Genomic DNA, 66,388 nt, shown 5'->3' on the forward strand with positions numbered 1-66,388 from the left:
GAATCGGAGTATTAATATATGTTGGTTTGTTAATTAATTGTTCTTTTTGTCAAAAAAAAAAAAAAAAAAAAAATTTAATTGTTCTTTTATCATATGCTTCAAAGGACATATAATGTTGCTAATCATTGCATTAGAGTTTGATTAATCAAACTTTCATACGGTTATCCCACCATTATTTACACTTGAACATGTCTTGTTTGAATCTCTTTCCTAAATGAATTAAGAATTTCTTCTTCTTTTTTAATCACCCACTTCATCCCTATAAAAATTTAAAAAATAAAAAATATTATAGTGAATAATTTCTCTTGGAAGAGTGATTAGAACATTCATTTCACCAAAAGAAGATTAATTAATTACGCCTAAGCAACCAATTTATGTACACAAAGAAAAGTAAACTCACACAAATATTTATTATTCACATATTTTTAGAGGGACTCTTCATTTTTAACATTTCTATTTGGGAAGCAGAGATTAGACTTATACAGGGATGATACTTTATCTTGTGCGGTTAAGGCCCATCCCATTCCGTTCCCTAATGGCATGAGTATAGAAAGAAAATGAAAACTCATTGCGGGTTACGAGACGAGTATGAAATTTGAATCCCACCCCGACAAAATTATGATCTCTCTAAGAATCAAACATTCATATTCATTATCAATGGTAACTTAGTGATACTTTATGGTCTCTCAAAATAAAAGATCAAATATTCAAGATTCTAAAATGTATTTCTAAAAGATAAAAAATTTAAAAAAAACAATAATAATAAAAAACATTTGTATCTATTAAAACTTTATAAACAAAAAGATAATGATAAATCTGTACTCATGCAATTGAAAAATCCCTGCACCTTCCACTTCCAGCATGATAGACATTTTGAAACAAGTGACTCCATCTCTACACCTCACATAAATAAATTAATAAAATAAGTAGCTCCGAATCTGAACTTTTTACCAGGAATATTAGGCCACTACGAAGAACAAACGTACCGTCAAGAAATGATGAAAATTGACGGATGACCGATTGTGGGACACCTGTACAATATGCGTATCACTTTTTTCAGATTAAATAATCATGAGCGAGGGAAAGAAAAGAATATATATATATATATATCAGAGACCGAATCAGTAGTATAAATAATTATAAGAAATTTATGTGATGATTTTTCCTTTACAAAATTACTACTTGTATAACATTTTGGAAGTAGATCTAAATCAGAAAATTATTTTATAAGAGTATTTTATAAATTATATCAAGTATATAAAGCAAAAAAATAAATATAGAGGAATCTATATTTGTATAAATTATAGTATCAAATAATGTTTATATAAGTTGAAAAGCTGGTATCTGATTCGGAATTTTCAATTTTATAACCTATGAGATAGATAAAAAAAAAAATTAAAAATTAAATAACCTATCAAAAATATAGAACCTGATAATGAATTTACTTTTCTTTTCCCTCAGAATAAAGATCAGTAGATCACTATCTTCAATTAAAGAATTTGATAGAGCTGATCATTGAATTGTTTACTCTTTTGTTGGAGTACTTTCTGGATTCCTCCTATTATTCTATAATTGAGAATTTAAAAAGAAATCAACTGTGATTGGGTTTATCAATCATGCAAAGTCGTATAGTATACATGTGTACAAAAAAGTAATATTGAGTGTGAAAAGTCAATAATATCTTGATTTCTATACGAGAGAAAAAGCAAAATTTTTATACAAAGAAAGGGCAAGATTGTTATTTTATAAAATTTGGTCAACATGTCTACCAAAAAACAATAAAACTAGGATTATCGTTGAGCACACGCGCCAAATTTTATGAAAAGTCAAAATAATAAACATTAAACGATTTATCGGTGTGAAATTTGCCCAAACTTCAAAAGAGGTCAATGTAATTACTCAAGACAACTCCACAAATAACTCGAATCTGCCAACATGTGAAGACCCCGCATAAGACTGCCGAGTGATGTCACAGGCCCATAAAAACTCCGGCTAGCATTTTGATATAACTCTTTATAGGCATGTTTAAATGCGCATTACGCATTTGTACAACACTCGCCCAGGGCGAAGCTACATACAAGCCAGAGGTTTTTTAATAATATACTCTTATAATTTGTTTATTTTCAATAATATATTCATAAAATATTACTGCCCTCTTGAAATTTTTTTAAAAATATACTATTGTCTCCCAAAATTCATTTTTGCCCCCCTTATCTTACCAACCGCCGTCCCTGCACTCGCCCCAACTAAATATGAAGTGCTGCAATAGATCCAACACCACTACGTACCTTGAAAAAAAAAAAAAAAAAAAAAAAACAACTTTTATAATTAGCATGTCAATATAAGGGACTTTAAGGAAGTTAAAAGAACAAAAAGGTGCAACATTTAAAAGAAATGTTGGTAACATGCATTATGATTTGAGTATTTAAATGTATTTTTGGTCTCAATTAATGTCGTAGCACTTTTCCACTACCTCCTTTGATAACTCATAGGTTAACCTTTCTTATTTATTACTCAGACAAGCTGCATAACAAAAATCACTTAAAATTGTTAAAAATTTAAGTTTATAAACCCTGGCAACTCAAAATATACTAACAACAAAAATATGCTCCCCAACTCCAATAATATTAATAATAATAATAATAATAATAAAACATAGGATATTCAATTATTAGATTACAGAATGGTATAATAATTGAAGGTTGAGTTTTAATTTGTTGAATATCAGCATTTTAATTTTGTTGAAAATAAAGAAATGCAATTGAAGATTCTGTTTTACTTTTGTTGGTTTATTAAGTCAAAACAACAGATCATAAATCAACGATATATACAAGAAACTGATATTATATATGGTTGTTATTGGTATTGGCAGGCACAGTGTATGGCCGTATGGGCAAGAGAAGGGGGGAGAGAGCGAGAGAGAGAGAGGCGCATCAGTGAGGAACATTGTGGGGTTTGCTTAAGACTGAAAATGTTTGAACGAATCAAGATAGTTGACTTTTCCACACAGCTAGTGTGTGAGAGAGAGAGCCTACAGGTCTCGCACTACGAAATATGATACAACTTGTTTTAGGGGTGATGTTACAACGGTTCATTGTCTTGATCGTTTTGGAATGAAAAAATAATTAGTTATAAATAAATGAATATATAATACTATTTAATAATTTAAATTTTTAAACAAATTGGTTAGTGCTCATCCATTTTAGTTAGTATCAGAATTAAACTCAATCATTGATCGTGTGTTACGCCAAACGTTCGGCCCAAAAAACATCCGAGTGAGTTATTCCTGATAGGTAGGGTGGCCCGACTGCAACGAGGGCGCTGCTAGTTCGGGTGGGTGAGAAGATCCGGATGAGAAAGTGATTGGGTATAAATAAGTAAATATGCAGCACTATCTAATAACTTAAACTTTTGAATAAATGAACAAACACTTAAAATTTATATTATTTTTTTTTTTTGCTTGGGACATAACAATGATACATATTGTTTTGGACACTTCCAAAACTGGGAGAGTGATTTTATAATTATCATTATTTTTTTAAAAAAAAGAATAAAATTAAGTACAATTTGAAACATATAATAGGTTAACAGAAAAATAATATAAAATTTAAAATAAAAAACAAAAATAACAAACATTTAAATCTAAGTTCTAAATTAGTACTTTTATTCATGATTATATGAATAAAATGACCCAAAAAAAAATATTTTATGTATATATTATTATTTTTTATTGTATCCACGCTATACTCCTATCTTATTTTTCTTAGATTTACAATTCATTTATTTTACGGAAAATATTTATATTATAATGTAATTTTTGAAATTAATAAAGAGTGACACACTTATCTAAATAAAAATAAGAAAAAGAGCATGGCCCGCATGATAGTTCTGTTTGTTGCACGTCATTTGAAACTAGGCACATTTTACCTACCTACAATCGCCGTGGCTTTGACCAACAGCTGTTAGTAAAACCCAATCAAGTAATAGCTTGTTAATAAAAGTGTTATACTACGTAGTACATGTTTTTAAATTATATTCTTTTCAAGAAAAAAAAATGATAAATGCAGTTCACCTTTTATAAATAATTTTTAAAAACTAAATAATGTAAATATCCCTTATACCTAGTTCTTACTAACCAAATTAATAATAATAATTTTGTTTTATATTAGATTCTTTTTGTTTCACACTAAAATTGTTTTTTATTATAAAATATTTTTTTTTATGTAAAAGGTTTTACATGTAAAATATTTGGATAAACTACAATAACCTCTCTTTAAGTTTGGCCTAATTACAAGTAAATGAAACATTTTTTCATGTAAAATATTTTTTTAGGGGAGGTCATTGTAAAAGATTTTACATAAAAGATTTTTAAAAAATTATTTTTTAGTGTTTGGCTAAATTCTGAAAAATATTAAATATTATTCTTTTTTCTTTTTCTTTTAGAAAATGAAATTTTAAATTAGATTAATTTAAGATACAGGGAAAAAAAATATTAGATGATGTCGACGATGGTGCTTGAATTAATCTTGAAAAAATGACTTATGCACTTTAAACAAAAGTAAAGACTAAGAAAATAAAAAGTTTTTGCAAAAAAAAAAAAAAAAATGTATTTTACTCAATTTTTATGCTGCCAAACACCAAAAATACAATATATATATATATATATATATATATATATATATATATATATATTGAAAAAATATTTAATGTTGAAACAAAGTGACACTAAAAACATAAACTTTTTAAAACTGTAAGTATCTTCTGAGTTCTGATCTTACCATCCACACTAAACCAATGCCTGTATCTGTTAAAGCAAAGGTGTCAACATGTATAGCCTCTAGTTTTTGACTCTGGTCTACACGTACCACTGTCTATAGACCCTAGTTGGCATACTTCTTGTTCCTATCTACTCCTAATACTGACATTTAAGTTAGATCGATCCAATTGAGATAATATCTCACTCACACGTACTAAATCATGCCTAACAATCCATTTTTATTTGTTAAAAAAAAAAAAAAAAAAAATACACACACACACAGACACGCACTGCTCTTTGAACAGAGATGATAGGGCAAACTTTAACCCGGCCCAGTACCGACCCAAGCAAGAAATTTCAGTATAAAAGCACTAGGAGTGGAGCACACATCTCTCACCCACAAAACTCTAGCTCCATCTTCTCTTCACCCTTTTGTACTTGTTTAGTTCACATTGATTAGTACTATATATCTATCTTGAATATCCATTTTTGCCGAATATGGAGCGAGAAATGGTGAATAGAAAGAAATTAGGGAGTGAAACAATGGAATTAGGTGATCAAGAGAAATGGGTGCATGATTCCTCTGTGGATCATAGAGGAAGGCTACCTCTCCGAGCTTCAACTGGCGTTTGGAAAGCAGCCCTCTTTATCATTAGTGAGTGTATATATATATATATGTGTGTGTGTGTGCGTGTGTGTGTGTGTATATACATATATAGTAGCTCATACTACCCAATGTTATTCACTGAAGTTGCTATGATTGAGTGTGTGTGATTTCATATTCAGCTGCATGGAGGACTTGTTTCATACACATCACATGACTGCATGATATCATTAATTAGAACCATACCGAGAAAATGGCCTTTTAGCATTAAAAAAATTAAAACCACTTTTTATTTATTTATTACCTTCTTTAATTTTAAGTTGTTTCTTTTCATATTTCTTTTCTTTTTGCTTACCATAATCTGGCCGGCTAAGGCACAAAACACGTTTCTTTATAGAATCAAGTATAATAATTAGCTGGAAGGAGGTTAATTAATTTGTAACCATAATCACCTGTTATAGAATCTGAATAAAGGCAAAGGATCACAATAGGCACACTTTTCGGACCTTTATTCACATCCATAATATAAAAAGTAAATAAAAGTAAATATTGGTTGTGTATCAGTGGGTGTAGGGCGTGCATGACTTGTTGCTCTCATTTTCCCCCAACTTTATGCAATGAGCCCGAATCCTCTTTAGTACAGAATGGTTGCACGTGAATGTAGTGACCCGTCTGTTCCAATACTGATGCGAGTGGGAGGCCATGGATTTTACTTAATTGTTCATCTAATGCTTCCATTGCTATCTAGTAATTCATCTAATGGTTCTATTGTGATATAACTTTATGTAACATTTTTTTTTTTTTTTCTTTTTTGATATAGCTATTGAGTTTAGTGAGAGGATGAGTTTCTTTGGACTTTCAACAAATCTCATCACATACCTCACCAAAGTCATTCATCAGGACCTCAAAACAGCAGCAAAGAATGTAAATTACTGGTCAGGAGTGACCACAATGATGCCTCTAATCGGAGGGTTCCTAGCCGATTCATACACCGGGCGGTTTCCTATGATCCTGATTTCATCAGCCATCTACCTCATGGTATATATATATATGTGTGTGCATATATTTTATGTTCTAGCTAGAATATATCACATAGTTATATTTATTGTAACAAGGACACTGAGACTTGTGTACATTTTGTTGGGTGAAATTGATCAGGGTTTAGGCCTCCTAGTAATGTCCCGGTTCATCCCAAGCCTAAAGCCATGTGACAGCGACACGTGCCAAAATCCGAGCAAGGTTCATGAAGTGATCTTCTTCCTCGCAATGTACCTTATCTCAACGGCAACTGGAGGCTACAAGCCTTGCTTGGAGAGCTTTGGGGCTGACCAGTTCGACGAAGATCACCCGGAGGAAAGGAAAAAGAAGATGTCTTTTTTTAACTGGTGGAACTTTTCTCTTTGCTGTGGACTGCTGCTAGGTGTGACACTGGTTGTTTATGTGCAAGACTATGTCAGCTGGGGCGTTGCAGATCTCATTCTGGCAATATTTATGACCGTTACAATTATAATCTTCTATTTCGGAAGGCCCTTTTTCCGATACAGGATGTCCCAAGGCAGCCCCTTGACACCCGTGTTGCAGGTTTTGGTTGCAGCCATAAAAAAGAGAAAGCTGCCTTACCCTTCCAGCCCTTCTTTGTTATATGAAGTTCCCGCCAAATCAAAGAGTTCTCAAGGAAGGCTCCTATGTCACACAAATAACCTCAGGTGAGAAATTATTAATATATAGTTAAATGTTTACATATATATATATATATAGGCATAACAAAAACATTTATTTATTGATCAGACCATTATTGTGAACGACTAGGACCATGTTGTTCCGGACCTTGTAATAATTTCTCCTCATTTGGTCACCAAATAGAGAGATCATGCAACCTTACCATTTCCTATGGCCTTTCTTGATTTCTGGAAACATTGGAAAATTAATCATCTTTTGGATAACGAACCCATGACATTGCATTTTAATTTGTGCAGGTTTCTTGACAAAGCTGCAATAATTGAAGGGAATGAGCTTCTATCAGCAGAGAAGACATCAGATCCATGGAGACTAACAACGGTGACAAGAGTGGAGGAATTAAAACTCCTCCTGAACATGGTCCCAATATGGTTAAGTTCCTTAGCCTTCGGGACCTGCGTGGCACAAACCCCGACATTCTTCATAAAACAGAGCAGTACAATGGATCGAAAGATTGGCGACCATTTCGAGATCCCACCAGCTACCATCTACACTCTCACAGCCGTTGGACTGATCGTCGCGGTCACTATCTATGACCGGGTCCTAGTTCCAGCGCTTAGGAGAGCCACAGGCAACGAAAGAGGCATTACCATACTGCAGAGGATTGGTTTTGGCATGATATTTTCAATCCTGGCCATGACTGTCGCGGCATTGGTAGAGAGAAAGAGGCTAAGCGTTGCAGAAAAAGAGGTCATACAAGGAGGGGAAACAGGTTCTGTGTCCATGAGTGTGTTTTGGCTAGCGCCCCAATTCATGCTTCTTGGTGTTGGGGATGCATTCACTCTCGTTGGCTTGCAAGAGTACTTCTATGACCAAGTTCCCGACGCAATGAGGAGCTTGGGCATAGCTTTCTATCTGAGTGTGATGGGTGTTGGGAATTTCTTGAGCAGTTTTCTGATAACTTTGGTGAATCATATCACTGAGAAGGCCAATGGGAGTAGTTGGTTTGGGAAGGACTTGAACACAAGCCGTATCGATAATTTCTACTGGTTGTTGGCAGCCATGAATGGGTTGAACATCTGTGTTTTCGTGTTCTTGGCAAGAAGGTATTCTTACAAGAATGTCCAGGGAAGTGCTGCCAATGCCGATTCCCGGGTAGGTGATGGGACGGAATCCATGGCTTGATGAAATTCAGTAACTTCATTGCAGGGTTGCAAAATCAATGGAAGAGAGGTTTGTAGGAGATGCAAATGAGAGTAGTTAAATCTGATCTGGATTAAGACGTTCACACACGTAATGGGAACTACTATATTCAGTTTCCGTCTTTCTTGCTCTCGTCTTTCTTTTGTGACACTCCGGATGCTCTTTTTTAATCATCCAAGAATTTCAATAAAATTGATTTTAGGGAAATTATATTTTAGTTCTAAATTTAGTGTTTAAGTATTTGATTGGTTGTTTGGATAACTCTAAAAGTATAATATGATATTCATGTTTGTGAGGATTGGAAAATTGTTTATACTGTTGAGTGTCTAGATGATTTGATATCACATATGTAGTACTACTTGTTAATATCATTTTTAGGGAATAGAAATTTTTAAGGGATGTGAGCGTTCATTAAAAAGTTACAAACTTGTCATTTTAAGTGAACTTAGAACAATTCAAAAAAAAAAAAACGGACATTCTTTTTGGGACAGAAGAATTATCGAAAGAAGATGAACGGATTTTTTGTAATCCGTTATGTGCATTGAAATAGTGTCGTTTTGGCACATCACAACCATTTATGCCTGTGCGTGTGCTTAGTGTACCAAGCAGACTGAATACCTACTCGTTGCTTGTGCGTGTGCTTAGTGTACCAAACAGACTGAATACCTGCTTGTTATTTTGGTGCATAGATACGAAACTCAATACAAACCCATATTAAAACTCGGCATAACCCGTAATGAACTTTTATGCACCATTCAAAGGTGTACCATTTTGGTGCAGCACGTTGACAAGATCACTTGGCCCAAGGAAAGGGAGACCTTCGATCTTCCTCGAAGACCTAGACAGGATTGAAATTTTGGACAGGCAACCTTAGAAGTTGAAAAACTGGCTACAGCCCATGGATCTGGGCTTCTGGCCTAACTAGACAAAGCCCGTAACTATTACCTTCGGGTTTTTATTATTATTATTATTATTATTTCTCTCTCTCCTAAAAATTGAATGTCTTCTTATCATATTTTTAACAACTAAATGCTATTTACAAAATAAGGCAATTTATTATTATTTTTTTTTAAAGTTAGTTCTCACAAAATAATTCTTAAAAACTGTTAAAGAATCAGATTTTTATATAATTTTATTATTTTTAATTCTCAAGAAATAGAAAACTATTATATATATATATTTAAAAAAAAGGAATATTGTGCTGTTTTGAGGAGGAAAAAAAAAAACATGCATATAAATTTCAATCTTTTCATTTTTTTATTTTTTTATTTTGTATGCCATTTGGCACTCTTTGATTGGAGAAAGCAGCAACCGACCTTCCACAGCAAAGTCTCCCACTGAGACTTCACGTGCAATTGGACAAAGAACTTGAAGAATATCCAAGCACCACAATCACATATTCGGCGAAGGGGATATGATTCAATGCTCGTGGCGTCATAGTCAACATACACATCACATGCGTTCATTTCATCAATTACAAATAATCTGCCAGCTCATCTCCAAATCAACGGTTCTGATCTCACGTAAATCTAAAGAAACTTACTGATGACGCAAACCCTAATAACAAGTTAACAACACGCGTCTACTTGAAGTAATTCTTCTTCACAAAGCAATTTGAAGTCTGAAACTGCGTGCCGGTCCCACTACGACGTCGTTTGCTCTTGGTTATCCTCGTCTTCAAGTTGTTTAAAGACGTAGACTCTTCGAATTCGATCTGAGCTCTCGCAAAAAGTGAGCTTTTTAGGTCATTAGATTTTCACAGTGTATGTATACATAAATATATATAGAGAGAGAGGATATGCAAACAGAAGCTAGAGTGGGAATGGTGGTGGAAGCGAGGGGGCAGGTGGCGATAAATTCGGGCCACGGCGGCGTTGTCGGCGAAGGCGGTGCTGCGCATAAGTTGGCGCAATCGCAGATTGGAACGATTTCGCAGCTTCTCGCCGGCGGTGTCGCCGGCGCAGTGAGCAAGACCTGTACGGCACCGCTCGGTCGCCTTACTATACTCTTTCAGGTTCGTTCCGCTGATTCTGTTTCTGAATTATTTTTAATTATTTTTTTTTAAATGGATATTGAAATATTATATTGAAATTGTTGAGTTGGGCTTTTTTCTAGGGTTATTGGAAGTGAGATTAATTACTGATATGGGTTAGATTTAGATGCGATGACATTGTTTACATATGGATTAATGAGTATAATATATAGCTTTGGGGAAATAAAAATTGTGTTTTGGAGGATATTGACTTCAATGCCCAGGATGATTGTATATAGAGAACAAATTGTTGTATATAGTTTAGCAGCTTTTCTGAAGTGGAACCAATCATGCTGGATTCTCAAAGGGTGTTGTTAATGAGGTGATAATGCCACATGGGTTGGTGAATAAGGACATCGGGGACTTGCAAGGGTCACTCCACCTAGAGTTTGGGGTGGTTGTTGAAAAATAAAAATAAAAAAGCTTTTATTGTGGTCAGTAGAAAGCATATTAGGTGTTTGGTGACCCATTATAATAAGTTTTTTTCACAATTAAATTATTTTTAAATTTTTTGGGTAACAATTTTTTTTAACACTTTTATTGCTAATTTTACAATGATATCCTTTAATATGAATCTATGATATTACCATATGCGATAATAGCAAATTTATTAAGGAAGGGGTGTAATTGTCTTTATAAAAAATAAAAGGGGTGCAGTTATCTTTATAAAAAATAAAAATGACAAAATTGTCTTATGAAAAAGAGTTATCTAAAATGTTCAATCTCTACTCAGAATTAGGGATGGCAACGAGGCGGGTTTGAAGCGGGTTTCCCTAAATCCCGTCCCGCCCCTTTTAATTTTTGTCAAGTCCATGCCCGCCCCGAGACCCTCGACGGGTTGGATTTTCATGTTCAGCCCCGCCCCGTTGGGAAATACTGTGCCTCCGTGCCCACCCCGCTAACAAATTTTTTTCTCCCACTTTTTGGAACTTAAGCTCCTGCTATTTGAATGTGGAAAGCCTGGGAATGGCACAACATAAATGAAATTATGTAACATAATTCGGATAACATAATAAACAAAAATAAAAGTTTAATACAACCAAATCACAAGAAGTTCTAAGCTCCAACTTCCACCATAACCAAAACAAAAGTAAATTTAATACCAAGTTTACATATATATATATAAAATATAATTATATGCTTAACGGGGCGGGACCCCTAGGATATGTATACTGAACCCTTACCCGCCCCATGACCCGCGATAGGTACAAAATTTGTATCAATGCCCGCTCCAACAATATAAAAAGTGTTCCTATATCCGTTATTAATGGGGCGGGATGGGGCGGGGCCCCGGCGGGGCGGTAAAAATTGACATCCCTACTCAGAATGCAGTTTTGAAAGTTACAAATTCTAGCAACACTCTACTGAACTAAATCTGGCAAGCATTAAAAGCAATTCTAATGGTCACCAAACATATCTAAACGCAATTTTTCAAAATAAAAGCGTTTTTTAAAGAGTAAAGAAGTAATCCCAAATGGGGCTCCTAATAGGTTAACCTTTTGAGTTGGATACTCCTAACTCCAACAACTGGTATCAGAGCCAAAGAACCGCATGTGGACTCAAGATCTCCTAGCTGGCAGATTGCAGGAAGACAGTAAGACCGGTGACTTTCTAACCACCGGGGTGAGCCTCGTTTAAAGGGGGGATTGTTGGGTAGTTGAACGAGTCCCTCATTGGTTAGTGAACAAGGAAATCTTGGACTTATATAGGGAAAGAATCACTCCACCTAACAGGTTAACCTTTTGGGTCGGATACCCCCAACCCCAACAATTTTAAGGGTACCTGGTAATGGAAACAACTCAAAGAGGCTAAGAGCTAGTATTCCCATTCACCTATTTTTGGTTCAAATTTTCAAAATAATTTTGTTCGAATTTGGATATCTTTTTCAGTCTGGTTTCTTTAGAGATTGTGTAAGATTGCAGTTTTGATATACAACAATTACAAAAGTTGATGTCTTTTTTTATTTCCATTTATTTATTATTTTTTTTTTTCAAGCATGCCTACAAAAGCCCTTGTCCCTGCTGGCATTATATGATCATATACAGAAATGTATTTATTTATCGTTCGTTGTGTACATGTCCTACTTTATTGGGATGTGCTGTCTAGATATGTCCATGTCTTCTTGTGTCCTTACACAAATCATGTGTCTGTATCCATTCCTCTGAGCCCTAGAATGCCTCCCTTAGAAGGGTAGCTTGGAGGGATGGTGTTGATTAGTATGTTGTAGGAATTACATTTGGAGTCCCTATACCTCTTCAGTGTGCCATGCACCACTTCCGATGTCGTGACTCGATGATGAGATCACGAGAGAAAGGGCCAAGCGGGAGCATTGCAGAAGGAGAATTTCAGATGTCAATGCCTTGAATAATATTTCTTTCTTGTTTCTTAGCCAACTCTAATGATGCGTTTGGTGTGCAGGAATGGAATTCCCATTCCAACTATTCTTTTGTTTGGTATGCAATTTAAAGTGGAAATGGTCATTCCATTAGAATGAAAATCCATTCCTGGGAATAAAAATCCATTCCACAACAAAACCTATGGAATTGCCATTCCATTACCAAGTAAATTTTTTTAATAAATCAACTTCCCAAAAAACCTGCACCAAGTCCAAAAATCACCACTACCTTCCGCCTTTCACCACCACCACTCCTGACTTCCACCACTACCACCGCCTTCCACAACCACCACCGTCATCGACTTTCACCACCGTCCACCGCTTTTCACCACCATCGCCGCCACCACCATCGCCTTTTACTATCGCTTTCCACCACCATCGCCGCCGCCACCACCACCATCGCCTTTTACCACCGTTACCACCTTCCGCCACCACCATCGCCTTTCACCACAGTCACCGCCGCCGCCACCTTCATCACCACCGCCACCGCCGCATTTCACCACTGCCACCGCCTTCCACCACCACCACCGTCGCTGCCTTCCACCACCACCGCCACTCCTTCCACCACCACCACCTCCACTGCCTTCCACCGTCACCGCGTTCCACCACCACCGCCTTCCAATACCACCACCTACACCACTACCACTTTCCACCTCCACCACCATCTACCACCGCCACTGCAACCATTTATTTTTAAAAAAATTATAGAAAAATGTCATTTTGTTAATTTAATTTATTTGTTATAAGAGGGATACATATTTGCAACCAAACAATAAAATGAGAATGGCCATTCCCATTCCCATTCCCATTCCATTCCCACTTGCATTCCATTTCATTCCTGCACACCAAACGCAACATAAAAGTTGTGATAGGCTTTGTTCAGTGGAGTTAATTTCTTTGTTTCATTCATATTATAAATACAACTCCTGTCTAAGTTCTAATCTTCACCTGTGTGTTGTATGATATCATCTCTCTAGGTGCAAGGCATGCACTCTGATGTAGCTGCATTGAGAAAGGCCAGCATATGGCATGAGGCTTCGCGTATTGTTGGTGAGGAAGGATTTCGGGCTTTCTGGAAAGGGAATCTGGTCACCATTGCCCATCGTCTTCCTTATTCTTCCATCAGCTTTTATGCATTTGAACAGTACAAGAATGTTGGTACAAACATTCTATGAAAAGTTTCCATTTTACATATAAAATTGTTTTGATAGATCATCCTTGTAGTTGGATTACATCTGATTGAATTGACTTTTGCATGTTGCAGTTACTACAGTTGATTCCGGGACTGGAAAGTCACGGGGAAAATCCAAGTGCAGACCTTTGTGTGCGACTTGTAGGTGGTGGTTTGGCTGGAATTACTGCTGCATCCATCACATATCCTTTGGATCTTGTGAGGACACGTCTTGCAGCTCAGGTAATAATAAGAGGAGCATACCCTTTGTGTGTTATGATTTATGGGCATATTTGTCTCGTTGATTTGATTTCAGTTCCTTATATTTTCATTGGTTGTGTTGTCAAAGTATTAATTGGCATGGGATTCACACTTCTTTGCTCTGCAGTATTATAATTGTTTCGGATGATTTTCCAAATTAAAATCATTGATAAGATTTACTTTTTGCTTTACTTGTTCATTGTTAAGGGGGGTTTGTGCAATTTACTGGGCATGCATCAATGCCTGATGTATTTTTTATCTATATTTTTCTTTTCTTATTTGGGTCTTGCCCCATTTGCCTTTTTAAGAAAAACAGTAGTCGTCTTAACACCAACTCTAATCCTTGTCCAAATGTTGCCAATATTTAAAAAATGAGTAGTACTGGCAATTTATACAAAATTTTCTTTCCTGCTCTCTTTTACAAAAATTTATGTTTCTTTGATAGGTTAATGACCTGTCAATTTATACAAAAAAATTCCTCAAAGACGAGGAGTAATTGAACCTTTACTTTTAAGCAGAAAAGAGTTTGTGTAATTCTTTTTGTATTTAAGTGATGATACAGTCCTATATTAATTATTAATAACAGAAGCAAGAGAGCATTCATCAGGAGGCCTGAGAGAGATAAGAAGAACACATACTGAAGACGTTTAGGACTGTCTTGGGAAATAGTCATGTTTATTTTGTTATTTGTTTTGTATGAATTCCAGTTTATTTACAATTCAAAACAGGCCTATTGTCATATTGAGCTTATCTTTGCCTAATATCTACTTTAGAAGTTGCAAGTTTTGCTGGAATATTTCATTTAACAAGTGTGCATTTGCTTGCACTTATTTTTCTCTTTTAATTAGTCTTAAACTTTGCAGACAAATGTAATCTACTACAGAGGTATAGGGCATACTCTACGTACCATTACCAGGGAAGAGGGCGCCTTTGGCCTCTATAAAGGACTCGGGGCAACGTTGCTGGTATTGTTCTATTTATATTGTTATCCAGTGTATGCTTGATAATATCTTTTATGCTTAGCTGACAGAAACTTTGACACTAATGTAGGGTGTTGGGCCTAATTTAGCAATCAGCTTTTCAGTTTATGACACCTTAAAATCTTATTGGCACTCACACAGGTACTGCCTCGTGAAATAGATTCATTTGTTAATGTCTCAAAATGGCTTCTTGTGTATACTACATCATTCATCCATCTTCTTTCCATTTTCTTTTTCTTTTATTTTTTCCTCCTTTTTTGCTACCTAAACTCGTGCATATATTTCTATATCCAATCACTAAAATATTTATCTTGGTGGCATCAGATCCAATTACTCTAATGCCCTGGTCAGCCTTGCTTGTGGTAGTCTTTCAGGCATTGCATCATCAACAGGTGAGTGATTTAAAGAAACCTTGTGCGGAGGAAGCCCCTCAGAATTTTCAAGGCTGTGCCATTTTCTGCTTTTAAATGATTTCCATTTCTTGACTAGTGAAAACAGAAATTGATTGACTTTTCATCTTTAGTAGTTTTTCTTCTTAATGACATATTTGGTGATGTCATAATGCTGTTTCCTACATTTTCATTCTTAAATTTCGTTCGAGAAGAAATGGGACTGCAAGAACTAACATGTTCTCTTTATATGTAAAGTGAATGGTGTCTCTTTATATATATAGTGAAAGCTGCCATAATGTTGTCTCTTTGCCCAAGCGATAACATCTTGATTAACCATCCTCAACTTGGACTTGTATAGTGAACGCTAATTAAGTATAGTTATTGAGTGGTTTTATTTGAATTATGTTATCAGATATTGCTAAGAAGAAGTTACTGCCTGTAGCTGTCTTCAGTGCTTTAGGTGCAGAGAAGCAGGTTGAGGTGTAGGCTCTGCACCAAGTATTTAACCAGACCCTAGAGCCTGAGACCCAGACAAGAAGTTGGTTTATATGTGGCTTTTGAGAATATTAGTAAGGAAGTCAACAAAATAATGCATTTTTTTTTTTCCTTTTCAAACTATATTTATTTATTTAAGAATTTTGCTTGGGGTTAACTCCAACTCCTACTTTTTATTTTTGGATAACTTGGCTCTACATACATTGCAGTTGGTTCTGTTATTCTCAGGTGAACCAATTCCATTCTCCCAGTAAACAAAATGTGAGAGGTGTCCTCTTTGAGGTATGCTTCTCACCTAGGCTTCCTTTACCAGTTGCTCACTAGTTATGCTGGGATCCTACAAGTTTTACATTCATTTGTTGAAAGCTCCTTTAATTAATATCAGATGTGGTTAGTCATTCCAACTCCCCAACCAAAAATAATAATAAATAATTTATTATTATTATTATTATTATTATGATTATTATTATTATTATTATTATTATTATAAGGAAAATAAGAAATGTGTAGTCTCCGTTTTGGCAGAAAATAAGAAAAAAAAATTCCCTAAGAAAAATAAAAGAAAAGTTTTATGGAAATGTTTTCTGAAGTGAGCTGGAGAGGCATAAAATATTTTCCTAGCATCTGTAGAAATTGATTGGATAAATTGAACTAATATTAAAATATCTATGGGTTTTAGGGTATATTTTATCTTAAGTGGCAATGCTTTATTTCAAACTAATAATTTACCAGAAATTGTGGGGAAAACTTCTCTCTTTGCTACAGAATTTTTTTTCATTTGCAACACATATTTCCGGAGGAAAATTTTGTTGGAAGTATTTTTCGTAGAAACAAACTGAGAGCCTTTAAGGCCTCAAGTTTCTCAATGGGGCTATATAATCATGAGATATATTATCAATTCTCCAACTTGTCTTGGACTTCTGGGAAATTTTTAATAGATTTATTCCTGTTACATATTTTCTTTGTTGGGAAAAACATTCCCAGAAACATTGTTTTATCAAAAGTACCGGAGCTTTAGTGACTACATATAAAAAACTAATGGATGCTTTCTAAGCAAACGAGATGTGATCATGGTCAAGCACATGTTGTGGGTGGCAGAAACCACTCAGCAAGAAACATGGGCCGCAAAATCTGTAAACCTTGAATTGCTTTGAGCTGTGTAAACCTTGCTTTGGGTAAATGTGATTTCAATAACTTGTATCAGAAGGAACCCACTGCTGCATTCATTTTTTTCATTTAACCATTGATTCATGATAGCTAGGTTTGCTTCATTCAAGGTCTAAAGCATGATAAAACTCATATTATTGTTGCAAGTGAGTTATACATCATTTTGACCTATTGACCATCATTGACTGCTAATTACTACATGTTCACTGTAATTATCAAAAGCAATTTCATAAGAACTGTTAGTTTGTTCAAATCGGCATAAAGAAAATTTCACCTCTAGGTTGATTTTCAACCATCAGCTAAGCAATCAAAACTCCTGCCGTTTGTCCAATTCTAATAATAAGACAATTGAGAATTCTCTCTTAGGTTCTTAACATCAGTTATCAATTATACTAATGGGATCATGAATAAGTCAACACATGACAAATCTGGTAGAATATGATATTTTTAATATTCCCTTTTGTAATGCGTCTTGTTAATGCTTTCAGTTACTCGTTCTGCATTGTGTTTATATTCGGGTTAACAATGCATCCACTCTGAAGTTTGACAGCCTTGATGAAATTCACTTTAGAAATATCGTTGGTTAGATAATGATTGTGTACAGTTCTTATTTTGTTCTCTTATATACTTTCCAGTAACATTCCCTCTGGACCTTGTGAGGCGACGGATGCAGTTGGAAGGAGCAGGTGGCCGAGCCCGTGTTTACAAGACAGGCCTTTTTGGTGCATTTAGACACATAATCCGAACTGAAGGTCTGCGTGGTTTGTACAGAGGGATTCTGCCCGAGTACTACAAGGTAGTGCCAAGTGTTGGTATCGTTTTTATGACTTACGAGAAACTGAAGCAGCTTTTATCAGATATACCTGCCAGTTGATCGGTTGCTGCTCATATCTAAAGATGAGGATGTTGATGAAAAAGGATGGGATTGTTGGTTGTAGTAGTTAGAGTTGAAAGAAGGATTATTATGTGATATTTCCCCTGGTTAATCTCATGGTAGTAAATTGTGTATGCTGCTATGAAGAACCATATTTTTCCATGTACAGATTGGGAGAGATTTGCCCAGATAGTCACATGATGTACTATTTACTGTTGTTCTTCAAACATCTCTCAGTAACGTGAATAGCATTGAACATTATTTATGGCTCCTTTCTTTGATTCTCACAATCTGTAATTGAAGCAGTAGCTTTAGGGTAGAAATGTCATAATTAGTTGGTTCGGATCTTAATCTCTATTTTTTCTTTCTAAATTAGTATGTTGTCGGTACTTTTTCAAGTTAAGGAATAATGGAAGTAGAAAAAAAAAAAGTACACTCTAAAATTAGTACCAAGTTGTTATGTACTCCTCCGGTGTTTTGGTCCTTTTGGAAACTGTGCTTTACAATTTTGATCTCATAATAGTTAGGTGTAATTGGGATGGAAGGAGTACACTTTATCTGAGTGTGGGGTCCATGCTCAATCTTTTTTTAACAAAATACTTGGACATAAGATGGCCCAGCTTTTTGTATACAAGTGAGACATTGTTTGGAAAGCTACTATTCTTTGACCAAATATAATAGAAAGCAAACTCACACTCCCTCTATCTGCTCTCTCTCTCTATCTTAGTTTCCTAAAAGGGTGTCCACCACACACACACACACATATATATATATACACACAAAATATATTAGTAAAACAAGTGGGTTTATTATATTATTTCAGGCTCTTACTCCTCTTTCTATCTCACTATGTATAGAATGTAGATATAATTCAGGTGGAAGCGCCCCCAATCGCAAGGTTTACAGAACTAACATGTCATACATGTCGAGTGCCAAGAGCAATCACATTTAAATTGTGCGGTAAATTTTTTTATTGGAGTATTAGTTTGTATGACAAATGTAAATTGCCACCCAAAGTAATACAAAATACAAAGAATTTATCCTTTACATTTACATAGAAGACATGCTTATTTTCTTCCTAGTTGAGAAGACATGCTTATTAGCTTTTCAACTTAATTTCCCATGGAAACTAGGGAGAAAAATCGAAGCTTCCATGATCAACTCAAACTTTCTGAGGGGCGATTCTACGATCTCCAACAGATAAAATAAACCTAAGGAATCTCCAACAGAGATGATCCGTACACGTTATAATAAAAATTACAGAGGAAAACTTCCAGTTAGGCCTATGTGGTCCAGAGTACGACGTAAACCATATTTATTGACAGCAGTATTAGCAGCCCTAAATCCTTCCCCATAAGCCGGGGAAGCATCATGAGCAATCTGATGCATGAAATACTCCCCCAGCTTATTCTCAACATCAGACTTTCCGCCTTTCTTAGATGACGAATACGATGAAGATGATGATGTAGATGGCATATTTCTGGATCCAGGCATTACCTCTGCTTCAAGCCACATGTATGAAAGTACTTGACAGATACCTTCCTCTACCTCAGGATTCAGGTTTCGGTAACCTGCATAATATATTGAGGAATTTATAAGGGGAGGAAAAAGTGTTCCTAAAATATATATATATTTAAAGCGTGCATCCACAAATAGATTTGAATAGTTTGGATGAGACTTGCCACCAGCTATTGTTCCTCCTGTCCATCATGATTTCGTTATTTATCAATATGTTTCTCTATCACTACTTCATTCTAACAAAAAGCAATCCATATCGTACCTTTAAGACGTAACCAGCCATGCATCAACTCATGAGCAAGAATTGCACCTGTTAGTAATCTGTATCAAGCAATGATGTCCAACTCTGTAAGAATTCAGAACCTTTTGCATAGGCTTGGCACTTTTCAAATGGAACTGACATATAATTTTGAAACAAAGGTATACAATTTCCAATGTACGCATAAAAATATTGGTTGATTTTCTAGAAAGGAAGAATTTGACAAGATTTATTCTCAACATAATCCCATTCCTATAAAAAGTGAAAATAAGAAGTGTATAAAAATTTTGTTTAAATAAACCTCAAATGGTTTGATACTACAGCCTGATAATGTTAAGGCCCAGGAACTGTGGATCTGATATTTGTATTCTTCCAGAAACTAAAAATTATAACTAGAGGAAGCCATCGCAAGTATTTAGGCATTTGTGATCCTAAGCTAAATCTACTGTAATTGCCACTAACATCCGTAATTTAATATAAGCTCCACATCTCCTCAAATACTACTTTTGAGTTTTGGCAATAGCATTTTTTTTTTTTTTTTTACCTTAATGTTCTTTTTGTACAAAATATAGAGAAATTGAATGAAAATGGGGTAGGAGGGATGGAAGAGATATGTGTAGAAAGAGGAAGGAGCCTTTCCTAGTGCCGTTTGAGTGAAAAGAAAGAAATTAAAGAAGGAAAGACATATTGCATGATTCGACCATTGTTATGTTATACCCTTCAAGAATTAAAGTGAAAAGCTTTTACCACATTAAAGCTTTTACCGGATGATTCGACTATTATTTTTCTTAGAAGAAAGGGGATTCAATGCAATTTAAAATATATTATGGTTAGTAATAAAAATAATATAAAATTTTAGCAAACAAAAACAACAAACATCTAACTCTAAGCTCCAAATTAGTGATATCATTCATAATTATATTAAAATGAGCAAAAATTATCTTTTTATATTGCTGTTGTTATTATTATTATTATTATTGTTATTCTCTCTATATATATATAAAATATATGATGCCGTATCTGTGTCCTATTTTTTTGAGATTTGCCGTATGGCCATGTCCATATCGTGTCGTATCCATGTCCGTACCCGTGCTTCCTAGGTTCCTGGTGGCTTCTTTAGAATTTTTATAAGTTGCTTGTTTATATAATAAAATGATAATGTCATGGGTCTATTTAATAAAGTTTTTGAAACTTGATGACTGCAAATCTGAACTCTGCAAAAAGCATGGGGGATATGCAAATAATACAAAAGGTTTTAAAAAAAAAAAAAGAATGGTATGTAAACTCCAAATTGACATTACCTTGGGAGGCCATACAGAACGAGAATGGCTGTAACTTCACATTTTCTAGTCAGCTTCTGATGTTGTGTTCTCATTCCTACTAGTCGGTGGCCCCCAATTCTTGGCCTTTTATGTATCTGGATATTTATATTTATTTTAAAAAATAAATAAATAAACTAATGAGGAATCTAATAAATTGGGTACATTAGCAAGATTATTACAAATGTAGTAAAAAGAGCAAAAGCAAAGTGGGGCCAATGTCATACACTGGTTACAGTTTGCTCCTCAGATAGGCATAAACCCCTCGTCTCAGGCATGTGATGGTAACCCTGGAAAGAACTAATCCTGAATCAGAGAATTTTCAGAAATCAGGAACAAAGGAAATGGAGGAAGAAAGCATTTAATACATTTTTCTCCCCCACAATAGCTTCATTTAAGGCTTGTCTTTCAACCAGAAGCATGGGAATTTGCTGATCAAGTTTCATGTTCATTCCTTCATAGTAGTCTCTAATGGCATGATAAAGGGGTTGACAGTCACCAGTATCCATGATAGCGGATTCCATGCACTCTAAACATAAACTCCGTCCATCTCCTAAAGATATGTATCTCATATTCCAAGACTGCAAGAATGGGGAGGGGAAACAAACGATGACATATCAAATACTGTAAGTGTGATGATCGTTTGACATCAGAGGCAGATTCTCATTAAAAATATAATAATAAAAATTAAAATGAAACGTTTTGGAGGTAAAGTTGTTTTAAATTTAATATAAAAATTAAATTTCAGTAGCTCAGATCAATACCTCCAAGCGCTCACAACTACAGCAACGGGCAGTATCATGCTCATGTGAAGGACAATATTTCTGGGTCCAAAATGGATGGCACCTATACTCAATCAAACCAGCTCCGTTTGTTGGAATCTGAAAATATGTCAAAGTAAAATTATAAACATAAATACGAGATCTCTAATAAATTCATATTGACTGCAATACAAGGCTCCAAAGTACATGGTCTCAGCTAGGCTACATATGATGATTCTTTCTCGACCTTATTTACTATCACAATTCCTGTTAAGGAAATAAAAGCATATATTCTTTTTTTTATAATTAATATTGATATAATTAGAGAAAATAAGCAGCTGCCATTTTATTCCTAAACACAAAACAGAATTTTATAATTTGAAATGTGCATAATATATATGGTGAATATAATATTTCTAGATGGTTTTCCATTTGTAAGTGTGCAGTAGTATTTTCAAGGGGAAGGTATTACACATAGGAATATAGGATAGTGGAAGTCCAGGAGATTGGGCATGAATGAAAGCTGAGACAGCCTTGGCAGGATGGGGATAGAGAGAGAGAGATGGCAATACAAGGCCCAAGCAGTGTGAGTTCCAAGCCAAAGGACACCAGGTGAAGAATCCCAATAATGCTGCCTTTCCTTCTTGAGAAATGAGGCAGGGGTCATCCCTTTTTATAGGTGCCCATATATATAGAGGAAAACATTGAAAACGAGCATAAATGCCAAGTTGGAGGATAAATAGCTAGGTGGAGTCTGGAGATTGTAATGGAAAAGCCACAATGTACCAATTTGGCAAAGGAGAATATGTAGGCACAATGGAGAATGCACTGAACACAATATGTGGTGAATTTGAGGTCATGCCATGACCATGCATTTAGCTCAAGGAACTCCTTCAGGCCTCAGCCCCACTCCCAGCACAGGTAGAAATCAATGAACTGGATTCCATCAATTGAGGCAGCTTTAATTCAGTTTTAATGATGCTGAGGTAATGAAGATGCAGTGATGGAGACTGCCTCATTCATAGAGGCCAAAGTGCAAATATAGCAAGAATAGTAATACCCCAGTACTGCCCCTAGTGTTGAGGTTAGGACCAAAGCACCGTGTGTAATGACCATTTCAAGGGCCGAACATGGCATTGCACCAGGGGGCTGGCTAGATAGGAGGAGGATAACTGACCAAACTTCAGGCACCATCTAGCAAAGGGTGTTTGGGGTGGTCAGGAGTGTGCTGTGTATTTGTGCAATAGTGACATGTGGATGAGGTATAGTAGGCTCAAGAATATACACCTCTTATATAACAGTCATTTTTAAGGTATCACATGGAAGATATAACTATTCGTTCATTTCAAAATCAAGATACTTCACAATCAACTTTAGCAGATACAACACAAAAGCTATAACAATAATATATAGTTATATTGTTAAAGAGATCTTGAAATATAAAAAAAATTATCAGAGTCTAAAGCATAACCAAAATGTCAAACAATTTGGTCATTCTTATGGGTATGCTGGTATCCAGAGCTCGAGTGGGCAAACCAAGTTAAAAGGAAAGACATCAGTGAGATACTTCACTAACTAAACCAATTACTGAAGCATAAGATAATAAAGAGTGCACAAAATATTGAAAAAACAATCCTAATGTGCCTAATTACTGCTTCCTTACAAATTGGTGGCAAACTTCACATTTGGGATGGTTCAACTCTTTGAAGCAGGACTTGTGGTATGCATCCCTCCCTGACAAAGAAAACTTGAATCAACAGAAAAAAACCAATAAGAGGTATATACAAGAAAAATTCAACAGCATCTAGTCCAAAATAATATTTGCAGTAAACAACACAAGAACAGTCTCTTTTGTTTGGGGGTTTCTGTGTTCATTTCTTTTTGCCCTCTTGTTTTCCTTTTTGTGTGGTTGGGTGTGAGGATTATTTAAACACGGGGACATATTACCTCATGCTCGGTGATTGGGAGACCACAAGAACGACAACAAAAGCACTCCGGATGAAAAAAAGTTCCCATGCATCCCAGATAATTTCCATAGCCAATGTCACGGTTGCAGCCACCACATACCCTGCAAATTATAGGCATACACATACACGATTGATTAAATTCCAGGCTAAGAAACTCATGACTTTCCTGATAGAGCATGATCTTACTAATGCTCTGATAAGAAAAATTGAATCACGAATGGCCTGAAGCTATTGTATTGATATAATCATCCAAAGAGGCTTGCAGGCATAACTTACAGCCTAGATCATCTTCATTGGATATTAGTGATAAAAGCTAAAAATTGAGTACACAGAGGAGGAAAAAAAATTAAAAAATTGCATTACCAGAAGCTAAGGATATCAGCTTCTTCATTTTGCCAACTAAGGAAGTCAAATGAACCATTCAATTAAGTAGAAATCTTACTGAGCATGAACAATTTAATAAGCATTCTGGAAATTCTGCATGCACATAGGAACACACTTATGCTTCATACTCAACTAAATTCAACAAAATCTTTCCCCAACCATTTAAGGTAAACTATGTGAGTGTTGTTTCACCATTTTACTCTTTTCAAGGTCATAACATCAATCGAATAATGTGTTATCATATCTTTCCTCACTATATCAACCTTTACTAATTTGGTCTTTTTCACCCCCAAGCAATCGTATTGCCCTCAATGTGAACCACGTCACTTCATCCTTGGTGCAATTATTGATTGTAAAAATAAATATGCTTCATAATCAGGAGAAAAATCTAGGAAACACTAAACTAAACCATAATTTGAAATCAAAATATAAAACCATTAGTGCTTGCGTTAGTCAACCAGTTACACTACATTATTAAAAGACATTAAAATGATACGAAATTTTCATGTCCTGTCCGCTCACTTGACTTTTTACTCGGCACCAATAAATGTGGTTAGTGAACTTGGCCAATAGCAGCCAATCACAAAGTTCTTTCAACTATGCTACTATGTACTAAAGCCAAAACAACTGATACTTGGTATTAAACACCTGACATTTTTATATGTTCAACTAAGCAGCACACATGTACAAATTACAAGTATGAATAGAACTATTACCTATAACCTTTGGGATAATGTGATGTAGGGGCACAAGGAGGATATGAAGATGAATTGAGGCTATCCTGTACTGCCCTTGCGGGATCTTCATCACTATTTGTTGGCAATCTGTATCCTAAAGAAATCCAAAATCTCAATTGGAACTTTGTGAAATTTAAGGAGAAATTTGAAAGCTCTTGTAGCTATTAGAATAAAGGGTGGGGCTAATGAGTGTGATAGGAGTGTGACCTTCTACAGCTTTGCAAAATAAAAACCTACCATTTGGTCTCTTCAAATCTTCAGCCAAAGAAAGTGCAATTGCACGGTCTACTTCCTCTGTGTCTTTCCCAGCTCTAGAGCGATCATCCTAGTGAAAATTGAGAAACTTGTAAGAAAAAAACTTTCAACGTTTTAAATCAACATGTGAGCAAGAGATTAGCCAAATAAAGTTTTTTCTAAATAATCATAGCATAGAATGCAAGCACCACTAAACACTGTATGACTTCTAGCGACCGGAACAAACAACACTGATAAATCTCCCAGGATGTATCACATAGGTTTCCCTATGTTTATAGTGACACTTTTTAAAATTTGTTCATAAAACTAATCTCAAGTACTACACAATTACGGCAATTATATAAACACTTATTGAGCAAATGATGATTGACATATACTGTGACTAACTTGGAATGAACAATACATGATGAGACCACAAGTTGCTTAAGTCTTAGTAAGAAACACAGATTCGGAAGGATAAAAAAGTTGAATGATTGATAAGAGAAGCATCTAAAGTATATAATAAAACCATAATCATTGCAATATGATCCAAATTCCAATAATGAAACAAACTAGAATTTACCAAGGATCTAGCTGGAACAGGCCAAACCATATTTTCCTCGCCCAGAAACTGTGGGCGTTGCCCAGTTCTTACTCCACGATCCGACCCGTTCTTGAAAAGCTTACTCAACCATTTCATGAACCGAGACCTCCTCTCTGTGTAGGAAGAAACAAAGTGCCCTGCTTAAACCCAGACCACAATATGATTAATCAAAGCAAAGCACAATAATACAATACAATTGATTCCAGAATCCATCAAAATTGAATGCAATATCATTGAAGCAATTTGTCAAACAAGTTGGTGACGTGAATGAGCCAGCCATTAATAAACACCAAAATTGATGATTGTAGAACAGATTGTACCGTAAATACAAGGCTGAGAGAGGTGGTTGACGCCCGAAGAAGACATGGGGATCGAAATGTATGTATAGATTTGCCGGAATTTGGAGGAGGAGAAAAAGGAGAAACGGAATGAAAAGGACGGATGGAGAGAGTGAAAGAGAGAGAGCAGAAGAGGAAAAGGGTATGGAGAGAAAGGAAATAGTATAATATAGGGGGAGAAGGAAGAAGAATGGCATAATTAAAAGCTAAGCTTAGAAAGAAAGGAAGAAAGAAAGAGGGAATCTCTGATTGATAGAGAAAGTGTAGAGAGAGAGAGAGAGAGAGAGAGAGATTCTTAGCTTGGGAAAGCAATGAAGAGAAAGTGGAAGAGATCGGGAAAAGATGAGAATCTGCTGAGGCGGAAGAAGAAGAAGATGATGCAGAAAAAGTAACGGCTGAAAATTCGAAAGGAAAAGAGCTGCGGTAGGCACACGCACATACTATGTGTCTACACAACTTTTTCAAGTTTTGAAGGGAATTTTGCCGGGTAAAAGGCCCCAAATTGAGAAGTGCCCCTGATACTGTTGATAATTACGGAACTGTCCATCAACTAGCTGAGGCCCACCAACGTCTGGTGGGGCCAAGTAGTAAATTAACAGACAAAATAGGCTTGATTAGATTATCTGAAAATGAGAGAGCACGATGGTCGATTCTTGCATTACGACATTTTATTCCTTTATTACTTTAGAGACTAATTAATAATTAATTATACGTGCAGTAGAACAGTTAAAAATTGATTTATTTAAAAAAAAAAATAGAACTTCATTAATTTTACTCTCTCTTTTTTTTAATAAGAATAGTGTTTTTTTTTATTTATAATATGTTCCACTATAAGGGTGGAACTGAATTAGTTTCTTTGTAAAGTACAAACTTTGATCTCTTAAGTAGACTTTTAATTTGTCGTTGCAATGCAATTAAATCGAATATACAACACAATACAAATGTAAAGATATTTTATTCTTGATTTAACAATGTTGTAATATTCCATATATAATATGTTGTATAAATTTTGCATTCTCAAAATAAATGTGTTGCATGAGTTGTATAAGAAAGTCTACAATATATGTAAAATATTTTTTTCAAAAAATATAAATTTTTTAGGTAAAATGTTTTCCTTTATTTTTATTTTATGATATTTGGTAGGGGTAGGATTCGTGTTCGTGTCGTGTGGATGTAAGGGTATTATACTAAATAGATAAATCCAAATCTAACCCATTTAATAATTATGTCAAAAATCTTTTAACACTAATCCAAATCTAACGCATAGGTTCATAATTTTACATGCTAAGTGTAGATTTTCTGAAAATAAAAATTACTTTTTAATTGTAATTGGGTCAATAATTCATGGTTATAAATTCTAGGTATACAATTTATATATATATATATATATATATATATATATAATTATTATTTATAAGTGACATTGTGCTGATTACTGATTTAATAAAAGTTAAAAGGTTTGTGCATAGCTTTTTTTTATTTTTTTTTATTTTAACTTTACAAGTGATTCTAATAACTTCATTAATAATGAAAGATATGTCAGGTATATGCCTAAAAAAATTTTAAAAATTCTTACCGTCAAGTCAATCCTTCCAAGCAGAAAGCACAAAGGAATTATGTCCACATGTCAAAATCATTTGAACTGATTTTTTCTTATTTTAGTTATAAATATAAGAGCAAAATGCCCAAAAAAAAAAAAACGATGATAATAAAATTTTAAAACTACATAGTAATTCTTTATAAAAAAGGAAACTTTCTCGAAGAATAAAAAACACTCCTAAATGTTTCAAAATTGCGAAAAATCCATCATCCTTCTATTAATGGAGCAAAAAAAATAATAATAAAAAAAAAATGACTTTATGTTAATTAAAAAAGCAGAACTCTTAGATAGACTGATGGTAAATTTGTTTTTTTTTTTTAATCTGGAGCAAGAGATAAACAGAACCAAGAACAAAAAACCCAACAACAAAAACAAAAACACCTCAACCAAGAATAGACGCAAGATCCTTGGCAATTGTTTGACAATTTTGAAGTAAAAAGAATAGACGCAAGATTTTAGTACTTCAATACCAATAAAAGGAAGCAAAGTGGTTAATCAAGACCAATTTAGAGCCAGCAATCGATTTTGTTTTGTATTTTTTACTTTTGCCAGTGATTTTGCAGTGAAACAAAAATACCAAACGTATTTGATAGTGTCTATTGCGATTTGAAAAGTACCAAAATGCTTAAGAAAAGGACGTCAAAATCGAAAGCTAAAAAATGATGATTCTAGTCGCTACCGCACTGTAGCTAAAACATTGTTCACAAAAAAATAATAAAAAATGTAAAATGACATTTTTAACTAACCATTTAAATTTTCAAACTTGCTACATTTTCTTACCAAAATATGTTTATATTTTTGGCTTCCAAAAATCTTACAACAAATATACATTATCAAATAGGTTTCCAAATAATATTGAACACATTTCAAAACATAAACATTATTTCTACTTCAGACTAAACTAAAAGTACAAAGCAATTGTGATTGCCAAATGAACCTTAATACTTTTAATTTCTACTATAAGAAAATGGAATTTATAAAAAGGCCCTTGTCTAATTAGTTGTTGTATGATTACAAAAACAGGGGACAAGTACAACACATTATCAAGTCAAAAATCCTTAACACTAACCTAATCGGTTTATTAAACAAATAAACGTGTTAACCTATTTATTAAAACGAGACATTTAATATTTAATCAAATACTAAATAATAGAAAAAATTTGTTATAATTAACCCAAATATTCAAAAAAAAAAAAAAAAATCATAAGTCATTAGATAAGGTTTTTGTTAAAATGATTTAACTATTCATAATAATTGAGTTTAAACACATAACATATTACATAGGTTATATCCACAATTATAACATATTGAGTTAAATGGGTTATAAACGGATTACACGAGTTGAACCCCTCAATTCTAACCCGACACGGTTAAGTAAACAGGTTAATCTTGTCGACCTTTTCATGACCCAAACCCGTTTATAGCAAACCCAAACCCGTTTAATTCGTGTTATGTTGTCGTATTGTCGTAATTTGCACCCCTAGTGTTTGGTAAAGGTTTAAGTCAAGGTTAAGACCGAGCAAATTAGATGGGAAGTGTAAAATAAATTGCCTAAAATTAATGGATAAATTATTTTTGATAAATTTTAATATATTTTTTTAAAAATATTTTACAACAACCAAATACCTAAAAAATATCTTACATTCGAAAAAATGAGATACCAATGCAAAGCAGCACTTTCCTTCTAATGCTGGCTTCTAAGGAAAGCAGAATTTCTTCTAATGTTGGCTTCTAAGTCAAGACGAGCGAGATTAATTTTATATACCCAAAGAATCAACCGATCTACAATTTAATATATATATATCTTTTTTAAAAGGTAATGTACAGTTTGACATTGGGTAGTAGACATTAATATAAGGATCTGATCTAACTGGAGAAACTGAAAGTGGCACAAAAACTGAGACTTGACAAGTTTAGGCCAAAGCTTTGCCACTCTGTTGCAGTATCTGATCTAGCCACTTTATGCTCACAAAACATAACAAAGATGCGTGATGAGTTTATCAAAAAAAAAAAGATGCGTGATGAGCCAACAGGTCACTAGAATATTACTCTCTTCTTTTAGGCTGTCCCTGTGATCGTCTCAACAATGCACAGGGGACCAAACTTGTTGGGGGCAAAAATCCTCTTTATTCCGTCCAGTTAGTAAAGTACATTACAAAAATAATGTGACATTTCCTAGGATCTAAGATTCGCTACTTGGTTTGTTTTTCATGAAAAACCTCCTCCTTAATCTCCATTGATCACTGCGTGCACAATCACGCAAACACCACTCATCCTAAAGTCTTTAATATATTTGGTGCGTGTAATGCATCCAAAGGATGAGGAGCGACAATCCTCACAATTGCAACAGTTGCTAGAAACTCTAATTTGCAAGTTCACAAACACTGTTGGTTTTACATCAATGGTTTATGCTCATTATAAATGTCCTTGTCATCCTTGTTGTTGGTGGAAGGATTTTGAGAGGGATGCATAACCAATGGCAAATTCAGGAATTGTTAATAGGTGGGCTAATATTTTTTTGGGTGAATTAATACTGGTAATATTTTCTTTTTTTAAGCTGGACTAAAATTTATTATAATAATAAAAAAAAATTGGAGTGGGCTTGAGCCCACCAAAGTACCCCTTGAATCTGCGCATAACACTCAAAAAGAGTAGCACTAGAAGGAGCAAGAATTCATTCTCTCCGACTTCAGGATTCTCTCCATTGTCAAGACATTTTCGTTGATACACTCGGTACGTGGACAACATCGTATCACGTTAATGATCAAAAGTAAGGATTGATTCATTAAATCGGGAGGAAGAAGAGATATCACTAAACTACAATCCATGAAAAACTTTTCATATTATCTTACTTTTAGAATCAACATTACATTTTATATTCTTTATTTTCTTCTTCTCGATATAGGTTTTATGATTTTTATCCTTTTGAATGCACCAGATGACTCTGGTCACTGGTATTAGTTTCTTCCTTTTCGCGTGTTAGGGCATGAATGATCAACTGTGTGGGGTCCGGATTTCTAATGGGTTGGTATAGATCTTCCTCATATGATCCACCATGGATCCAAGTTGCATCGGGAAAATGAGGATGCAGAATATGGATCGGATTCATTTAACCCACAACCGGTCCAAAACCAAGCATATATATATATATATTTATTTATTTATTTTCACAAGCATATTTTAGTTTATTTTAGTTTGCTCTTTATAGAATTTTGTTCAGAATCATATATCTATATGGATCTTGACGATAAATAAATTAAGACTCTGATTTACATGAATTCCTTCAAATTTGTTCCATTTCGTCCCCAAGTTGACATGCATGTGTGTGTCACTGTGTGTTATGTTTTTGCTGCCGCTTTTTATGCAATTAAGCAACGTTTGCAGGTAGTTTAATTTGATGAAATTGAGAGTATGATGGGTTATAGGTGAAGCGGCGTTTGGTTGGTACAGTAGACATTTTACAAACCCTTCATACTTTTCTTTTTTTAACCCTCGCAAGCAAATATAAATTTTATTTAAACAAAATTAATCTTTTTACTATATTGTATCCCAACCTAATTTAATTTAATTAAGCAAGGTTATATGAAATAAGTTACAATGATTAGAATTGTCATAAGAGATTAGAGTGTGTGGAGTCCACCGCTTCTCACCTCTCTATCTCTTAATTGGTGTCATAATGTCGTCAATTATAAACTTTTCAAATTTCAAAATTCTCCATTTTAAACATTTTTTAGTGACTATATATATCATTGCAATATCTTCAATTATAAACATTTTTTTTTTAATGTAAATTTATCTTTTTACTATGTCTTTTGCTGACCCAATTTAAATTTAAACAAACTCGTTCCATTAAAAATAATATGAAATATCTTTCTTAGAATTTTCAAAATTGAAAAAGTAGATATTATATATATATATATTCATTTTTTCCACTACTCTCCAAAGCAACTTTTAATGGAACTTCCTCGGGTTCAAATTGGGTACAAGGACGTTCAAACGGACTCGAATAATTACAAAGGCGCCCCCGTTCACCTTTTGAAATCTCTCTCTCTCTCTTCTCTTTCTCTCTCTACATTTGGTAGGGTTTCACACATCAATAGAAGAAATGATCAAATGCACTCGCTACTCTACACCTTTTGCCCCAAAATTAGCTCTGTACTCATAATTCATTCAATAATTTCACTTCTAGATTTCCATAAGTCTCAAATTTCGTGTCTTTAGGTTTATGTGAACCCAAATTTCTCTCAAGCGCACACACTCCCTCTCTAATTCTATGTAGGAGAGAGATCATGAACTTCACGGATCCATCAATGGCACTACTGGCCGCGAGTGGCGGCGACACCGTGAAGCTCTTCGATGTCTCCGTTGAGCCCGGCGATCCTTGTACATTGAGCTACACTCCTTCGCCGGGTTTCCAAGTCAACTCGGTGAAGTGGAACCACACTAGTGAGCACATTAAATATAGACAGTCTTGTTCTGGTTAATTCGATTTTTGTTTTGTTGTAACTTGAAAAATAAATGCAAAAGGTTTTGATTTTTGTGTTCAATTTTGCTCAATATATTCTGAATTGGGTTTCCAAATTGGGATGCACTTGTTGCAGATTTGGTCGTAGCTAGTGCCGGAGATGATAAGAAGATATCGTTGTGGCGGAAAAATGGGGAGAGTATGGGGACCATTCCAGTGGCCGGCACTGACGGTGGTGACAATGTTGAGGTAAATTTTAGTCTCACCTATGTTTATAAGGGGTTAGTTCATAACATGATTTCCAAATATAGGCTTTCTGAGAAATTGGATAGCTAGATTGCTATTTTGATTAGAAATAGAGTGATCATAATATCTCTTCAATGGGAGATAGGGAATAGGTCAGAGTTGGACCTTATTTCATACATTTGTGTCTTTATCAAAGAAGTTATATATAATTTTAGTGCACAAAAAAAAAAAAAAAAAAAAAAAAAAACAAAAAAAAAAAAAATTGAAAATTGTTGATCACGGTAGAAATAAGTTTATGACTTTGGTTACTGGTAATCTTAAATTCCTTTTTGCCTCTGTTTATTTCAAAATAGAATGTCTTCAGGTACACTTTATAATATGTTTTCCCCAAACTTAACTGGGAAATATTCGTCAAGATAATATGAGTCTTATAGACAGAATTTTTCTTGTTAACATTTCTAGGAGCCTTATGTTAAAACAAAATAAATCTTATTGTGGTTCAAATTTGGATCTGAATGGCCACATTTATAAAAAGAAATAAAATTATGTTTCATGTACGGTGGTATTGGTTACTGAACTTCCTACTTTACGTTAGTGACGGTTAGGAGTGAGAATTTCATTCCATGTCAAAATTGTCACTTGCTAATTTATGAACTCGAGTAGATACTTAATTGGATGCAATTCTAAAGTGTGTTGATACACAAATGGGTACCTGTGTACTTTTTAGGTGTTATTGTTGTATTTTATTTGTTACAAATTTGTGACTGTTGGATTTTTTTTTTTTTTTTTAGTTAGTCCAATTCTGCTTCTCTTTCTTTATTAATTATTTTTAATTGTTATCTGCAGGAATCTATAATGAGCATCAGCTTTAGCAACAAGGGGTCTAGGTACATATGTTCTGGGGGAAGTGGTCAAGTTGTAAGAATATGGGATTTGCAGAGGAAGCGTTGTATTAAATGGTTGAGGGGTCATACTAATACAATAACAGGTGCAATGTACAATTGTAAAGATGAGCACTTGGCTTCCATCAGTCTTAACGGGGATCTTATTCTTCACAACCTTGCTTCTGGTGCAAGGGCTGCTGAACTCAAAGATCCTAATGATCAGGTTGTTATTTCCTTCCAACTTTGGTTTGAAAGCCACTAAGAATCTGGGTAATGATTTTCTAGTGTCTATTATGTGTATTCTTTTGTTTTCTGAAATGCTAAGTGTTTGTCTGATATTTTTTATGATCAGGTTCTGAGAGTGCTTGATTATTCTCGTATTAGCAGGCACCTTTTGGTGACAGCTGGTGATGACGGGTCTGTACATCTATGGGATACTACTGGTCGCAGCCCGAAGGTGTGTAATATGATATATATTGTTTTAAGATGATGAAACTTGAGTGACCACATAATATATTTCCTTCTTTGTTATATCTTTGTGCATTAACCTGTTGACAGCATTTAGGCTATTTGCTACTCTGAAATTGTATATCCATAATATATTCCTGAAAAATTGTACTCCTTTCATGTTTATTTGTTATTTGAATATTCCTGTTAAAGTACTGCAAAGTGTTAAGAGCAATTGGGGGTCTATAGCCAGCCTATAGTCCAGAGACAACTCGGGCTATCCACAAAGTGATTCTCATACATTTCACACTTCAGAAACTGTGTTATCACATGGGTCAGTCCTCTTGTGCTTTAAATGGTGTAATGGGAGAAATTTAGGACCATTTTTGGGGGTAAGATGCTATTTACTAACAGCAACCTCAATTTAGACTTTAGACACATTGCTCGAATCTGTAAAATTGAATTACCACATTTCACATCATCACCTATGTATTGTAAGGATCTTGGATAATTTTTTTATAGTTTTATGTCTTGTGTTTTAGGTAACAAAAGATGTTTCAGGTTTCTGATTGGTTATTTTTTGCTTTCCACAGGCTTCTTGGTTGACGCAGCATTCTGCACCAACTGCTGCTATTAGTTTCTCACCATCAAATGATAAGGTCTCTTCTTTACCATATCAATTAGCCTTATTTCATATTTGTGTTGGAGAGGGAGAGAAAACTGAATCTTTTAAATTACTGTGATCATTGTTTTTTAAGCTCAATTTCTTGGGTTCAAAATATGGCTATATCATCCTGTTGGCTTATATCTTTTTCTCCCATGGCACTGTGGCAGGTTATTGCTAGCGTTGGTCTGGATAAAAAGTTATACATTTTTGACTCGGGGACTAGGAGATCCGTATTTTGCATTCCTTATGAGGCACCTTTCTCTTCAATGGCTTTCAGAGACGATGGTTGGACACTGGCAGCTGGAACAAGTAGTGGCAGGGTTGTATTTTATGATGTTCGAGGAAAACCACAGCCTCTCACTGTTCTTCGTGCTTATAGCAATTCTGAGGTGTTCTTTTCCTTCAATTATTGATGTTGATTATAGAGAGATCTATAGGTTTGAAAATCGCTAATTGCTCGCTCACCATTTGGAATATTTTTGCATACAATAGCATATAAGGAAGTGTAATTAGATTTACTACTAAATGACACTGGAGTATTAGCTGACGATATGGAACAGGACTGAAAGCAGTGGGTCTTCCTTTCTTTAGGCTTTAAGAGCCGACTATGGCTTTTGGTCACGACTACTACCAACTTTTTGGAAGAAAAGAGTATGCAGACCATTGAGATTTACGGATCTCTCTGCCAAGATCTCTACCATCAGTTTCTATTCAAGAGGGACCTCCCTCGGGAACGTGTCAAGGTTCAGAGTTTACTCGTTACTCATTATATTAAAAAAACGTGTCCTTCGGCGAGGGGCTACTGTTCTAGAATGGCTATTCGTCAAATTGCTCCTTATGGATATGCTTTGCTTTCTTTTGCAAGGCTAGGTTGTTCTAGAATCATTTGTTTTTATGCATAAGATTGTCACATTAATCTGATCCCTTTCATCCCTCCTTTCTTGTCTATTCAGAAAAAGAAAATATTTTCGCTTGGGAAATGTTATCTTGAAAAGGATAAAAGCCATGATCTTCCCATCAAGGAAATGCATATTCATCAAACTATCTTATTTCATATCTTCCTTTTTCATCTATGATCATTGGCTCATTGCTCTATCTCCAGCAATCTATTATGACTGATTTTTAATGTCCAGTTTCTTTGACACTTCTAGGATTGAGAGTCACAGTTTTGGCCCCAATCTTTCATCTGTCTGACCGTATTATTTTATGCAAACTTTTTCTTTCTTCTTTGCAATATTTGAAGTTTGGACAATTATATTATTTTTAAACAGCTTACATTGTTTCTAATTCCATTTCCATCCTCAAACTTCACCTTGGCATATTGTTTTTCAGTGTATGCCGGCTTCTGAAAATTTTCATTTGTTTTCACATATTGAAATATACAAAATTGGTAGTTAAAAATTAATTTTATAAAGTTCTTTGCGTGCTTGTAATACTTATTTATATTAAATGTTAAGGCTAAGTAACATCTAAAAATGGAAAATTCAAAACAATAATTTGAGTATATTATGTTCAGAAAACCTTTTTTAATTCCTTCAGGCAATAAAAGCATGTCATTTATAAATTCTTGAGTTTCCTGATCCTATTATCGATTCATTTAGGGAGGAGGACGCTCCTTAAATTTCTATACTGTAGATGCGGTGCCCTGTTTTGTCTGTTGGGATGAATTCACTGGTGGGGCACTTATAGGGTTGGCCGGATGGATTTTGAACCATGAGTTAAATATACTATCAGACGATAGAATTATGTGATATATTCAGTACAAAATCTTAGTGGTGTGTTTTACGTGTGTACACATGTATGTATATAAAATAACAATTGATGTTAGAAACATGCTCATTTCATGGGTAGTTGTATAATAGTCTTATCAGTGATCAATTTAAGAGTATCATCACTTGGCAATGGGTTCATATTGACTATACAGCTTTAGCCGATTGACAGTTCTGACTGTATTTTCCTTTAGTTAAGCTCTTGCTTGTAAATAATATTTTATCATGATTCTCATCAGGCTGTCACAAGTCTATGCTGGCAAAGATCAAAACCTGTAAACGTAATTGAAACCAATTGCACAGCTGAAACTGCTCTTCTGGGAGGTGCTGTTGAAGATTCAATCCTTATGCCTGACCCACTCCCTTCTGTGTCATCATCAAGCCTTTCAATACCCACAACGGTATCTGGTTCTCGAAATCCATCTTCCTTTTTAGCAACCAGTAGCAGATCTATATCAAGCATGCTAAATTCATCTACAGCAGAGGAAACACCACTTCGAAGCACTTTGTGGACTGGTGGAACTTTGGGAAGATTACATGCTCCTCGTAATTATAACTTCAAGGATGACATGGAGGTGTTTTCCCCACTTGTGGAAGTTCATCCGGTTACACCATCACTTGATAAGCTGTGGGATGAGCGCAAGGGAGCAAAGGAAGATCATATAGCCGTTGAAAAGAAACATTCTCTGCTGTTTCCTTCATCTAGTAGGAGATTTCCTCTTTCAGAGGAAGGGGAGAATGATCATCCAATTTTTGACTGGAAGTCTAGTTCAACTTCGAAGCAGGTTCACTATTTGCCTATCTGATTCCTGATGATTTTAAATTAATTAGAAGGCATGAATCATCTTCTCATTACGTTATAGATAAATATTGTCTTGATAAGTCTGGTCCTTGCCTAATATATACCAATTTTCATATGAAGAGCATGAATTGTTCCTTCGTTAAATCATGCTGTACACTTGACAAGTTAAGGATTTTTTTGACCTTTTAGCCTGTGACACTCATAATGCTCTTCAGGTGGCAAAGTTCCAAGATTTGAGAACTTCTCTAGTTCCCAATGAAATGTTTTGATTGTTCAGATAGATTACTGTATATTCTTGCAGGGGTTTACCCCTCATTTTTTTCTCAAATGAACAATTACAATATACACCAACAGTAAGATTTATTGACTGTAGTCCATAATCAAAATGTTCAGGTGATATATGACCTATGGAAACATTAATAGAAATAAAATAGTGTAAAAACTGAAAAGACACAATAGAGACAGAAAACACATAAAAACTGAAAGGAACTCTAAGATGAGTAAATAAATATTGCTACATAAGATGGGTTGCAGCCTTGCAGGATTCAGTGTAGGCACTACCACTACTTTATATAAGAATGTCTCAGAGTTTGATGTCAAATATCTGTTATTGTCCATATATTGTTAAAAAATCAACATCATACAGCTAGATTAAATAATATGAAGAAATTGTTTGTTATTCTTTGCATAACATTATATTTTTATCTTTACGTTCACTTCCTTCAGCTTCCTCACATTCAATTTATAGAAAATGGTTATCATGCATTAATTGGATAATTAAAAAACCATATCCAAACTAAAAATAAATAAATCTAGGGCCAAATTTTTTAAGCCGTACTTCATTTTCAGCTTTTGACTGCATCTACATTTCATTGAAGTATGATTTATGATATAAAAGGAAAAGAAATGAAAACAACATAAAACCTACTTTATCTGAAAATTAACAAATCTATCCTCAAATTGTAAACTACAAGCTAAGTTGGTATTAATGAATACCTAAATATTCAGTGATCTAAAATATAAGTTAAAGGGGAAAAAACCCCACAAATTATTATTATTTTACTTTCTTGCAGTGCCTTTACTGAAATGGTGCAAAACCAAACAAAATTCAAACTTGTATAAATTTAAAGATGTGATTAAATATAGTCAGATTATGAATGTCAAGTGTTAACGTGGGGTGAAGGTTGTTATAAAGTATAACAAAAAGATGTAGTGTAGCTTTGGTGTCAGAAATACATCACCTATTCAAGTTCAAAATCCATGTTGTATTGTCACCAATATCTAATTAACATTACCCGCTATATATTTGAGTTTGTCATAGTTATTGTGTGGAAATGGTAATATATGACCTCTTGTTAGAGCACACCAGTGTACATCTGATAATCAAAATTAATGGTCTCTCTGCACTTTATACGTGAAGTTTTCTCTCTTCATTTACATTTAAAGAATTTCTCTCTAGATGCATGATGGCATCCATTTTTCTTTTTGCGGTTGGATGTCAAAACTGGAAAGTTTTCCTTTCATTCCCATTTAAAGAATTTTTCGCTCTAGTAGGGTTTTTAATTTATCATCCCTTTATGCAGGATGACATCCGTTCTACTTTTTCACAGCTGGGATCTACTCCTGCTTCTTCCAAGAGTGATGACGACTCCTCTATCACTCCTCCAGAAGCTTGGGGTGGCGAGAGATTATCTGATAAATTTTCCCATCATCGTCAACAAGTTGGTTTTCCTTCTCGTTTTGCAATGCTGTCATCTAGTAGTCTGTCGTCGGGATCAATATTTTCTGGATTACAAGATCTTTCTTTGTCTACAAGCCAGATGAATATGAGCTCCCTAACAAGTTCAAGCCTGAGCCTAGCAAATATTCGTAGCAGAGACACCTCCTCCAATCAAGAGACTTCATTAGGTTTTCCAGAACATGCTCCCCATAGTTCCACATCGCTTTCTACTGGACAGGCTAGCCTCGAATCTCTGGGACCTGCATTAGCCCTCCCACGAAGATTTTCCACATATGCAGAGAGAATAAGCACTATTCCATCCTTCAGCAATGGAACAATTCTTTCGGTGGGCTCACCAAAAACTAAGAAAACAGGAGTTGAAATGAGGGAAGAACTTTTGAGTAGCTTGTTGTCAAGGCCTGACATATCATCTGCTACAGAAGCAGTGATTCTTCCATCTATGAATGTAAGAAAAATCATCATATCATATTTAAAATTTTGCTTGTGCCTGCATCTGACCACTGAGTTGTTACTAAATATGAGCTTGACAGATCATTTGTGATGATTCATCAAGATAATTGTTCACCATTGTTTTTTTCTAAAGAGAAAGGATCATGTGTTGATCCCATTTGGTACACCGCTTTGATTGATTGTTGTCGTTCAAACTAAAAAAAACGTGAGGTGGTGAAGATGTCTTTGATGATGAATCATTGCAAATGTCTTATGTTTGTTTTTTTTTTTTTTTTTTGCTTATACAATTCAACTTGCTAATACGTGTAATATTGACAGGGTGGAACTGCAGTACCCCAGAAAACCCAATCTCAGCCTGAACCACAACAGGGAACTTCCTTTACACTACAGCTGTTTCAACGCACTCTCGAAGAAACTCTTGCTTCTTTTCAGAAATCCGTTCATGAAGATATGAGAAATCTTCATATAGAAATTTTAAGACAGTTTCATATGCAGGAGGTATATATCTGTGCCTTTTGTTCTGGCTGATTCTTTGTCTAGCTTTTGCTCATGGGATTATTGGCGTCATTCTGCAGATGGAAACGTCAAACATGATGAACTCGATCCTCGAAAACCAAGCTGAGCTAATGAAAGAAATCCGGTCCCTCCGGAAAGAAACCCAGCAACTCCGCCAATTACTATGAGCTTAAGCAAAGATTTTGCTCCTGTTCCATTTTTGAGTGGCTTTGTTACATAAAAAAGAAAAGGTCTGGTAATGGCGCTCTAGCTTAATTGCTATTGGCAGCTATTGTACCTAGTGACAACAGGGGTGGAAAGAGAATTCAGCGTTGCCAGCTGGGTTTAAAATACGTATAGATGTGATTGATTTATTTGTTATGGGTGGTGAATTCATGTACAGATTTTGTTATAATACACTTGTTACAAACTCGTTTCAGCTTCATCTGTAAATGGTGCTAATGTTATTCTTTAATCTTGATTCTTGACCTTGTAAATATTTCAGGGTGTGTGAAATGAATCAAATTATCATCTGTTGTTAACTACACACTTTTCATGAAACATTTAGCTAATACGTCAAACAGATTCATGAATGAATCCTAAGATATTTGAGCTTAATTGCATAGATCACTTCCAACTGTATAACATATAGTATTAAATTGTAGATTGCAGAGAATATTCAAAGCACAATTTATAAATTTTGTAATTAACAAACTTTTTGACATTCTTGCCATGATCTGTAAAGATCGACTCCATTAAGCAGCCAGGTCAAATATTAATACAGACAAATATGATAACCCGCCAATACCAAAATAATTCGACATCATTTAGTACAAGGGTTATTCATAGACTATGAATGATTGAATTACAGTTTGTTTCGCCTTTTGCTCCCAAATTGCAGAAAAAAAGTACTTTCAAAATTTATAGCTACAAAACAAAGGAAATTGTTTTTTTTACAAACATTGTAAGGGAGACCATACGAATGGTTGAATTGATACATTTGCTTCTCTCTTCGACTGCATGCGTGGAAGCACATCCTCTAGCACACTAGTACCATCGAAGCAATTCCTCTAACACTTGATACAAGAGAACTCATTCATGAAGAAAAAAAATTGTAATTCAGACCCATCGACGCCTTTGCACTCGTGAATACAAGAACCTTTTGCAAATAGAACCGAATGTTAGTTTCCAACTAGATCCATGTCTCACTTCTTGATTAATCTCAATACATCACCCACAAGATGTAAAGAACCAGTTACGAGGACCTGATAATCAACCAGAAGGAAAAGAGAGAGATGATCTCAAATACACGCAAAATATACTGCAAAAAATTAGCAATAACATAATATGGTTAAGGAGTGGCCACATGTGGATGTAAAATATTCTATTTTATAGAAACTAATTTGCAGAACATTGTGTTTTCCCATTATGAATAGCAATTTGATTTAGGTCTCATGAAAAATCAACCAACTCATGGCCATCAAAATAATTTACATTGCTTAATTATGATATCTAACTGCAAAGTATATGTATAAAAGGACACACTAGGCACACAATTAATGGGTAACCTAGCCTAAAACAGTTCATTAGTTTTTAAAGGATTATTGATTCACAGATCAAAAGGCGGCAATAAGAGATAGTTAAGAATTTAATCTTCTAAATGAAAATATTTTATTAGAACAATCAATAACATAAGAGGTGTAACCCACATTGGTTGCAGTTGCAAACTTGCATGTATCAAAGATTCCACACCTTAGAAGTTTATAGCAGAATAAAAGTTCTATGATTGTGCAATTAATCTAAATTTCTCTTCTTTATTAAAGACTTTTAAATTTCCAACCAAGTATTTTTGATACCTTCATCTGGTAAAAATTCTAGAACGTTTACAATACTCAGCTAACTACATTGACCATGTCTTTTAGACTTCAGTGAACACTTGCCATTTTGTAAGTCATTAGCGGCATTCCAAAAATGTCCGGGTCGAAAGGTGGCTTTCAAATTGAGTTCCAAATAAATGTTTTCTTACAAAAGTAGTGACGATGCCATATGAAAAAAAAATTGGAAAGGAAGAAGCTCAGAGAATGGTAGGCAAATCACGTTTCCATGCACAGGATAACTATAAACAAATAGATAGGTGGAGATAATATAGATATTCTTTTTCATACAAGTTTGCATCTATATACTATAAATAACATTTGTTTGCAAAAATAATGCATTACCTGAAAGCGAACAGATTGGTTTTGTTGGGCATTGTCCCTGAGCCATTTAATAGCTAATTGAAGTGAAGGAAATACCGCACTATTGGCACAACTCTTAATACTTCTTTCTATATCATCCTTACCTTCTTCACAAATGAGGTCTGCACTCTTGGCATCCCCTGATAACAAGTCAACAATCAAATAGAATTACCCAGCACTCCAATTAAAAAAGTTGTCTTCCTTGCAGAACTGATTTCTAAACAATCTTAATCAATAGAAAACAAACTGAATTTGACCGAAACTTGACATAATTTTCAATTTTTTTTTTTTTGGGGGGTGGGGGCGGTGTTTGGAATAATGAAAACAAGGATCAAATTTCATATCAGAGTGTTGTTTCAGTCGACTCAAAAACAGAAAATCAACAGAAACGACAAAAAAAAAAAAAGAAAAAGGAAACGCATTAAAACATAAATCAAATATACGAATGCATGAAGATGAGCAAAATAATTAACTAATTGGAGGTGTTTTAGGCCTACACATCCATCCACACTAAAAAACCATTAGAAGGAATTATGAAGCGAATGGATGTTATTCTCAATTCATCAAATAATATCAAACAGTTCTTCACTAGTAATTAGTAAAAATATTATAAAGCTACTTTTTTAATGTAAAATTGAATTATTGTAATTAAATATAACACAATTATAAGATAGGCATGCACTATGTGTTCAAATATATTTTTCTACAAGCTACATATAAAATAACAACCTAAATAAACAATTAGCAGACTTATACTACAATACTTAAGACCAAAATATTGCAATTAACACTCTCCTGCATCTTTGTTTTCTTTACTTCCACTTCTCTTTATTTTCTATTTTTCATAGAAATCAATATTATCTTCTTTTGTATTTGGGTTTTAATTATTCAACAATCACTCATTTGGGGAAACATAGCAACTACCCATTGCCATTTTTTCTCTGCATCCTTGTTTCCTTTACTACAATAATTAAGAACAAAATATTACAATTAACGCACTCCTGCATCCTTGTTTCCTTTACTTCCACTTCTCTTTATTTTCTATTTCTCATAGAAATCAAAATTATCTTCTTTTGTATTTGGGTTTTAATTATTCAACAATCACTCATTTGGGAAAAAATGAGATAGGACCAATTGCCATGTTTGAGAATTGCTAGTGAGTATTGACACTACAGGAAAATTTTGACTGTCACACTACATTTTTTTGATTTTTCACCCATGTTGATGCAACAGGTGGGATCATTTCAGCCATTTTGATGTAACACAAAAGGAAATATTGTTATTGAAGCCAAAAGTTCAATAAAATCCAGACCACTGCCTAACAGGAATTTATTTAGCGAGAAGCAAGACGTACGAGTTATGCCAATTACTTTCAATTTGTGAAGCATGTTGCTGAGAATACAAGGTCAGACCAGGCAGACTACCGTCTTCAAAACTGAAAAAGGAAAGAAATTTTTTTTATTACATGTAATGTAAGAGTGATACCTTTTTCACCATGGATAAGATTTTCCCATACTCTTTGAAGAGTCAGCTGCCATGACAGGTCAACTTGAGCATCAGTTGGTGGTAGGACACTAGACCCAACCTTGTTATACACTGATATGTTTGGTACAAACAGTGCCTTCTTAAAGTGGACTCCTGACACATCAAACAAATATAAGTACCATGAATACCGAATACAGGAGTGATTTTCTCTGGATGTTACTCAGCATTTACACAGGTTGGATGATTAATATTCTCAACTGTCCACTCTAAAATCACCCAAAAAGAATCACGCGTAGCAGGTACAGAATTTCATGCATGTTGACTATTTCTTCCACAATTCATGCAGATCTAGCATATATTTGACTATTTAATTCAAAAAATCTCGCTCAAAAATTTACCATGACTAGCACATGCATTCATCAGGCATGGAAGAAGCATCTGTGGGTCCCTCACTGACATACAATTGAACAACAAGATCTGCATTTTTTCAATAACTTGAGTTCAGAAGCATTTAGAGAAACAGAGTATATTTGATAGATGGATTCAGAATTTCACAAAAGATTGGTGCTTCATAAGTACTACAAGATTAAATATTAAATTTATAATTCCCAAAAGTAACACACATGTTAGACATACATTATATGATTGTTTCGTTAAGGTGATGCTAATTTTGGATTGACAACTGGATGAAAGATATTGTTCTGTCTGAATATGCCAATGATATTTCTGTATTCTTCTCTTTTTCCAAATTCGAGTATCACCGACTTATCAGAAAGAAAAATTGAGTGTCATTGTGTGAACAAATAATAGGAAAAATTTAGAATTTGACCAAACTGATATTCCATTAAGTGAAGATATCAAAAGCAAGAGTCACGCAACTGCTATTTACTTTTTATCATGTTGTAACATGATTTTTCCGCAGGGTTCTCCTACCGGCAAAGCATTGTATTTTACCAGAAAGGGAGGCACAAAATACTTGATACATTTTAGTGCATGTACATTCAGACAAAGATCTATTGTTTGGTTTGGAAAGTATTGAAATGTTACCTACCCCTCCTAGAAGCAAAAGCGCTTCAACAGTAAGGATTGGTGATCTGACGGATCAGATTTGGCAGCACTTTTGCAGACAAGATAGTGTCCTTTCTAGTTTTGCATGCTTATTGGTCTATCAATCTGGGCCTACAAAAGCTATTTCTCCCATATTTTATTTAAAAAGAATTATAGAGGTAAAGCTCTTGCATTACTAAGATGATGCTACACCTTGCTGGCCAATTCATTGCATGAATAACAGTTGAGCTTTCTCCAAAATTCACATGGATAAGTGAAATGTGACATGCTGTAAAATTGGTACCAATTGAACATGAGAATCCTGATAACTATGTTGGCATATGAAGGGAAATGAGTACAACTCTTAAAATTTTATGGAGCTGCAAGCCACGGTTGCTGGGCTGTCTCACTGTAACAAATAGGATTTTATGATATTAAAATTTAATACAACTCTTGAGTTCTCAATGAGAAACTGTAGAAGAAAGGAAGATACTGTAAAGAACAGATATCTAGTGAAGAACCTTTAAAGATCATTAATCTAGTTTAAATTTTATCACCATCACTTTTAGCACGGGTGTGGAAAAGTTGCATGTGAAGCATCCAACCTGCATGCAATCACCTTCTTCTTTTTTTTCAATGTTCTGTTACTTCTTCTTCAATAAGTCTCTCCATATTAAATTACAGTTAGATTAGGTAAGTTGAGTTCCATTTATCAGTGTCGCAATTAATATCTTTCTTTGATTTTACTTGAAGCTTTTTTTTGAGTAAAACACCAAATATACTTTTTCTGTCCTATTTCTTTTTTGAAGAATAGAAGACCATGTCACTCCCATCTTAAATTTTAATTAGGTTTGGTAAGTGGGAGTTTCATTTATCAGTGTCATAATTAATATTTTTCTTCAATTTTACTTGAAGCTTTTTAAGTAAAATGTCAAATATCCATAGGGGTTCATTTTGGAATATCTACTTGTTTCAGTTAATAATGTTTTCCATACGGGTTCTTGCCCAAACCTCCGCTTGCCATGATAGTTAACCTCTATATACAATCGGCTTTCAAATTATAGATTCCAAACATTCGGCCAATAAATTCCTCAAATAATATAGATCTAACAAGGTTTTAAAAAGTTGTATGTACCTGTTTGGAGTCCTTCCTGGAAGTTTCATGATGAAAACTTTGTGCCAATTCATTCGAAGTTCTAGTATTATCATTTGGCTGACTATTCAAGGAGTGCTGCTGTTGGTTACCTTCCTTGATTGCAAGAGAAAACCAATTTGCACATACTTCCATGCTTTCAGGACTATGGGCCCCATCCAAATAAAATATCAAATCTCCTGCGCTTTCAATTTCATTGAATTGATGAGGGATGATTTGAGCCCGTCCTTGCAAATTTGCTGTTGTTAGGCCTTTAATGAACTGCTCGGGCAGAGAGGTCTATTTACATGCAAAAAGGAAAGAACATAAAACAAAAAACCAAGCTGTGGTGGGAAAGAAAAACTACAATTTGATGAAACTTACAGTGCGTTCCAGGTAATTAAATTCAAGATGGCCAGTCCTTTGAAGCCAAGTAGAGCATAATGCAATGGCAAGACCAGCATTGGTATATTGGTGTTCACCTTCAAGCCCAAGATGTAGACCACTCAGCAAATTGGTGTCCAAAGGGGTTGCTACTTGCAGTTTTACCTGTAATCAGTATGAATTGCTCAACTAAGGGTTATATGTTACTTGTGTTCTCCAATTTAGCATGCAGCTTAGTTGATCCATGATTTATGTTTCATCTTTTGGAATTAGATTCACAACTTGAGCTTCTGAGCCGACCAATAAAAGTTTTAAAAAAATTCTATAAGTTACAAAATATTGGCCAGCTTGCAAAAACTAGTTCAACACTTAACTTCTCTGACAAACTATAAGTAACTCGGCTGAGAACCACAGAGATGGAAACCATCTTTATTTCCTAGTTTCCATAACAAGTCATTTATTTCTTATGGTGGCAAGCTAAAGTATTGAAGCTCGGCTGTGTCATCAAGGAGACTAACACAAGTCAATATTGATAATTGGACTTAGGCTTTGAGTCATTGTTTTTTGGTCTGTGGCAAATTGAACTGGCTAATTAAAGACATTTGGAACTTACATCCAACTGGGAAGCCTTCTCTTCAAGCACATGCATTGCTTCATCAGGTTGGGGCACAGTGAAGGCTGGAACTCCGCGCTGCATCAATAGCGGAAAGCAAGAAAAATAGTAAAAACAAGGGGGAAAGATATGAAGGAAACAAATAAAAAGAGAAATTAGCAGAAGAGAGCGAATTTCCTTTGGATATAAGAAGCATTCCTATGGTAATACATAACAAAACAAAATGAGATTCTAAAAACACCTTGAAGATACCAGCCTTTTCTCCAGCAATTTCGCCAAGAGTATGTCCTGTTTATAGTGTATTTTACAGAATGAAGCAATTATATGTATTAGATCTGATTGCTAAAAAAGTAGCATGAATATCCAAACTAGATCTAACACTTAAGTACAAATCTAAAATGAACTTTTCCAAACAATGAGGAAGGTGATATATAGGCGAACTCTAATTCAAATTACAGTGTCAACTTTTGCAACCAAGAGGCATTGAGCTTAAATTCTGATGCAAGGAAGTTAAACCAACAAATCCTTCTGTAGCATTTTAGGTAATGCTCTGATTCCTTCCAAGATTTGTGGCTTTACATGCTCCCCAGATTTCATCACACAAAACGTGCAAAGCTGAAAGTGATACTCTTGACCCAAAAGATTGTATGTGTATCACAAAAAATATGACATCATATGGATTAAACAATGTTCACGTTTTTACCACCTTATAAAGAATGTGTTAGCAGGATGTACTTCTAGACAAACTCAGCAGTAAGAAAGCAGACGTATGCATACATGAATATATTTATGAAGCAATGACCCTAACTCTTTTAGTCGAGCACAAGTTGAAGAAGAAGTTTTCATCTGGATATTTTCACTTTCTAAACCAAAGCAATCAGTATTATTTAGATTGTAGCAAGTTCTTAAACATTCAAATTACAACATAGCACGATAAAAATTAAATTGGTTATATTACTGTGACTAGAGATTAACAAGATAATGGTCAGTGCAGCAAGGATTTCATGTCACAACTCAACTAGAATGCATGGATTTTAGAAAATGCATTGATCTACTAGCATGAATTTTGGTTGTATGTTGTAATATGCAATCCTTGCATTTTCATAAAACAGTAGCAGCGTATACTTAAGGGTTTAAAAGTTTTGAAATTATACACTAAAATAAGGACTCAGTTACAAAGAATTATGGAGATAGAACACTAACCAAGAATTTCCATGTGGTCAAACCCAAGGGAAGAAACGCCACATACAATTGGTTTCTGAACCTGAAAATGACAGCATGCATCGTCATATTACGCATATTCTAGGATAGGTAGTGTATTCTACCAAGAGATTACTGATTATCTAATTAACTAAAACTTTGGACATTGTTCTCCAAATTGGATGGAAATTTAGAATTGTGCATACCACATTTGTTGCGTCAAACTTTCCACCTAACCCAACCTCCAAGATAGCAACATCTACCTGCATAAAAATAACATCCACTTTGAAGTAATGTTACTAATACAACTTCATCCAATAGAACAAAATGTAAGGACTAATAAATGTTGCAACTTGTCTTAAATCTCTATAAATAACTAGAATAAACAGTATATATAGAGTATCACATCACTTACTCGCTCTGCTGCAAATATCTTGAAAGCAAGTAAAGCAAGGAAGCGAAAGTAAGTAGGCATTGGCACATCATCACTGGTATTTTCCTGCAAACGAACATCCATAGGAACAACCAGGAATGAATCCATCAAGCGCACAAATGGTCCAAAAGAAATATTTCAAAGTAAATAAGTTCTTCACAATCTAACCAATTGATTACTTCAATATATGCTTACTATGACAAAGACCAATGTCTTGAAACAATGTGATTTGCGTAATTTCCTATGAAATTAGGAGCTTGGAATAAGTACCCAAACTAGTCGGGTAATAATTATTAGGAGGTCAGCCGATGATCATTTTTTTCCAACTACTATTCCTAATCATTTCTATACTTATATTTTCCATGAAACATAGTATACCCATTTAGTTTCTTACAGAATATTGACCTTCCCTATAATCAAAGTCTCTACTAACTCCATCCGTTTACTTGTTAATGTTCCTAAATTCCATCATGTTGTTCTAAACCTAAATTCTTGGTCTTGCTACTTTACTTGCCCTTGTCCAGTATAGAATGAAACCCGTGCCCACTTTTCATCAAATCAAAGCGTAGATTTGATGCACCATACCATTTTTCAAAGCACTCATGATTTGATGCCGTACATCTTAATGTTTACCTGAATATTCTCAGATTCATTTTCATAGGACCTGACAAAGGTTTTATGCTAGTTGCCAGCAACCTAACACAACCCTCCTTTTTTTAAAATAAAAAAAAAATTTGAGAACTGTTGTCAAAGGATAAGACAATAGACAGAACAAATATGCGGGTAGAGGGGTTATTTCAAACTTAAGCCAAGGAATGAACTTGATTTACACCAAGCAGGCCAATTTTCATGGTTCATCATATATAAATTCCCCACCCCCCCCCCCCCCCGAGAAAAAAAAATCTCAATGTAACAGATCAAATACATTTTTTATGTGGATAACATATTGCTGTGCAGTCACTTCTACAATGATTAAGTTCTGGAGTATTTCTGAGATAAATTTATGTGATTCAAGGATATCGTTACAAAAAATAAGGTGAAGTAAATAGTAAAAGGGGGGGAAAAAAATCTCAAGACATGACTTATCAAAAAAAAATATCTCTAAGATATGATCAAACAGCAACATTCCCACTATTTACTTCTGCAATATCTATCAAATGATGCATGAGAAGACCACGTACAAGGTTTTTCTAAGTGAGTATTCAAAGCAAATTAAAGAAAACAAAACGGATATAAGGGTGCATGCCTTCAATCTGTCCCAACACCACCAGAAGTACGCCAAAAACTTCTCTTCACATATATCCACACTGAAATGACCAGTTAAAATGGAGAATTTAACAAATGCATGTTATGATGAGAAAGTTCGCAAAGTTATAACTGCTACAAAAGAAGGTTCCAAATCAGAAATAAGTTTATCAAACATGCTATAAGAAGAATACGTGTAATTATTTACACTGAATAAAAAAAAGGGGTTATTGATAATGCTATTCGTAATGCATAGTTTTTCCACTTAAAAGGGGGTCTGAATTTTCACTTAACACTAAACAAGTTTAGATGAAGTTAGAATGAAATTGTATTGGAAAGTTTACCTTTACATATTATATAAGCAACTTCAATGCTACTGATTCAACAAAAATATTTTCAATACAAATCTTCGGTTTCATTAAGGAGCCCGTAATAATTTTCTATGCCCAAATTTTGGTAACCCTGAGATTACAAAGAATACCACGTTTCAAGAGATGTTAAAAACTGTTATGTTGAGCCATAGCCACAACTGGCTAAAAAAATCAGTCCAGTTTCTTAACCTGAATTCAATGTATTATCTCTCTGAGCCCACCCAATTAAACATTAGAAAAATAAAGATTAGTTAGTAATATGTTTGCATAAACTCGAAAAACTTACCCATCCAACCGAAACCTTTCTCGGACATCAATGAGGTGGGGAGATGTGAAAAGCCCAGTGCGGAAGCCACAATTACGCAAAATAGATTCCGTGAATGTGCATGTTGATCCCTTCAGATATACCAATATGAAAGAAAAAATCAGTGTATAACCAATAAACAAACAGGGCCAATAGTAGATTAAAGTTTTAACGTCGTCTAAATTCTCCTAGTGACATCATTTTAATTTACGTAATACAGTACGATGAATGTTGAGTTAGGAATTTAGAATGATGCTTTAGAATAAAAAGGTTTTAAGCAGTGCAAACTAAGTATGAAATAGGAAGTTCAATTCAGTAATTCTAGGTTAAAAATGAAATCATATATAAAACTGGTAGCCAAGAAAGCCCGTACATTATTCTTGTTGACTTCAATCATTCACAATGACACATGGTGAATAGCAAATGGCTAGTAAAAGTTCAACATGGTAAATAACACAGAGAAGTGCCTCTAAACTGCTTCATGATAGAAACATACCTACCAAACTGAAAAGGCCACCAAATAGTGCTGATATGATGATCCTACCAATATCAGTTGGTGGGAGGAGTATAATAGGTACATACATAATCTTTGACTTTGCTTAATTTGCACAAAGTGTCTGCCATTAAACTCAAACTTATAATCTCACATTGACAGCCCATGCTCTCATCACTACACCAAGCAACAGATACAAAAATGACGGTAAAATTATTTATGATATGGCTATTCTCAAAAGTGTGGTTTGTATACTACATAGACTGAGCATATCAAAATGAGGGCAAGTGGCAGAATCAGAAGTGTGCAATCAATAAAGTTGGAGGTGTCACCAACTGGAAACAAGGTGTGAAAAAACTAACTTCTTTAGACATGAACAGCGAAAATCAATGATTGTGGTGTTAAGAATATTGAAATGGTTTGAAAGTGACCAATCAATGAAGGCCTATGAAAAACATAATTTCTCCTGGGAACGCATTGCAATTAACTGATCTAGACACAAATAATCATACCGGTCATTATTAAGTTGAGAATCCAAATGTCTCGGCAAAAATCTATATATAGCAAAGTGAACAAGCTACAGTAATTCATTTAAGAATTAGCTTCAGACATAGTTTATTCAACCCTAACAAGAAGAATTGGGAAACCATTACCTTCCCTTTGGTGCCTGCTACATGGATAACCTTCATCTGTGAAATTGCCTCATCCAATTCCAGCATCTAAAATTCACAAAATACGTAAATATAAGCTCAGATGCGAAGCAAAACATACCAGATTTGCAAATTACCAACAACAGAATTACCTTGAGATAATCAAACAGCCAATCAAATCTATCACCACTGTTGCTTTTATCCGCACGAGTACGCTTCGTAATCAAAGAGGACAGCGCATCCATTGCCTCGTCATAGTGAGACTGATTAGGTTTCAGTGATCCAATCTCATCTTCAACTACACCAAAATCAACATGTAAATAAATAACACATTGCGTGTTTCATTATTCAACATATTTCAATGATTAAATCGTTTCAAAAATGAAATCTAACATAAGATTATAAAAGCAACCATATATGAACTCGAAAGGATAAAAGAAATCGAATGATGTAGTAATCAGAGAAAGAAAGAAGGAATGAGTAATACCTCCTGGCATGTTGATTTAGCTCTGCAATCTAAAACCTAAATAAAACGGTAAGCAGATGATGAAATTTATAAGGACAAACTGTATATATAGGGAGAGAGAGAGAGAGAGTGTATAGAGAGAGAGAATAACCTCAAGACTCGGATTTCAGTGACAGAGAATTTATTCTTTCGTATTTGTAGTTAGCCTGATTTCTCCTTTTGGTGGTGGAAGTATGACGACGACACAGTGGAGAAGTGAGTGACGGTACAGTGAAGAAGTGGAGTAGATGAGAGATGGATTGGGATCGTTCAAGCCTTTAAGTTCAAGTTCTGCCAAATGATTGGGATTGTGTGTGCAAACAATGAGAACAATTGACAATTATTGTGCTCCACCAACTGACGTGCATTTTTTTTATTTTTCAGTGAATTGCCAAAAAGGACCCCAAGGATGATTCTCGTGGAACGGTTTAAGTACCAAAAAAATAATTATATATATATATATATATAAATGATGGGAAAAAGTTAGGGCCTGTTTGTTATGTGTTTTACTTTGGTATTTTTGTTGCAGGGCTCAATTTCAGGCCCAAAAATATGTTTGGTAGCCCTTGTTATGTTTTAAACAGTGCAAAAATATTGTATTAAACAGTACACAATTTTGGCCTAAAACTGAAACACCGAAATGGTATTTTTATTGTTTCTGAACTGTAGCCCAATAAAAAGAACTGTAGCGCTTGAAGTAAGTTGGGTCTTGAACTGTAGCGGAGGAAGTAACTTTAAAACGTCGTCTGCAACACTTTGGCCCGATCTTTTCTCTCTCCTCAGAAACGTAGAGAAGGCGATTTGGGAGGCGAAAGGGAATCTGAAACCCTAGAGAAGGCGATTTGGGAAGCGAAGGGGAATCGCAAGCACGAAGTCTTTGAAAAGCACAAAATCGGAAGCACGAACTGTGGTGAGTACTCTCTCTTCTATTTCTATCCTCTTTAAACACTCTGTCTTCGATTTAGTTGTGAAACAAGAAGACTGTGCTTCTCATGTAAGAGTGCTTGACACAGTCAATGTTAGAAAAACTGGTTTTGCTTGTTCTTTCCCGAGTTTGTTTACATGCGTTCACTAGGATATTTTTAGCAGTGTAGAACATTGTAGGAAGCATTGTTTCAATTATTTTTGGGGCAATAAGCTTGTGACCTACGAAGCTAGATCCCTTGTATTTTTGTAGGTTGAATATAATATATATATATATATATATATATATATATATATATATATATATATAACTTCGTCAATGACATATTTCTATGTAGCGGTGAGAAGTTGCTTGATGTCAACTGGTCTGAATTTCTAGAAGTTAAAAGGGAAAGTAAGATTAAAGGCTTTTGAAAAATATATACAAGATCTTCCTCGCTCACGCAATCGGGGATTGATGGTAAGATATTTTCTTCTTTCTTCTGCGTATCATAATGAAATAGACTATTTAAATCATAACCAAGTGCATGAATAAACCATATGCAAGATATTTTCCTATGCAACTGATATTGGAAATGAAAAATTACCTTGAGGCTGCTAGAATTGGGCTTATAACGCATATCACTCGACCCATAAAAAGAGAAATATTCAGATATATGCTAGAATTTTGGTGATCTACACAAAAGCTGCATTATTAAATTTTTTGCTTCACTTGGACATCATAGAATTCAGGAAAATTGTTTACATCCTTTCTTGGCATTTGCTTCATTGGCATAATTTTGAGGAATGCTTTGTTTTCAGTTGCAGCATTTTATAATTTCTTTACTTATGATCTTAGATGTGTTAACTTAAATGTGGTTACTTTTTAATATTTGGGGGATAATTTGTTTTTGAATTATGTTTTTCTAAGGAAAATTTTGTTCATAAAACATGGTCACATGACTCCGCGCCTTTAGACATGGTCGCTTCTCTAATACTCGTTGGACACGTGACCCTCGCACCTTAGACATGGTCACCATGGCCTACGAGGGTTGGTGCTTACCATAATAGCATCCATTTCTTTATCTTTTAAGAATAGAAAATGAAAAGGACTATAGTTTGAAGGATAATTACCTAATAAACTAGGGGATGAATTTATAGATAACCTTTAAATGGCTCTTAATCAATAAGAAAATCTCTGGAACACCTTATGAAAAAAAAAAAAAAAAAAAAAAAAGAATGTAAAATAGGCCCTTTCGCCCTAGCAACCAAAAGAGATGCCTTGTTTTAATCAATACTTTGCAACACTTCCATGTCAAGGGGACATGGAATGAACTCCTTGGTATCCAATTCAAAAAAAGGATATATGTTCACATTGGTCATGACAAAAGTTGTACATTGGTTTTCAAGCTAGAAGAAGTTGTGTGGAGTCCCTATCTTGTTTTGTTGTGTGGATTATTTGTCCTGTTTATTTTCATTTGGAACATGTAACAGTATACATACACACACACACACACACACACACACACACATATATATATATTTTAATCAATTTATGCTCTTCTATATCGACCCTCATTGTCTTTCAATAAGCGTTCACATTAGTTTCCTTCCAAGTTCTATACTTAAACAAATTTTGAACAAAACACCATATGCTCGTCATTTTTCCTTTGTGCCCATGTGCCTTTCATGTTACAATGTAGGACTTTTCATATTCTACTTTGACGAGAGCATGGGCTCTCCTGAGAAGTAAAATCTCCAGCAAACTTGACAATGGTCACACCGTTGTTAAACCCCACTTGTACGTCTATTAGTTTTTGTTCCCAAGGACTATTAATATTAGAGGTGAAGCTAAAATTCTCCAGGATGATCATAAATTTTTATCAACTATGTGAGGTGAAGTCTTCTAATAAGATGTGCTATAATCAAAATGTTTTGTACCAAATGAAGACTATACTAATCAATGCTGGTGAATAGAACTCATTTATCAATTGAACTTAAAGGACTAAATAAGAGAGTTTACTGTGTACGCTTCCTTCCTTCACCCTTGAGATTGAACCAATTATAATATCTTAGACGTAGACATTTTTCTTATTCATATATATGCTATTAATTGATCTGAATCAGGGTATTTGCCCTTTCATCATTTTGTAACTGCTCTCTTGAAGTGACTAGTGACAAAAAAAAAAAGAAAAGAAAAATTGAGTGAGCTGGTTTCACAATGTGGACGTAACAAAAAAAAAATTTAATTTAAGACGAGGACAAAACAAAAAAATATCTAATGCAAGGAAGTGTAATAAAACATCACATGTTGAATCAGATTACATATTTATACTACATTTTTTACTAAATTTAATGAAAAGACCACCATGATTTGTTGAATCAGAAAATTCTCTCTCAACATTGGGTAAGAGGTACCTTGTTGAAAGAATCTAATACGAAATTCCCCAAATTCTGCTCTATATGTCAATGTACACTTTGAATTTGCTATTGACAGAAATGTGCACATATGGATGTGGTAAATGGTGAACATAGAAATGTGAGATTAGTTATAATGCCAAAATGTGGCGTGCAGATTAGTGAGCGTACCTACTTGTGCTAGGAACAAACCTTTTTACTCGGAAGAATCTCAGTCAATTCGTTGGAAGGGGAAACATCCTTTAAGTTTCCTATGAAGTGGAAATTGACTATTTTAATATTACTCTCACTAGGTGTCTTGTTCCTTAGAAACATTCAATTGATTCCCATGCAATGAAGGAAAAGAGTTTGAACAGACTTGTACTCCCTAACCTTTACATACAAATTTTAACATGTACAAATGATTATATTGTGGGTAATAGTGTCTGTGGTATAATAACAGACTTGTTTTTGACTTGGACAAAGTTACTTTCCTTCTATTAGAAAGAGGTTCTTTGAAATGTCAATTTCATTCTTTTGTTTGACCTATATTTCATAAAATGGTTGAATGCAACACACATAATTTATATAATTCCCTGTAGTTTGGAAGAACATATTATTTTGGGAAATACCAATCTCCAAAGAAAGCAGAGGCCTCTGTGGTTTAACCTATCAATTGATCATTCTTTAATACTACTTGTTTGTTTACCACAGTGACATGCATGACAAACCTGTCTCAAATGTCAAAGTACTAACATTTTAGGGCGAATTTCACATACACCCCTAAGTTTGGATTACAATATCATTGAAACTCCTTTGAGTTTGGACAAATCTCACCCAAAATTATTAGTGAAATTTTGTAAGTAAGAGTGCTTCCTTTCTTCTCTCACGTATGTGCACTATTATTTTTTTTTGTTATTAATTATTGTGTTGTTATTAATATGTTAGATGGATATGAATGTTGAGAATGTGGAACAATGCGGTGATTCTCTCACAATTGAAGAAGTGGCTGAAGTTACGAACGATGGAAAATTGTTATGGGATGAGTCACCAATTGAAAAATTCGTGAATATTATGGTGGAAGAAGTTAAGGCTAATAATAGTGGTGACACAACATTTAGTAAAAGTGGTTGGAGTAATTTAGTCAAACAAATGAATGTTCATACGGCGAGAAAATTTGGTTTAACCCAACTTCGGAATAAGTTTAATGGTTTGAGGAAAATTTATACTGAGTTTAAGAAATTATTATCGGAGACTGGCGTGGGATATAACCATGAGACGGGCATGGTTATAGTTGAGGAAGAGAGATGGGACAGGTTGTGCAATGTTAGTAATTTAATTATTAGTCATAAATAAATAATAAAATCTTGTATATTATTGGTTATGTGGTTAATATTGTAACAAAATTTGTAGGTTGTTACGAATGCAAATAAGTATAAAAAGTATGGATGTAAGCATTTTGACAAGATGTCGACTATATTTGGGGACACATATGCAAGAGGGATGCATGCCCACCCATCCACTACAGCACCACCCACAATCATTTTGCCCACTCCCAATGATGACGATGATGAGGAAGAGGGTTGTGAGGTCAGTCCCCCCACCTTTACGTAAAGGTAAGAAAGCCAAAAGAGATGCTTTATCTCCTGGTATAGTTGTACTCTTGTCAAACATGAATGAGAATTCTGAGAGGAGAGCTGAAAGAATGGAAGCTGCAATAGAAAAAGCAGCTAAAACATCTTCTACTTCTACTCGTGTATCTTCATGTGAGAAAGGAGATGATGAAGTTCTCTCTCCCTCAAAAAAGGATAGAGATTATGAAATGTTTGACGCCTCCATGCTCCTTTTACAAAAAAATACCTGGAATTGAGATGGCCCAATTCGCTAAGGTATCGAAGTTATTACATGATTCTGAGAAGTGGCAGAAATTTTTTCTTTCTACACCTGAGGATGTAAGAATTGGTTGGGCACTGAATGTTTGAGTTTTTCTTTACGGATGATTGTGTTTTGTGTCATCGTTTAACTTATTACTATCTCACATTTGGATGACTGTAATAACTTAAATACTTTTATTATCTCACATTTGGATGACTGTAATAACTTAAATATTTTTATTATCTCACATCTGGATAACTGTAATAACTTAAATACTTTTATTATCTCACATTTGGATTACTGTAATAACTTAAATATTTTTATTATCTCACATCTGGATTGCTGTAATAACTTAGATACTTTTATTATCTCACATTTGGATGGCTATAATAACTTAAATACTTTTATTTCTTGGATGCCTGTTAGTACTCAAATACTTTAATACCATTATTTAAATGTTTGTTTTATTATTTAAATGTTTTGTTTATTATTTAATTAATTTGCTTATTAACTTAAATGCTTTGCTTGTATTAAATCTTTAAATAGGGCAATGGATGTGTGGAATAATATAAGAAGAATAATTCAATTATCTGACGATGAGGAGGATAATGAGAGTGTCTTAATATTTGCTACTCTTTTAGAAGAGCAGAACTTCTATCAAAAGAGGCGTTGTAGGGATTCCATTTTACAAGGGGAAACATATGTTATGGAGATTTTAAACGGCCATAGAGAAAGATGTTATGAAAATTTTAGGATGTACCCTGAAGTTTTTAGAATATTGTGTAGTACCCTGAAAGGTATAGGGCTGAAGGATTCTAAATTTTTAACTGTTTATGAACAAGTGGCAATCTTTTTGCTCACTTTATCTCATAATCAAAGGAATCGTGTTGTAGCAGAGAGATTTCAACACTCCACTGAAACCATTTCTAGACACTTCCATGCTGTGTTGCATGCAGTATGTCAGTTGGGCACCCATATCATTACCCCTCCTAATTTTTCTGTGATTCCGAATAAGATTAGAGAGTCTTCTAGGTTTTACCCTTACTTCAGGCATTGTGTGGGAGCTATAAATGGAACCCACATTCCTGCAACTCTGCGAGCAAGTACACAACTTCCATTTCGTGGTAGAAAGGGTTATACCACACAAAATGTAATGGCTGTATGTGACTTTGACATGAGGTTCACATATGTGCTAGCTGGGTGGGAAGGCTCAGCTAATGATTCGAGAATCCTAAATGATTGTACTGAAAATGAGGCAATGAACTTTCCAGCTCCACCAGCAGGTAATATTTTTTTTATAAATTCACTTAATATATGGTTAGTTTATCATACTGTATATATCTTTATATATTCTAAACATGGCAGGTAAGTATTATTTGGTAGACTCGGGGTATGCCAATAAGCCTGGTTATTTAGCCCAATTTCGAGGTCATACTTACCACTTTCAGGAATACCGTAGGACTAGACAACCTCGTGGTCGGGAGGAAGTGTTCAATCATAGGCATTCATCTTTGAGAAATATAATTCAGCGATGCTTTGGGTTATTGAAGATGAGATTCGCTATTTTGAGGGCAATGCCTCTTTATAAGTTTTCAACACAAGTATTGATTGTAATGGCTTGTTGCACATTACATAATTTTATCAAAAATCAGCATCAGCCTGATGACATATTTGATGGTAATGATCCTCCTCAAAGTGATGGTGAAGATTATGAGATTGTTGAGCATGTGCCTTCGGCTCAGCTTCGAGAAATGGATCAATTGCGTAATACTATTGCTGATCAGATTTGGAATTCTCTTCAGCACTCTTGATCCTTCTGAAGGTGATGGTATATTTTTTCTTTTATATGTAATATATTTGTTGCTATTGTGAGCTTGCAATATATATATGTAATATAAATATTTTTTGCAGATATATAATTCAACTTAAATGCTATTATTGCAGATATGAAGTGTGTTGATGCTCTCTTGAAGGCCACATGTGCTGTTATGAAGATGATGTGTCGTTGCCATTGTTATCCACTTTATGAACTTCTTATTAATTTTTAGTGACAACTACGTATTGTTAATGCTTTGTTCCAAACATTTTATGTACAACTTAAACATGTTTAATTTGTTGGTTGAATATTTCAAGACTTGTAAATGTTATACACTCTATTTCAATTATACTTTCAATTGAGTTTGTTTTTATTTTAATGTTGTGTTGGATTATACAGGTATCAGGATAATAAAATTGAAACAGGTTATTGCAAAGAACTTATAAATAGGTTATTACAATTTTTTTTTACAAATGTTGACTCTCTTGTAGTATAATAAAATGGGACTAGAGATTATTTATTTTTAATATTGAGTTGAACTATACAGGTATAATGATAATAAAATTGAAGCAGGTTATTGCAAAGAACTTGTAAATAGGTTATTGCAAATTTTTTTACAAATGTTGACTCTCATGTAGTATAGTAAAATGTGACTAGAGATTATTTATTTTTAATATTGAATTGGACTATACAGGTATAATGATAATAAATTTGAAGTAGGTTATTGCAAATAACTTGTAAATAGGTTATTGCAAAAATTAATATATATATAATTTGGTGGGGGTTTACATTTTTTTACAAAAGAAAAGGCAAGAATCTGTATTTTGGAGTTAAATTCCCACCAGTGCAGACTTACAAGAGTCGAAAATTATTATCAGAGCTGTGTAGTATTTTTTTTTTTCTTTCGCTAATGCGAAAAATGAACAAAATGAATGAAATACAAACCTATGGACAATCATCACCAAAGGAACAAACTATACCAAGAAATTTCAAATAACTTGAAGTGTAATTTCAGATCAAGATAACATGCAAAATGGTTGAAATTATTGGTTCAATTATTATAACTAACATTCTACATTTTCGCTAAAGCAGTTGCTTCTGTAATTACACTTTGGTTATATATATATATATATATATATATATATATATATATATATATATATAAGTTTGTGTGTTCAAATTTCAATAAATTTATTAAAAATATATAGACTATTTATATAGAAATAAATTTATAAAAATAAATTAAAAACAATGATAACCAAACATATTTTTTATTTCTGTTTTTGTTTACAACAGTTGAAGTTACCAAATATGTTTTGTTTTTAAAATTCTTAAAACGCATGACTTACCAAACGTGTTTTGCATATTTTTGTTTCCGACATTTCTACAGTAAAACATCGTTCCCAAACGTGCTTCCGATTTTTGCCAAAACACTCTAATAGTAAAAACGCTATTTCTGTTTTAGTCAAAAATAAAACACCTAAAGTAAAACGTATGCCAAACGGGCCCTTAGGTAGCATTGCCAAGGATCCAATATCACACAGCACAACAACACAGATACATGGGGTGCAAATGATACATTAAATTTTAATATCACACAATTAGGGCTGCAAATGAGCCGAGCCGAGCTGAGCTTGGGGTTGTTTGGGCTCGGCTCGTCATCTTTGGAGAGGTGCTCGGGCTCGGCTCGGGCTCGGGCGAGCTTGGCCACGTAGGGCTCGAGCTCGGGCTCGGTTGAGTTTCATGAAGCTCGGGCTCGGCTCGGCTCGGGCTTATTTATATACACCCTCCAAATTTGCTTCCCAACTGTGCCTTCTATGCATAAAGAAGATGTATCGATTCAACCAAAAAAACAGAGATGGTAAGAGATTCGGAGAACATATTTCTACTAAGATTTGTAACTAGAAAATTTTACATAGAAGGCAGAAGGCAGCTAAGAACCAGAGCATCTGTAATTTTTTTTAATTTTTTCTGCTAAAATTTCAATATACTCAAGTAAAAGAATGAATTCCAGATTCAAGATAGTAACTAATCACTTACATGAGATCACATCTAAATCTCCAAGAAAAAAATGAAATACAAAAAAAAAATTAAAAATTTTCCATAGAAGGCAGAAGGCAGCCAAGAACCAGAGCATCTGCAATTTTTTTTTATTTTTTCTGCTAAAATTTCAATACACTCAAGTAGAAGAATGAATTCCAGATTCAAGAAAGTAACTAATCACTTACATGAGATCACATCTAAATCTCCAAGAAAAAAACGAAATACAAAAAAAAAAAATTAATAAATAAATAAATAACAATTTTTCAAAATAAAAATCAAATATTACCAGGTTTCCATACTATAGTTCCACCTTAAGATCCTTTTGAGAGATAGCTAGGTGGCTTGTGGATTGATGTCGGCAGAATTTAGGTTGGTGTTGATCAGAGAGAGAGAGAGCTGGCTTATGCGTTTGTGTCTTGTGGAGAGTGTTGTCGGCAGATTATGTGGTTGGAGTGTTTTTAGGATTTAATTTAATTCCGATCTTTGAACTCAACGGCTGAGATGGTGAGATGTGGGTGAATGGATTTAAGTTGGGCTTGATAAATGAAGGGATTTAAGTTGGGCCTGATTAATGAAAACATGTGGGTTGGGCCTGATTAATATGCATATATATATATATATATATATATATATGTGTGTGTGTGTGTGTGTGTGTGTGTGTGTGTATATATATATATATATATGTATATAACGAGTTTGATACGAGCCTTGTTCACAAGCCTTGACGAGCCCATGTTCACGAGCCTATGCGAGCCGAGCCCAACGTTATTCGGGCTCAGCTCGTTACTAAACGAGCCTATAAATTGGGCTCGAGCTCGGCTCGTTTGCTTAATGAACAAGCCCGAGCTGAGCCCTTAGCGAGCCGAGCCCGAGCTGTTCACGAACAGCTCGGCTCATTTGCAGCCCTACACACAATTCAACCTTTGAAAAAAAAAATCACACAATTCAATTTTTAACTTGACAAAAAGTACACACATTTAATTTGCCTCTATAAAATTTCAACCATCTTTTTCTATTTTGGAAATTAAGAATTTTTTATTTTTATTTTTTGTATTATTTTTGTCTCGTGTGGGCATAATGCAACAACTTTTACATGGTCAATGCAACAATTTAAAATTATATATCTATAAATTTTGTGAAATTCAAGTTCAAGTTCCCCAGATGATTCATTTGGGACTGTGTAAACAATGAGAACAATTGACAATTGTAGTCCACCAACTGACGTGCATTCGAAATTTTTTATTTTTCAGTGAATTGCCAAAAAGGACCCCAAAGATGATTCTCGTGTACAAGAAAAACAAAGAAAAAGAAAAATAGATGGGAAAATGTTGGATATGTTGACAACTTCACACAATTCAATTTTTAACTTTGGCAAAAAGTCCATACATTCAATGTGCTATAAAATTTCAATCATCTTCTTCGATTTTGGAAATTAAGTTTTATATATATATATATATATTATTTTTATTTTGTGTTTGTCTTCGCACAATGCAACAACTTTTATATCATAAATGCAACAATTTAAAATTATATACTTCTAAATTTTATAGTTTTTTTTTTTATATATATATTATTTTTGTTTTGTGCTTGTCTTTCGCACAATGCAACAACTTTTGTATCATTAATGCAACAATTTAAAATTATATACTTATAAATTTTATAAAATTTTGAAAATGTCCATCCCCACTAAAAAATATAATTAAAAAAAAACCTTCAATTAAGCTTTCTCTCAATAAAATTTCTGAATCGTATCATCGAAGTGCTGGTGCTGCTGCTGCATAAGAAGAAGTGGGAGTCACACCACTACTTGTGTCTAGAGATCTAATTTTCCTTTTGGACATACTGTACAATTTGTACTTTATGGTAGTTTATGTTCATTAATTTGGTTTTGGTCACAGCATGGAAATAAATTGACAGTAGAAAATGTGAGCTCACATCTCATTTGCTCTGCTTTTGGTTCAAAATGCATAGATCGAAAGCCGTACAAAATATTCTTTCTTTTTAAGCTCTGGGAACTCCAAAACGACTTTGGCAGTAACCAGTAAGAAGTACTCAGAAAGCTAATTAATTTAGCGTCAGTAAGAAGTACTCAGAAAGCTAATTAATTTAGCGTCTGTTTGTTTGACGTAAAATATTTTTTTTGAAAAAGATATATTTTTTTTTAGGTAAAAGATTTTTTTATTTTTATTTATTCTATATTTGGCAAAAGTCTGCTAAATATTTTACGACAATCAAATATTAAAAAATAAAAAAATATTTTACACCCAAACAAATAAACTACGTATATTAGAGTACGTATATTTTTGGAAACTGAAACCAATTAACTTACAGGTCTGATCAAATAAAACAACTAAAATAAGATTAGATACCAAAACATAGTCGAATTAAAATAACTCAATAATAATTATGAAAATAAAAGGAAAAGTTCTTAGTTAATAACTAAACTAAGATAACTACTACAAATTAGAACAATCCGAGTCGCTTTAAGCCTTAAAAAAAGATCCTCAAAATTTTGACAGTTTTTCCGTAACATTCGAAAATGTGAACACGAAATAGGTTTATGTGGAGTTAAATCAGGCTCAAACAAACAAAAAATAAAGAAAGGTGTTGAGAGTGAAATTCACGCGGTCTGAGACGACACCGTTTTCCTGCAAGGAAGAGAGGAGAATATCGATGAACCTTGACAGTACCGGTGTGGTGCCTGTCAAGAGCTCTCCGACGATCAAGTTAGTTACCGGAGGTCTAAAAAAAAGGCAATGATTTAATAATAGTTTTTTCGTCGTACCTTATTCTCGAGTGTCTTCTTATTTATCGTCACTTCCCTTATTCTTGATAAGAGAATAACATAATCCTTATCCCATGGAAATCTTATCTTTTATAAGATTTGTCATTATCTCATGGAAATCGTTTTCCTTGATAAGATTTATCATTATCCCATGGAATTTATCTAATGGAAATCGTTATCCTTGATAACGAAATATTATCTTTCAAAAGTAGAAGAGATTTGACATCTAGTCAACACTTAGTTGCCTCTATCGTTAGGTCAATATACGTTAGGTTTATTTTTCCCTATCAGTTACCCCCCATTCCCAAGCTTGCTCATCTAGCTTTGGGAATGTATTTTTTTTTTTTTTTTTTTTTTTTTTTGCCCCCAGCAATGTCCCCGCGGGTACTATTCATTGAACAGTAACTATTATATATATATATTTTTCTTGCCCTGGGAACAGTAACCCTTTTTTTTTTTTTTTTTTTTCCTACCCTTAGGTACTTTTCTCTTGGGTACTCTGCCATCGGGTAATGTTCCCTTGTGCACTCTTCCATTGGGTAATCTCCCCTCTGGTAGTCTTCCCTTAGGTACTAATTTTAGTACCCTTGGGTAATCTTCTCTTGGGTACTAATTTTGCCCCCAGCAATGTCCCCGAGGGTACTATTCATTGAACAGCAACTACTATATATATATTTTTTTCTTGCCCTGGGAACAGTAACCCTTTTTTTTTTTTTTCCCTACCCTTAGGTACTTTTCTCTTGGGTACTCTGCCATCGGGTAATGTTCCCTTGTGCACTCTTCCATTGGGTAATCTCCCCTCTGGTAGTCTTCCCTTAGGTACTAATTGTAGTACCCTTGGGTAATCTTCTCTTGGGTACTATTTTTAGTATCCTTAGGTGACCTTCCCTTTGGTACTATTTTTGGTACCCTTGGATACTATTTTTAGTATCATTGGCTACTCTTTCCTTGGGTACTATTTTTAGTACCCTTGGATACTCTTCCCTTCGGTACTATTTTTGGTACTCTTGGATAATCTTCCCTTAGTTGGGAATAAATTGTACGAGCTTCACTTAAGTCGCCACTCCTTTAATAAGGGAATTAAATTTTACGAGCTTTACTCAGCTCGTCCCTTTAGTAAGGGATTTTTATTTACTACCCCTTATAGTAAGGGGATAGTGATTACGGAATTCATTCAACCTGGGCCTTTTTAGTATAGGATATTTATTCCTTATAGTAAGGGGATATAGATTACGGGATTCATTCAACTCGGGTCCTTATAATACAGGATCCTTATAGTACGAGGATATTGATTACAAGATTCACTCAGCTCGGGCCCTTATCATACAAGACACTCATTTATTATCCCTTGTAGTACGGGGAATATGGATTACGGGATTCACTCAGCCCGGGTCCTTGTAATACAAGACACTCATTTACTATCCCTTATAATATGGGGATATGGATTACGGGATTCATTCAGCCCGGGTCCTTGTAATACAAGACACTCATTTACTATCTCTTATAGTATGGGGATATGGATTACGGGATTCATTCAGCCGGGGTCCTTGTAATACAAGACACTCATTTACTATCCCTTATAGTATGGGGATATGGATTACGGGATTCATTCAGCCCAGGTCCTTATAATACAAGACACTCATTTACTATCCCTTATAGTACGGGTATATGGATTACGGGATTTGCTCAGCCCAGGTCCTTGTAATACAGGACACTTATTTACTATCCTTATAGTACGGGGATATTAATTATGGGATTCATTTAGCCGGGGTCCTTTTAATACATGTAACACTCCCACATTTTCCACGCATAAGTTGATCAGGCTTATACACGAAAAACGAGGGATATCAAAAACAATTGGCAATATACAAGCATGGAATACAAAATGATGATAATAAAAGAATTTAGACAGGAAAGGAACACTAAATAATACAATATCCATCCATCCTTTATTTAATACCGTATTTCATTACAACTTGGAAATCCTATGTCAAGGATCCCTAAATATAACCCTGAGAGTTCAACGTCAAAAGTAAATAAAAACTGAAACTGAAGTAATACATAAAACTTCTACCCTGAACTGGATCGTAAGAGTAGATGAGTTCGGATGGTGGTCCCACACTGCTAGCCTCAACCTTGGAACGGGTACTGACCGTATCCTGAAATAACAACAATGGTGGGTCAACCCCACGAGCAAGTCCTCTCTGCTATGACCCAAATCAGAGAATCAAATAAATTAATCATTTATATCCTGATGAGTACTATATCTGTATACATCCTAAGGGAACCATCCAATGTATAACATGACCTCAACCAGAATAGACGGTGATCACTTAGACTCACACTAGGTGGTCAAGTGTCGCCTTTCCCTACCCGGGAAATCAGCTATTATACATGGTGCACGGTACTGACGACACAGCCTATAACGAACTACACAGTGATAACACCTCTCAAAGTACTGATGAATATACTGAGCATATCAATTAGGCAACACATGCCAACAATATTAATAAATATACCGAGTATGTCAATTAGGCAACACATGCCAATAATATTAAACCACATACCCCGACAGCCACACATCTGTCTATCGCAACGAATGCATAAGGTATAAATTAGTCTAAACTTATTAGCCAGCTCATATGGTTCTATATGGCAACACATCCATATAATATAAATGCGACATAATTAAACAGTCCATTTATTTCCTGAAATGCACACAGCATAATGATCATGGTTTATATATCAATTAACAGTATAAACATCCCATAAGATA

The 66,388-nt window shown here is 34.4% G+C and overlaps 5 protein-coding genes across 10 annotated transcripts; 3 read left to right on the plus strand and 2 right to left on the minus strand.

Moving 5' to 3' along the window:
* Positions 1 to 5,144: 5,144 nt before the first annotated feature.
* Positions 5,145 to 8,447, plus strand: LOC132270883 (protein NRT1/ PTR FAMILY 5.6-like). The gene is made up of 4 exons (XM_059772085.1): positions 5,145 to 5,411; positions 6,181 to 6,398; positions 6,519 to 7,066; positions 7,337 to 8,447. The coding sequence occupies exons 1-4, from the start codon at positions 5,255 to 5,257 to the stop codon at positions 8,220 to 8,222; spliced, it is 1,809 nt and encodes a 602-aa protein (XP_059628068.1). The 5' UTR covers positions 5,145 to 5,254; the 3' UTR covers positions 8,223 to 8,447.
* A 1,389-nt stretch (positions 8,448 to 9,836) lies between these two features.
* Positions 9,837 to 18,272, plus strand: LOC132270884 (uncharacterized). 3 transcript variants are annotated; one of them, XR_009469596.1, is made up of 9 exons: positions 9,837 to 10,254; positions 13,645 to 13,821; positions 13,932 to 14,081; positions 14,963 to 15,064; positions 15,150 to 15,220; positions 15,404 to 15,471; positions 15,884 to 16,040; positions 16,176 to 16,248; positions 17,769 to 17,806. XR_009469596.1 is itself a non-coding variant. In XM_059772086.1 (7 exons), the coding sequence occupies exons 1-7, from the start codon at positions 10,039 to 10,041 to the stop codon at positions 18,005 to 18,007; spliced, it is 1,023 nt and encodes a 340-aa protein (XP_059628069.1). In that variant the 5' UTR covers positions 9,841 to 10,038; the 3' UTR covers positions 18,008 to 18,272. The 3 variants fall into 3 exon arrangements, 1 of the variants encoding a protein (XP_059628069.1); XR_009469597.1 differs by having other exon boundaries at positions 15,884 to 16,248; positions 17,769 to 17,845; XM_059772086.1 differs by lacking the exons at positions 15,884 to 16,040; positions 16,176 to 16,248 and having other exon boundaries at positions 9,841 to 10,254; positions 17,769 to 18,272.
* Positions 18,273 to 18,930: 658 nt separating this feature from the next.
* LOC132270885 (protein DA1-related 2-like) lies at positions 18,931 to 26,379 on the minus strand. 2 transcript variants are annotated; one of them, XM_059772088.1, is made up of 12 exons: positions 26,111 to 26,379; positions 25,770 to 25,903; positions 25,190 to 25,277; positions 24,932 to 25,046; positions 23,812 to 23,932; positions 23,528 to 23,611; positions 21,868 to 21,984; positions 21,472 to 21,684; positions 21,331 to 21,393; positions 21,086 to 21,201; positions 19,788 to 19,846; positions 18,931 to 19,578 (listed from the first exon to the last, which is right to left on the minus strand). In XM_059772088.1, exons 1-12 carry the CDS (start codon positions 26,154 to 26,156, stop codon positions 19,265 to 19,267), a joined length of 1,470 nt encoding a protein of 489 aa, XP_059628071.1. In that variant the 5' UTR covers positions 26,157 to 26,379; the 3' UTR covers positions 18,931 to 19,264. The 2 variants fall into 2 exon arrangements, with proteins under 2 accessions (XP_059628071.1, XP_059628070.1); XM_059772087.1 differs by having other exon boundaries at positions 18,932 to 19,578; positions 25,770 to 25,927.
* Positions 26,380 to 31,724: 5,345 nt separating this feature from the next.
* Positions 31,725 to 40,169, plus strand: LOC132270886 (protein NEDD1-like). The gene is made up of 10 exons (XM_059772089.1): positions 31,725 to 32,174; positions 32,330 to 32,442; positions 33,286 to 33,546; positions 33,676 to 33,780; positions 34,364 to 34,429; positions 34,605 to 34,826; positions 36,446 to 36,991; positions 38,592 to 39,194; positions 39,518 to 39,697; positions 39,775 to 40,169. The coding sequence occupies exons 1-10, from the start codon at positions 32,018 to 32,020 to the stop codon at positions 39,880 to 39,882; spliced, it is 2,361 nt and encodes a 786-aa protein (XP_059628072.1). The 5' UTR covers positions 31,725 to 32,017; the 3' UTR covers positions 39,883 to 40,169.
* A 296-nt stretch (positions 40,170 to 40,465) lies between these two features.
* Positions 40,466 to 52,114, minus strand: LOC132270887 (folylpolyglutamate synthase). Of its 3 annotated transcripts, none has more exons than XM_059772092.1 (17): positions 51,906 to 52,114; positions 51,776 to 51,804; positions 51,441 to 51,586; positions 51,292 to 51,357; positions 50,128 to 50,237; positions 49,472 to 49,532; positions 48,208 to 48,291; positions 47,999 to 48,055; positions 47,796 to 47,856; positions 46,834 to 46,880; positions 46,593 to 46,670; positions 45,980 to 46,144; positions 45,599 to 45,895; positions 43,815 to 43,893; positions 43,417 to 43,569; positions 41,914 to 42,071; positions 40,466 to 40,959 (listed from the first exon to the last, which is right to left on the minus strand). In XM_059772092.1, exons 2-17 carry the CDS (start codon positions 51,783 to 51,785, stop codon positions 40,900 to 40,902), a joined length of 1,632 nt encoding a protein of 543 aa, XP_059628075.1. In that variant the 5' UTR covers positions 51,786 to 51,804; positions 51,906 to 52,114; the 3' UTR covers positions 40,466 to 40,899. The 3 variants fall into 3 exon arrangements, with proteins under 3 accessions (XP_059628075.1, XP_059628073.1, XP_059628076.1); XM_059772090.1 differs by having other exon boundaries at positions 51,776 to 51,811; XM_059772093.1 differs by lacking the exons at positions 49,472 to 49,532; positions 51,292 to 51,357; positions 51,441 to 51,586; positions 51,776 to 51,804; positions 51,906 to 52,114 and having other exon boundaries at positions 50,128 to 50,241.
* Between the last annotated feature and the right edge of the window lie 14,274 nt (positions 52,115 to 66,388).

Source organism: Cornus florida, unplaced genomic scaffold (assembly GCF_030987335.1).
Source record: "Cornus florida cultivar Cherokee Brave unplaced genomic scaffold, ASM3098733v1 CherokeeBrave_3.0.0_Hap2_Chr08, whole genome shotgun sequence".
Classification (NCBI taxonomy): domain Eukaryota; kingdom Viridiplantae; phylum Streptophyta; class Magnoliopsida; order Cornales; family Cornaceae; genus Cornus; species Cornus florida.

What these genes read in the sequence shown, in the direction of transcription:
- LOC132270886 (XM_059772089.1), top strand. Translation starts at nt 32,018, where the DNA reads ATGAACTTCACGGATCCATCAATGGCACTACTGGCCGCGAGTGGCGGC. An exon ending in TCTCACCATCAAATGATAAG is followed by an intron (nt 34,430 to 34,604) that starts GTCTCTTCTTTA and finishes GCACTGTGGCAG; the next exon opens with GTTATTGCTAGCGTTGGTCT. An exon ending in GACAGTTTCATATGCAGGAG is followed by an intron (nt 39,698 to 39,774) that starts GTATATATCTGT and finishes GTCATTCTGCAG; the next exon opens with ATGGAAACGTCAAACATGAT.
- LOC132270883 (XM_059772085.1), top strand. Translation starts at nt 5,255, where the DNA reads ATGGAGCGAGAAATGGTGAATAGAAAGAAATTAGGGAGTGAAACAATG. An exon ending in AGCAGCCCTCTTTATCATTA is followed by an intron (nt 5,412 to 6,180) that starts GTGAGTGTATAT and finishes TTTTTGATATAG; the next exon opens with CTATTGAGTTTAGTGAGAGG. An exon ending in TGTCACACAAATAACCTCAG is followed by an intron (nt 7,067 to 7,336) that starts GTGAGAAATTAT and finishes TAATTTGTGCAG; the next exon opens with GTTTCTTGACAAAGCTGCAA.
- LOC132270885 (XM_059772087.1), bottom strand. Translation starts at nt 26,156, where the DNA reads ATGTCTTCTTCGGGCGTCAACCACCTCTCTCAGCCTTGTATTTACG. An exon ending in GTTCTGTATGGCCTCCCAAG is followed by an intron (nt 19,847 to 21,085) that starts GTAATGTCAATT and finishes TGCTTGATACAG; the next exon opens with ATTACTAACAGGTGCAATTC. An exon ending in TGGCTGGTTACGTCTTAAAG is followed by an intron (nt 19,579 to 19,787) that starts GTACGATATGGA and finishes TATATTATGCAG; the next exon opens with GTTACCGAAACCTGAATCCT.
- LOC132270884 (XM_059772086.1), top strand. Translation starts at nt 10,039, where the DNA reads ATGCAAACAGAAGCTAGAGTGGGAATGGTGGTGGAAGCGAGGGGGCAG. An exon ending in GGACACGTCTTGCAGCTCAG is followed by an intron (nt 14,082 to 14,962) that starts GTAATAATAAGA and finishes TAAACTTTGCAG; the next exon opens with ACAAATGTAATCTACTACAG. An exon ending in GACTCGGGGCAACGTTGCTG is followed by an intron (nt 15,065 to 15,149) that starts GTATTGTTCTAT and finishes ACACTAATGTAG; the next exon opens with GGTGTTGGGCCTAATTTAGC.
- LOC132270887 (XM_059772092.1), bottom strand. An exon ending in AAAAGGCTGGTATCTTCAAG is followed by an intron (nt 46,671 to 46,833) that starts GTGTTTTTAGAA and finishes CTATTGATGCAG; the next exon opens with CGCGGAGTTCCAGCCTTCAC. An exon ending in ACCAATCTGTTCGCTTTCAG is followed by an intron (nt 40,960 to 41,913) that starts GTAATGCATTAT and finishes GTTGATTATCAG; the next exon opens with GTCCTCGTAACTGGTTCTTT.